Raw genomic sequence first — 59,128 nt, 5'->3', positions numbered from 1 at the left:
TATTTAGACAAGTATAGACAAAATAATATTTTTTTTTCTATAACAGAAAAGGGGGGTATTTTTTTTATTATAAGTATATAAACGTTTTTTTTTAAATTTATTTATTTGTAAAAGGTGTCCCAAAATTAACGCAAGATTTGAATTAAATAGAAAACACCTCTCAGCTGTCAAATTGTTTCTTTTTTGGGTTGCCAACACTTTACTGCACAAATGGCGGCAAATTCAAATCTTGCGTTAATTTTGGGACACCCTTTATAAATATATATTAATTGTTATTAATCTTTAAAAGTGGAATTCATGTTTTATTCTGTAATTGTAGAATAAATATATTACATAAAAAAATATTATGTAATTTGTTTATAACGTATTATTTAACTGAGACAAGAAGAAAATGTATAGTTGAATTATTCTATCATGAATGTATTTTCTATTTTCTATAAGTTTTTTTTTATTGATCATAAATATCATCAGAAATGTAATTGCTAACTAGTTACAGTAAATTATCTAAGTTCTTTAAGTAAAATTTTACTTGAGCAAAGGATCACCAATCCAAGTAGTCTCCGCAGAAAACCTTGTTTAACTAGTTAAAAAAATGGTAATGTGGTAGGCTTTTATGAAATTTCACAATGTAAATTTAATGTAAAAAAAAAACAAATAATTTAATTATAACATAATATTCAAAATATATGCTTCTTAATAATCTATATTGGTAATATTGACTTTTGAAAGGAAGCACGAATGGATTGAATGAAAGTAATATTCATTTAAGAGAGTCATGGTTATTACATTTATTATACCAATATTAGATAGATCCTATATCACATGGGATGAAGAGATTCAAATCTTCAATTCTAATGCGAAGGGGGAAGACAAAAATTGATTTGTATTCAATTAGAGAAATAAAGGGAAAAATCCGCAAGTTAAGAAAGCAGATTTGATACAATTCCTCCCTTCCCCGACGACGCGCACAGAACGAACGGAGCACGTGAGTATGAATGAAGGGGATGAAATAAAGCCCCTGCTACTCCTCATTCTCTTTCATCCATTCTAGTCGGAGAAAGAATACATCACAAAAAAGAGGAACGAAGGCGCAGAGAAAGAGACGACAAAAACGAGGTCTCCCTGCATCTGACAGAAGTTACGTCTTTCATATTTTCCTTTTTGCAGGTTTGCTGCAAAAACCTTCGACCGAATTCTGCGCGAAAAATGAAACGGATTTACGACCCCTAAATTACTTATAATGAGCTTAATAACGTCCCTCCCCCCTCTTACTGGAAAATGGAACCCTTAACGATCCATTAGCCCCATCATCTGCGCCCAGCACTCGAAGAATAAAAAAAAGAGTAAAATATAAAAAACGAGAAGAAACCTAATTACCAAGATCAAAAAGTAAATTCAGATATCCATAAAACACGATTATTTATATACAAGTTAAGCTTTTCTGATTCAAGTTTGCTGTCTTTTTCAGTATTTTTTTTGTTGGTATATAAAAATGCTTATATTTATATAGCAAAGCTTTTCTGATTTACATTTCATCATGTATTGTTGAATATACACAAATATCTCGCTTAGTGCGGTTTCACTATAATACGGTTTGAAAACTAAAATTTAATTGAGACAATTTTTTATACACAAAATATTTTTTGTACACGCATTTTTTTCTCTATACAAGTTTTTTTTTGTACTGATTACTTTTATGCGGTACTCGATTAGTGCGGTTTTAAACGGCATTGATTCATCTTTTAGTTATGTTTTTGTAAAGAGAAAAAAATGCTTATTTTTATATAGCAAAGACTTTCTGATTTACATTTCTTCATGACATTTTGAATATACACAAATACCTCGCTTAGTGCGGCTTCGATCAGTGCGGTTTCACTATAATACGGTTTGAATATACCAAAACAATAATTTTTAATTCAGACAAAATATTAAATTTAAAAAAATAGTACAGTACTTTTTGTACACTCTATATGTCTTTTTTGCGCTGTTTATTTTTATGCGGTCCTCGATTAGTCCGGTTTCAAATGGAACTGATTCACATTTGGTCATATCTTTTTAGTATTTTTTTGTANNTTTACATGTTTATGACAAAAATGTAGCATTTCCTTCTGAATTAAATTTGATCACGTATTTTTGAAAACATTTTAACAAAAAAACAAAATCCTTTGATAATGTATTTTTGAGTATGTTTTAAAAAAAAAAATTTCTGAAATAAATTTGATCATGTATTTTTGAGTATTTTTTCATAAAAAAATCTTGTTTATATAGTAAAGCCTTTCTGATTTGATCACATGTGTTTCAGTATATTTTAGGGGGAAAATACAAAACGGAAAGAAGAAAAATTTACATTTATTAAATTTTTAGAAACTTTTTAAATAAATTTGAGCATATATTTTCGAGTATGTTTCCATAAAAAATCTTGTTTATATAGTAAAACCTTCCTGATTTGATCACATATATTTCAATATGTTTTAGGAAAAAAAAAATAGTGATTTTTTGTATTGATACAATATAAAACAAAGCATGCGGTAAATTTGGACACGGACATTTTTTAAAAAGAAAATAGTTTTGTCATGTTTCTTACGCGACTGGTTTTTGTAAGACTAGTTCCCATTCATCTGGGAAATTGAGAAACACAGACTCACCCCGTGCTGGGGGGGTGAAACTATTTGTTTTGTTTTTTTTTCTGTATATGTTTTGGTAAGGCGTTTCAACGCAACAACAATAACAACAACAGCGGCATCCAAAGAAAAAAAAACTAGAGAAGGCACTGATCGCGGAACACTAGGTCTCTATCTCTTATCGTGAGGAATATTACAAGAATAAAACCAAACTAAAATAAAATTAAAACGCGTCGTTGCGAACGCGTTCGCGTCTGGACACCCTCTGATCCGCAACGTAGTAGCAGCACGTACTATAGTAGCGTTGTAGTGATGGTAGTAAAATGCCACCCCGAGAGAACGTAAAAACTGGCAGCACATGCGCCCACCATCCGCGTGCACTGCAGACTGGAATTGAAGGGCTGCAAGGGATTCGACCACCCCGAAATTAAACGGGACCATCGTTATAAACGTTGAATTTAAAATCGTTAATTTCAATTTATCTCACAGTGCACACATACCATGCGAACTGTTATGAGCTCCAATTATTAAACGAATGCACTTTATACTTATTATATAAGCATTAGCTCGCTTACTGCAGCGGGCCAGACGCGAGTGCACTCGACAAATGCGCAAATTTAGGTGTCTCGCTTTTCAAAAGACCTTTTTAAGGGTAACATTAAAAGGGGATTGAATTTATTCTTCGTTGAATTCCAATGCTTGCAATTGTAATTGTCTCACCTGCTCCACTAAACTATTGTATACTACATAGTTACCAAACCACTCACCATCAACTTGAATAATAGAATTACATCGATTTAACTTACCAGAATAGATTGAAGTTTGTTGCATTGGTATATTGAATTAGTATATTGGAAATAACATGACTTTCAAATAGTATAATGAAATGTTGGAAATGAGACGTATTTTAACTCTTTGAAGGGCCAGAAATTCCTAAATTTCTAGACAACTGAATCAATATCCGATGGTATGGCCTATCAAGATTCATACCAACTAAATTACATGATAATTCCACTTTCCTGGACATTTCCTACAAAATTATAATAATGCCCCACTAGGCATGTTCGAAAGGTGGGACAACGCGTATCTCACCACCACTTAAAGACTTTAAACGTATTCTATCATATTTTCATACAATATTAGTTTAGTTTGAAGTAAAGAAGTTTTATACTTTATATAAAATAATTTAAAATTTCTTCTGGCTCTTTAAGCCATAGGAATAAATTTCTGAGTTAAATTAGTTCTTGGGGAAGTTTCTAGGCAATTTATCAAAAAAGTAAAAAAACCGTAAGACTATCGATAAAACATCTTTGAAAAAAGAGATACTGAAAAAATAGAAAACTACTCTGAAAAGGTAAGGCAATCTTCTAAAACAAAATAATTATGGTTTCTATTTTTGTTCCCTTATTTTGTAAAGATAAAGATCTTTGTACAAGTTGGTAAGTTGCAATGGTAAAATTACGTAAATATAATATTTAGTATATTCTGAAGTTATCGAAGTAATAAATTGTTTCTCTTCTAAAACAATTCCATACATTTCTATATTTGTTCATTAGAATTAATTTATTAAACAAAATATTTCAAAATAAATGTTATAACTAGCAAACGAAAGTAAAGGATTTGCATAGTATAAAGTTTTCAAAGTGAGTAAGAATTAGTTATAGTTAAACTAAACACGACGCGCGACTTGGCAAGTTTCACGCATAATATGATAGACTGGGTTAATACTTTTATTAAGATATAATAGATGATAAACATATTTAAGTGTACACATTACTTGTGATTTAGCAAGCTTTTTATGTTTACATCCCGAATATTCAGCTTCATACAAATATAATAATAGTAAAATATTGATTCTAATAAAATCAATTTTTATTAATTCAATCATGTCATCCTTTTGTAGTTTCGATAGTCTTCGCTTTTATATAAAATTACCATTTTTTTTTAACCTGTATCAAAAAGAAGATGAATGAAAGTAGCGTTGTATAACCGGGCTTGGGTATATGAATTTCTATGAGAATCGACAATAAAATGTCACAGTTAAATTGGCTCAATCGAAATCTACCTGCATCTATTATACTATTACATATGTTTGAAGTCTACCTTACTATAAAGAAAACTTCAGGTATAATCCCACACACCATCACAAGATATTTTTTTTGTAAGCAATACTTTTGTGTTCATTCATAATACATTAATACTGTCAAATGATGTACATTCAGGATATTTGTATTTTTTATGTTATGTTTTTGTTCGAATTATTAACAAATAAATGGTATTTTTGATCAATAAAAAGACTTGAGTCCATACCGACAAATTATTTGATATATTAGGGTTTGTACATTTAACTTTAAAGTTAAATTTTTAAATTTTTATGTTCAATAACAGTTATAAAAAAAGCTTATTGATTATTAATTTCAGTTTTCCGCTATACTTAAAGCCTATTTCTAGATAACAATGCAAATTTATTAATTAACAAATTATTGCAACATAAATTACATTTTTATTAATTAATGTACATTTCTTTACAATTTTAATTTAGATATAATAAGTTTATAGATTTGTTTTTTTTTCTGATATTTATATGTAAACATTAAACAAATAAATAACATATAGTACAATTTATGACAAAATTAATTGAAATTATATTATAAAATTTAATACAACCAAATAGATTAATATGTAATTGAAATAAAACGATAAAGTTGATGTTAAAAATGAAAAATATTTGAACTGTTTATAATTCGAGCTAAGTTTCTAACTTTGAAAATATATTTTAATAAACAGAATCAGTACAGCTAAGTTAATTATTAGTTATTTTAGTTAAAAAATAATCTTAGCAAACCTATTGAAGTTAATAGGTAATACAAGACTCTTCAGAAATTGATATTTTACTATATAGTAGTAATTTGATGTTCTACGGCTACTATGTATCAAATTTATATTCAGCTTCATTCTGTCCCAATTAAGATTGTAATGGGAATAGCCATATGCATAGGGAAATAAATTATATTAAACCATTTCTTGATTATTGTGATAATAATACAAGTTTATTTATAATATTGTATAATAATGTTATATTATATAAAAATTACCAAAAGTATAAATAATAATAATCTTTATTAGTCAAAATTGTAACCAAAGGGCTATCGACCTTAGTCTTTCCATAAAAATGTCTTAGTCTTTTCATACAAAAAAAAATGGCGTTCTGAAATATGTGAAACGTACATATATAAGTAAATATATAAAATATGAAATTATAAATAAACTAAATAAAAGTAAGTTTTCTTGAAACGAAACAAATAATATATTCTAAAGCATCATTCGGCTGAAGAGTAAAAATATTTGTTACAATTTTTCTATTTGAAATTAACATCTAATCATTTATATGAAAGCGTAATGTTAAGACTTTTTAGTGTAGAGAAGCATCAAATACCACTGACAATGTAAATACAGTCATACTTCGGTTAACGTTACCTCATGTAACGAAGCTTCGAGCAATTTCGCAATTTTGAGCCCTATTTACCATAACAAATATTCTAATTTGAGGACAATACTTGAAAATTCTTCTTCGTCAAAATATGACAAAAAGTTGTACTAAAGGAAGAAAATAACATCCAAGAAATTAGAAATGAAGTTATCCATATGGCTCAATCAATAGGTTTAAAAAATATCTGTGAAGGAAATGTTAGAGATTGAATGCAAAAGACGATGGTTTTTCAGTAGAAGAATTAAAGATGAAATTAAAGAAGTTCATGTCGAAATATTGACATGCAAAACGTTTTATTTTTTTAGTAAAAAATATTCTAATTTAGTTATAAATATTATTGTTTAGAAAAAATATATTAAGGAATTATAATAATAAACGGTTCAATCGAAATGCTATTACATTTTATACAAAATGTCATCGATTTACCTTTTATATCTATTTGCGATTCAAAAAGTGGTTTCATGTTTTATATTTGTTCCATTTTAAATGCTGGCTGGCCCTTCCTACATTGAAAGCTCTTCCGTGCGAAACACTAAACTCAGTTCGGAATTTATTACACCTCACAAAACTATAAACACTTCGCTGAGGCGAAGGCGTTCATGAGGACATATAGACATAATCCTCTCGAATAGGAACGCATACTTGCTTCAATCTAAAGATACGCTTTAAATTTAGAGCCTCGTGAAAAAGAATCTCAGAAAACCGAAATTTATTCAACATCAATACAAATTAAATTAAGACAGACGTAGTTTATACGATTTTCATATAATAATTATTGATTGCAATTAGAAAAAAAGTATTTAAGACAGAAATAAATACTTTTTTCTAATTGCAATCAATAATTAATATATGAAAATCGTATAAACCATCATTTCTCAAACTTTTTGTCTAGAGAAACAAAATATTTGTTTGTAGTTGTACAAAGACACAAAGAATATTTCACTAATTTCTCGCTTTGACTCAAGGTGACAGCTGTCATTTTGTATCCCATTAAAAACTTAATACTTGTATGAACTATTAAATTAAATATTATTTGATTTGAGTATTATAAGAGTATTAGAAAAAAAATAATACATTAATATTAACTTAATATCTCTAATTTACACGATCAATCAGTATTATTGTCTATTTCCAAACTTTTATAAAGTTTATACTAATATACAATCAGTTTGAACTTATGTATAAACAATTGTAATAAAAACTATATTTGAAACTCCTAATTTTCTATATGTTTGCAAACTATGTCTATTTCCATCCTTCAAAAAGTTTTTCATTGTACAAAATCTAGGTCAAACTTGCTGAGTTGTTTTGCTGGAAATCCATAAATTCCACGAATAGGTGTTTTATTACATATAAACACAAGGTTTCCGTATTCATATTCAACTTTCATACCGCTCTTTTCGCTCGGAAAAACTTTGGATATAAAATACTCTTAAGTGGATTACATTTGTCTCAAAAAAGCTTCGAAGTATTTTATTGTAATTTCCCAGAGAGTGTCAATAGTAGTAAACTTTTGCTACAAAAATAAAGATTAAACTTGTTATTGTAAAAATACAGTCATACCTCGATTAACGAAGTTACTTCGTTAAACAAAACATCGTTTTCAGATGATACAAATACGTGCGTTGCAATGATTCATGTGGTTATTTATTTCACACGTTTATGTATGTAATTATTTCAATTAATTTTATAATTATTTGCAATAAATTTGATTATTGAATAATAAATCGTTCCATAGTTTATTTATTGTAAATAATATATGAATCACTCTGTTGCTTGTTGAAGACAACGCCGGCATTAATTTCCTTTACTTTCAAGTGTTTCATAAAATAAATCTCGTTGCACAATGCGATTTATGACTGTACATTGAGATTTCTTGAAATTTCTTAGAGCGCCTCCACGATGATATTTATCTTCGACCCTGATTCGGACGTATTACTACTATTTCCTCTTCCTACTCGATATTTCCAACACGGATTTTTTTCTTTTCATTTCAACCTTTCCAGAATTTACAGCGTACTTCAAAACGTTTGGAAAAAGAAATTCAATGTAAATTATTTATTTCATTACAATTTTATTCACTATAGTCAGCAATACAACACATAGTCCAGACTGTTTGATACCGAAGAAGTCGAGAACTTTAAAACATCAACTATACAAGTAAAGACTTTACTATTTAATTACTATTTTATTATATTCTTATTTAAGTGTAGATTTATTATAGTTATAGTTTGAAAATTTCCAAACAAAATAAAAATAAATTCTAAAAAAAAGTAAACAACATTTTTGTTTTATACATAAATGATCTTTTTTTTTTGATTGTATATAGTCAAGTTTCTTTTTGAGTTGTTTACGATTAATGCGGTTTTAAATAGTGCGGCGAAACCGCACTATACGAGGTATTGTTGTAATTACAAATAATATTATAACGTGAATACACTCAAGGGTTAAAAACATTTCGACAATATCTCGCACTGTTTGAAACTGAACCAATGGAGAATATTAAAACTGCATATTTATGTAAACTTTACAAACAGATACTTTACTGTATAATTTATGTTCATTTTGTTGATATATAATAATACAAAATTGATTTGAGCTTTCAAAAACGATTCTCAATTTGATTTTCTGGTTGATACTGAAGAAATCATGGATAGTAACGTCATAATACAGCAATACCTCACATAGTCCGGATTTCGGCTTGAAACCGAATAAATCGAGAACATTAAGACATAAAGTAGATTTTATTTAGAATAATTTAAATGCAGTTTATTATGAAATTTTCAAACCGTACTACACTGAATCCGCACTGATCGGAGCCTAAATATACGAGGTATACTACAATTATTGCATTTTAATTATATATTTTTTAAATTTCAACTTACGTTATTTCGACCTATTTTATTGTATCCAAAGTATCAAAAAGAGATAGGTATATTTTCTTGATTAAGTATAACATTTTAGTAATTATAAAATTAAATATTTGCTGAAAAATTAGGAAATTTTACAAAAAAGAATAACATATTCTGGTGAATCTATTCGTTTAGATGCTTTAGACTCATAAAAAGGATAAGCAAATGCCGAACTGCTGTAACAGTTTCTCACAACCCTTGTTTTTATTTTGGTGTAATCCAATTACCCAATTGATGTTGTCTGCTTCCAATGCGGCACACTCGCCGAACCTCCGATCGATGCACACAACTTTCCACAGTTCTAACCTCCGATTCTTTCCACGATTTTTCGATTCTTGCACTTCCGTTTTTCCGCGGTTCAAGTTTCCCGACGCCAGGAATAGTCGACGGCGCGTCTACAACTTGCGCCCGGCCGTTCATCATACTCTCGCCGACGTTTGTAAACAACCTACATACAAAAACGAAAGGAGGAAGAAGAAAAAAATAACTAGACGAAAAGACGGAAACGGCGGAAAAGAGACGAAAACGAGATCTGGCGAAAATCGCACGCAATCTTAATGGAATTGGTAGGGAATAAAAATGGCAAAGATATATTGGGAGATTCCAAGAGTTAAAATTGCAATAGAAACCCGGCGCATCCACCAAATTACAAATGGAAAGCTATTACAAACATGAACATTTCATATGCAGTTACAGCTATACCTCGAATAGTGTGGATAATCCAATATCCTAAAATGTCCAAAAGTGTACTAATCGAGGACTTTAAAACCGCATAAAAATAAACTATACAAAAATAATTGTTAATAATATTTTAATTTATTTATAAAACTGAATCCGCACTATGCGAGATATTACTGTACTTTTGTATAAAATTGCTAGTAATAATCAAAGAAAAACTTATAATTTACGTTTTATACGAATATTGAAATATTTAACTCAATTGAGATTCAATCAATCAATTCAATCTTTGTTAACATAATTATTTCATTTCAATAAAAAATCTTTCAATTTGGATATAATTTTGTTTCTATAAGCAGACAATGACGTAATTCTGATAACACTAAACCTTTATTATATGGGTATTGCAACAACAAAGATAAATGTGTTATGTGTAATAAATAGTTATAGTTTTCTGCAATCCACCAATTAAAGTATCCCCTCTGTCTAGCAATTACATTTGGGGCGCCTTCTCATTGCAGCTATAGATTTTGCGTCTGCTGGGTGGATAGTTAGTGTTCTCTATACAAGGTGACATAAAACTATACAATTGGTAACACGCTGTTACAATAGCATTAAAATTGTAGTTGTTTTACGAAGCAGAAAGCTATCAATTTAGACATACTGAGAAATGTTGAATCATCTAGGCTTTCATCATCTTATAGTTTAGGTTACACTATCAATATCAATAGAAATGTACTCTATAACTTAGAGTGTACTATGATGGAAAGCTGAAAACATCATTAATATCTTAAGACTTAATGGAAGTAGTAAATGCATTTTATAATTTATAATATTTAAAAGAAATTTGAAGCTATAATTTATCTTTAAAAAAAATTATAAATTTCAAACTTTTATAGATTAACTTGTATATTTGGTTTAAGTTTAAATATTATGCATGGAATAAGTACTTGTCTATGTTATATAATAAAAACATTCATACTATTTATTATTTGAATAATTACACTAAGTAATAAATAATTGTGTTAATAAAATATAAAACAAAAAACTCAAATTTAGTCGTTAGTACTTTATTAATCATAAAGAACCAAGTGTTACCAGACCTTGTCAAAGTTGCTAAATGCATTTGATCATATATAATGTTATTAATAGTATCATATACATATACGCAAGTACTTGTATGCAAGGAAGTAGTCCAATTAGAAGTGACAAGTATCGAGTGGTTCATAGAAAATATTAAGTTGGTATACATGTTACAAGTACTTATTTTATAAATTTATTTTTACCATTTGCTGAGTACAAGTTGTATTTAATACAATTTTATCGAGAGTTGTAAACTTCGTGATGGCACCTATTGTCATAATTTGTATATATGTTGAATATATTTCTCCAAGTTGTCAAAAATATACTTGACATATACGTATAGTATTAAACAATAGAAAATAAGGTTTAAGTGAAATTACTAAATGCAATAGCACGTAGTATGTCAATAATTTTAAGTTAGTAAATATAGTTGTAAAATGCATGAATTTATCATAAGTAGTGGTGGTATTACTAAAAATGTATTATTTTTCAAGTTGCCAAGTAATTTGAGTAAGTAATATATTTAGTTTTGGCATATATCAAGTCGTATGTAATAATGATATCTTATATACATGATATAAGTACTTGTTTCAGTTGTCAAACATATGTACTTTACAAGAATTTAACATTTGTTTAACAAAGAATTACATGTAATAGGCAGAAATTTTATCTTAGTATACATTCCAAAATTGTTTATGCAAATTGTATTTTGAGTAGTGAAATTACAAGTCTACAATAACCTTAAATTAGTATATATTTTATAAATACTTGTCAAAGTTGTCAAATATATTTAATAACAGTTTATCGCAAGTAGTGTAATTAGTATTGACAGGTTTCGCTTAGTTATTCACAAGTACTTGCTCCAAATTAGTAAATATATGTAATTCATATATAATGTAAATCACGTAATGTGTACTTACAAGTATATATATATATTTCGACAGGTGTGCGAGCAGTAATCCTAATTAAAGACATTAATGATATTATCATCCAGATGTTATCCAAATTTATATAATTTACTAGAAACTTGCCATCATCAAAAATCAATTAATTCAACAAGCATGAAGAAACTTAACTTGAAACGTTCAGTTTTCCTTCCTTTGAAAACCTTCGTTTACATACAAATAAAAGACATGTTTTTTTTTCTAAAAAAAAAAGTCCTTAATGAATTAATCGGTGATAAGCAGGAAGAACGTAAAAAATATTCCGCAACGAATTAAATTTCGCCACCGAAACGAGATTCAAATGAATTCCAACGGTCTCCGGAAGTTTCCGCGTTTCCTCTCGTTTATGCATATTAATTACCGTTGCAGCCGGCACCGGGCCATTAAGGAAAAAGGGGAAATCCCCTCATCCTCATCCACCCACGTTGCTCTCACCCCAGCCACCTTCGCTTAATTAGCAAACGAACGCTTTCGCAACTAATTCCTCTCTGTCCTCTATGTTTAAACCCATCCCCCGTTTCCCGAGAAAAAAAAACGAAATAGAATAAATAAACATCGAGCAAAATAAAAACGAAAGAGGGATTAAATTACAAAAAAAATATATAGAACAAGAAAAATCAGGATTGCGATGTTCGTTTTATGTGTGTGTGTGCGAGAGAAAGGGATGATTTCGGGATGGAAAGCAAAGCGAGGAACTGAAAAAGGCGCATTCGTTTTATGTAGGAGCATTTCGGCTCCCATTAAAATCTAATCAATCTCTGCAACGTTTTTTTTAGTCTACCGCCCTTTTTTATGAGTATACTTTTTAGCTTGAAGCGCAAAGTTGGCATCAACAGAAGTAACTTATTTTTACGTTTATCAAACCGTTGGGCGAGAGAAGAACAACGAAAGTCAATTAGGGAAAGTCTTTCAACTAGAATTCTTCTTGTCCGTTCATTTATTTATTTACTTTTTGGGCCGTTGTGGGCGTCGAATCGATTGATTGAATAAATAATTGCGTTATTATACTTCGGGGGAGAGAACACGTTTTGTGTGTGTGTGTTGTGTAGAGTCGTCCCGTCTCACTTCTCCATTCGACTGGAATAAATCAATTCCAATTTGAGTATGAATCGCTCAAACCGACCCCAAAAAAAAAACCGTCGTCTTCCCTTCTGAATATTCGATGGAAGGACTAAGGAGCAGTGGTGGTGTAGGAGGGCGCGTTCGCTTCTTTGTCTTTGCTCGAGCGATCCGAAAAACACATCGAGAACGCTGGCGCATAAATTCCGTAAAGTCGGGTAGTTTTCGTCTTCATCTTTTTACGACCGTAAATTAAGGGGGGAGGGTGCAAAACCGCACAAGCGGCGAAAATATTTTTATGACTGGGTCTCCGTTTAACGCGAGTCGCGCAGGAAAGAGCATCTTCGACGATATGAGCCAAAATAAATGGTAATTTTTACGATCGACCTTCATTACGGCTTGTACACACCATTTTTTCTGAGTGTTTATTATAAACGATTGCATTAAGTATGCAAGTATACGGCAAGTTGTCAAATTTAGAACGCCATCTGTTGTAAATATTTGAAAATAATTAATTAAAGAGAAAATGACATCAATTACTTACAAAAATCCTAATCTACTAAATTACAAATTACTTTGTTTATAATCATTATTTAAAAATAATCTAATATCGTTATATAATAGATTCAGGACATTATTTTCATAATTCTATCTATACAATAAGGACGTGTATTTTCACATTTTTATAGTATATGCATTATTAACGACAAAAATGAAAAGACAATACAATTTCTTAGATTGTCATCTTATATAACATTGCCTTAATTCAGAGTTCGGCAACCCACGGCTCTTTTGATGAGAACAAAACAAGTGGAAATAAAGTTTAAAACCCAATAAAATATTTACAACGTAATAATTACAAAGTTAAAGACCCAGCATATAATTTTAACATATTAGGAAAAACACAAAGGATCAATTTATAGCATCATTTTGTCAAATAAGTAATAAGAAGAAAATATTTTTTATGTCGTGTAATTTTATTTACAAACTGTTCATCAATGTGAACATTGAGTAAATTTATGATCGCGGTTGATCTTTCCCGGTGGATAGGTTGGCTCTCGTCTTGTAGGTTAACTTCAGATATTACTGATACTCTGATTGATGCTCTGCAATTCCACTATTTCCTTTCACTATGAATCTGCTGCTATCCTTAACACTGTCATTGTCCATCGACTTAGCTGAAGATCCATATGTTGAACTTAATTCATTTGACTGTCCATCTGTGATGAACGATGGCCCTATTGCTGTAAGTACCAAGAGGGCTCACAAAGGGCCTGGCTTGACCAGGATTCGAACCGTCGCCAGTTCGATCGTGGGTAGGGCGACTTAACCATTCGGCTATTAGTCGCCCTTATTATTGTTTTATAAAAAAATATTTATTAACAAACAAAAATCTTAAAGTAATTTGAAAATGTTGAGTAAATTCGCATTTGACAATTTTGTTTTAAATTTCAATTACATTTTAAATCTTGTTATAGAAAAAATAACTTCATATAATTTAATTGATTTGTTCATTCAAATATTCAATAACTTAGTTAAAAACAATATACAAATTAAATTATATTTGAATTTAAATGAGACTTCAAGTAGTATTTGTGCATTATTATAGTAAACGTTTTTATCATATTGACTACAAATTAAATAAAAAAAATACGTCCTTATTTTTGTATAACATAACTGCTAGTTCATAGTCAAATACTAAGAAAACTTTCTAACAAATACGTTGAATATATGTATTTTTAAGAAGGTTTTCTTTTAGTCATATTTTATTTAATAGTTACTTTATTAATATAATAATCAATTAACATGAGACTTTAACAAATGTTTCTATGAATATAATATTAATTAAAATTTTAAATAAAGTTTGAAAACTAATAAATAATTCTCTATGAGAGACATAATATAATATACATGTCTTCTTAAAAGAATGTAGATAAATTTATGGGTGAAACACATTGATTATATATTCTGCGTATATTAGGATATTTGCATTCCAACACTCCCCTTCATAATATCTAATGTGTTTGCGTTATGTTCAGTATTTGCAGGATTCCGTTCTAACTACCTATTGAATATAGTATATTTGCTGTATGCATTATTATTATGTATATTCATGCCACATGAATTGAACCAATTGAGCGTTGTTTATAACGTGTCTTTAAGATATTATTATCATAAGTTTACATAATACAAGAGTATTTGTTGGATCATTAAAGAAACCAACAAAACCCATTAATCAGAATTGTGTGCGTAAAACTGGAAAAGTATTCCACAAAAAGAGATTTTCCTGTAAATTCGATTAAAAACAAATATGTACGAATGCATTAAAACGTAATCAATCTTAATTTACTTCGTAAATCTAGCGAAAAAGTACTGCAAAAGCTTGCCATTTCGGAGTATTTTTTCGTAATCTAATTGAAGAAGATTAAAGACGAAAGCGTAGCTTAATGAGATGGAAGTGCGCGGATTTCCGCTCCAATTAGCGGACTAATTAATATTTTTTCTTTTGCGTTTCGCTGTCACGGATGGTTTGAATGAAGGAAGAAAATTGAAAGCATAACAGAAAAAATAATAATAATAACCAGGACCCCCGAAGGACCTATTAATCAATCAAACAATGGATTTGTTCGACCTACACGCATGATGTCAATCGCTTTGTTTGCATCATTTTTTGACACCTGTCAAAATCAGGATTCGGTGTTGGTTTAACAGCTGCAACAATACCTGCACGGAATATTGAGTTTCCTTTTGATCTTCGCAGAATCGAATTAATGATTTGCGAGGACGTTGACATTAAATTATGTATAGTAATAATGTTGTAACAAAGAAACTGTTTGTTATTCAAATTAATAATATTTTTCATCTATAATATTGAATCACCCATAAATTAATAATACATAATAATAATTTTTATAGTAAATCAAATTAAAATTGTTATTTTCTTCTATGTTTTATACAGCAATACCTCGCATAGTGCGGCCTCGATCTGTCCGGATTTGCTATTGATAATATGAAAATGAACTAAATTTAACTGAGCAACAAAAAATAAATTCTATTCTTCACAAAAGACCGGCATATTCCCTCTATGCAGTCAAATCTCTTTTTGTATGGTTTGAAAATCCTCGAATAGTCCGGTTTTGGACAATTTCTACAATTTCAATGTATATTTTATGGTACCAAAAAATCCATGTATAATTATGTATTTAATAATTATACTGTTTCATAAGTTCAAATCTTATAAATACACTGAAATGAATTTTTATCTTTGAATTTGAAAAACCTAGTTATTATATGGAAGCTAATAATCTTAGTATACTTTATTGATTTCAACAAGTTGTGATCGAATGTGATACATAACTATAATTTTTTTTATTTATTTGTATAAAAATATTTAAATTTTATTTAAAAATATATATTTTATATCATTCTTCTTGTCGATGCTCTTCTGCAGCAGTTCTTTCGACAATCCTAAACCTGGTATCGCGAGTGAGTTTTGTTATTAGTAATAAGTTTAGTTGTGTATCAGCATGTGTTTGTCTATTGACAACTTTATTGTTCTTCTCGACTGACAAAAATAGATTTCAACATCAAAAATAAATTAGATTAAGTTCACATATTAGTTAGACAACTTAGTTGAGGTTAGACCAGAGTCGGCAACTCGCGGCTCCGGAGCCGCATGCACAGTGCGGTTGCTCCCAGTGTCAAAAGTAAAACAAAATTTTGAAATGGAATTCCAGAAGAAATTCATCCCTCCCATTAACTAACATATTTGAAATTCAATCACCTGATCAAAATATTTGAAATTCACCGCACATCAATTGTGAAACTATAATAAATATGTACATAAGTTTCCCATCTCGGGTATCGTTCCCTAAACTTTTTCTGAATAAGAAATATCTTAAAAATGGCTCTTTCATTAAATATCAGAGTCTTTGTCTATAAGACTATTGTGAAAGATTAATAGTTTTTTTTTATTCCACAGAATGCCTCTAAAATATATTCCATATTACAAAGTTCATAGAGAAAAAGGTTAATGCTATACTACTTTTAGTAATAAGGTGGTACACTACTAGTGTTTTCCTTCTAAAGACATCTTTATTTTAGTATTAAAACTACATTTATTGTATAAAGCTTTATTTTCATTTGGGGAAAACAACCCTAGCATTATATGACTTCTTGCGACATCATATGATACGTTAAGACATTATTCAATCTTTTCGGTATCAATTTTCAGTTGATGCTGAAAAAGCTGTTATTACACCGTGTCGACGTTCTTGATTAGTTCATTCTATATTATTTACACGGAGAAGCGCACGATCTTATACAACTCAAATTATAAGCTTCAATTGGAAATCAATTGCGTCTCGCAGTTTTCTCATTAAGAATATCGTTTACATGCAACTCACCAAACTGGTATTACATTGAATCGTGCCCTCCCATGCGGAGATTCGATTACAATCATTAACAAGATTTTAATAGCGTTTTCTTATCCTTTACCAGATTCATTTTCTGATAATGAACAAAAAAAATATATATAACGTTGAGTCGAGAAGAAAATCCGCTTTGATGTCCTTCTGTGCAGCTTTCGTATACGTTTTTTCTTATTTTCTCTTTCCACTCTTACCCTTCGTCTTCCGGTCTGCAATTAATTCCCGTTCCGGTTTGTTCCGATAATTACTCGCCTTGCGGTCGACTAAATTTCCTCCTCCGTTACTTTCGGTCGTCGTAAATCTTCCATTTGTAACGGAAAAAAAGAATGGAGAAGAGAGAAAAAAATGTAGGCGAGCACACACAAAAGCCGGAAAATCTGGCGAGGGTTACGTAAGGCGAAAACTCGCCTGGGAAATCTGCGCGCGTTATCGAATGGACGTGGAAAATATGAAAGAATTTCGCAACAATGCGAAAATCCCATGCCTACTAATTACCCAGCAGAGATCCATTCTGTTTTATATATAAAATAGATTCTAGTATAAAGAAGGGGTTTTCGCTGTTTTTTGCAGCGTGAATTTCTAATTTGATGTCGATATTGGTTAGTCTGGGGAAATGGGAAAACTGAAAGAGAGATAGATTGGTAAAGTTTTGCGGAGTAGACTCACTTTGGCAATCTGCTTCTGCAATTTGGCAATGGTCTGCTTGTCTCGTTGTTCGGTTTTCTGGGCATCGTCCAGGGCCGCCTCCAATTCCGCCACGCGGGCTTCCAATTTCTCCTGAAACATCAACAAAAGGAAAACAATGAGATTCACGTCTGAAGCATTGGTTTCAAGTTTAAAGTTTCTGTTCGATCCGGACAGATATTTGATATATTTGTATGGGAGGAGAAGGCTTCGCCAAGTAGTACTGGTGGCGCAGATAATAAAGACATTCTTGATATGATTTATAGCAGCTACTGAAATAAATCTTGCAGCTTGCTACACTGCAATGCGGGCGCGAACGCATTTCAAATGTAGATGTTAAACATGTGTAACTTCTAAATCTTCTAACCAAAATTCATAAATACATACAGCATACAAATATTATCAAAATTTGTAATAATAAACTAAATGTCTAAATTTCAACTATATTCTGTTTTCAATATTTGACAGCTGTCATTCAAAACATACAAAGCTATAATTATCAAAATGAGTAATAACCATCTAAATGTCTATATTTCAACTAAATAAATAAAGTTGACAAAATTTAATGGCAATTCCCATTTAGTTTAATACTTTTGACAACTGTCATCCAAACAGTTACATTTACTATAATTTAAACTAGTTACATGCACAATTCAGTTTAATAATAACATACAGTTTTGTATACTTCATTCCATAAAAAAATAGCAAATATTTGACAGCTGTTATTTTAATTTATTTTTCATTTATAGTAATAACATATAAAAATGATCTTATATATTTTAAGTATACCACTAATTTCAAGGATAATGCAAGTTATAACCGTCTTCTTTCTAGACCCAACACATTTCTAGACAACTGAATAAGACAACTTCGTTAACTGAATCAACACTTACTAATTACTAATCTTTCCTGAACATTTTCTAGAAAATTATAACAATACTATACTAGGCATCTTCAAAATGTAGTATAATGCATGTCCCTTAAAGAGTTAAAGCAATTCATATAATAAAATGTGCAATTATTTGACAGCTGTCATTTTCATAATTTTATTGTCATTAAGAGTATCTCTGAACTACAAAGTTCTATAAAATATAAGTCCATCTGAATCAAACAGAATTTTTTGAATAATTAAACAATATGTAATGTGGATAGTATTTGAATGGGTGATAATCTAACAATCTGGTTGTCAAAAATCATTTAAGAGACAAGCCTTTTATCATATACAATTACTATTTCTACATATAATTCCTGTAATTCTTATGGATTACAATTTTGTTAAAGAGCTACCAAACTTTGTTTATAGTATGAAGTTTGAAAGTGCTATAAAAGGTGAGTAAATGCTACATAATGCTACACCACTGTTTTAAGTACTCATAATGTAAACAATATCTGAGCACTTTAAACTTTATGTCTTAATCGTAATTATCTTCAAATTTAAAACTAGTAATAAAAATACTGATTACAATTTTTAAACAAACATTTAAAAAATGATAATAACACACAATAATAATAATTTGGAATTATATAATAAAACCCAAATAAAAATAATGTCTTTTCAACTGATATTACTTTATTATTCTAAGAAAGACAAGATATTTAAGACGATCCCTGTCACAAATAAGTGACGTTTATGATTGTCAATTTCTTACATAATATTTGACAATATGTTATATGGATATTTAAAATTAATGTTTGTTTTAACTTGAAAAATCTCTTAAATATAAAGTTTGTCAGTTAACAAATTGATTGTTGAAGATCATTTTTAATATCATATAACGTCAACGTCAAAAAATAACCGATTTGTTAACGTTAACAAACGTATATTCAACCAGGCGTTAATATAACAGATGGACTTGTATTCCTTTTATTTTCTCATGGTCATTATATCGTGCTGCTCTACTACTTTTCTCTTTCATTCTGCTTGTAGCAATTATTTTCTCTTGTTATTTCTTCGTTTATGTCATTCCAATTATTTTTAATGAAACATCCTAAATATATATTTTTTTTCAATAATATTTAAAGCTAGTTAATAAATTATTTGCTAAAAAAACATTAACAATTTAATAGTTGTAAACAGATTGTTTCATAAAAATTCCACTCAATCTGCTGCAAAGTGGAGGAACGAGAATGGTATGAATTGTGGACGGTCGTTCTACGAGCACTTAAGTTAGCATTCCCATGTCAGGAACGAAGCAAATTGACATTTTAACACAATGCAATTATGTGTAGCTGTGTAGTTTAGAAACTACACTCAACTTCGCGAGAATCTAAATTACTTAGTATTCCGCTGTCCTTGCTCTCAACAGCAATCAGAACTGTAACAAATAGTTATTAATGTATACATTATATACCAGCGTTTCTCAACCTTTTAACACTACACATTTGTTTGTAGTTGTACAGCGATCCAATTACTAAAAGTATTTCACATGTTCATTGCTTTGACATTAGCTGTCATAGCGTAATTTTTTGACAGCTGTCATTTTGTCATTTTTTCCCAATTTTGGGTTGCGAGGTTAAGTCTATGGACTATAGTCATTATTACAATTATATAACGTTGTATAATTACATTATTTATAACAGTAACAAAATGGTAAAGTGAGATATTCATTTTGCAAAATCGTTCGGATTTAGTTCTTAGTTTCGCCCAACTACAATTCCTTCTTCTTTGGGGTAAAAACTGGATAGATAATTTATAGTGTGCGAGGGCGGATTTATACGGCCCATAAAAAAGTAAATCCCGGATCTATTCAATCAATCAACCTAAAGGAATTTTTTCTTCTTCTTCGTATTCCTATCTTTTTTCTTCTTTTTCTCTGTTCCATCTTTCCTCTCTTCTCCATCTACGTCCTTCGTTGTGCGTGTGATGGACTTGGAATCCCCTCACTTAATCTGGCATTCCGCAACACTCTGAGCTTAGACATCGTCTGACCAAAAGACCCTTTCCGTGCGAAACTCAATACTAGTTTTTGGGAGGGCAGGGGAGGCGTCGATGATGGTGGTGGTGGTAGGGTAGAGCATTGTGCGAGTGTGTGCGAAGCGGGGGCGGCAGTCGACGTTAACACCGCCAGCACCTGCCACCGCCAATAAATCCAGCAAAAACACACACAGAACAGACACACGAACATACACTTAATGCCCTGAAGGGACACTCAGCAAATAAAAAATATATAACGCGATCCCACAGTTCGGTGGGGCACGTCCGGACAGGCCTAGGGGACCAAATAGAAATATATATGAATCTCTTCCATTTCATTTGATTCCCTTCTGTTTCTGGATGAAATTGCATTAATGCTTTTTCCATGGAGAATGTGTGCATTTGTGTCTTACATTCCACCTTTTTCCTTCGAGATTTATTTCTTTACTATTTGGTGACTATTTATATAGTTAGGTATGAACATATAATTAACCAATTTCAGAAGTATATAACATTAAATGATTGATAAAAAAATAATACAAATATAGCTTACACACTTTGCGCGAAAAACTTGTAATGTTTGTCAGGACTACCAACTATTATTGTTTTTCATTGAGTTCAACGACAACGACGATGTAATACCTGTTTCATGTAATATACACCAGCGTTTCTGACCTTTATTTTCTCAACCTGTTTGTAGTTGTATATCGACCCAATTGCTAACAGTTTTTTATTTGGGTTTGACATATGGTGACAGCTGTCATTTCTAGAGTTTAAACGAATTACGTATATGTTACATATGGGGCATACTAATTTTAGAAAGGTATGGGTAGGCATGACACAAAAAAGGTTTGGAAACAATGGACTATATCAAAATCTCGACCGTGTTAAAATCCCGACAGCATCAAAGGAGTCTCCTGTTTATACAATACGACGTATAGACTAAGATACTTCGTAGATGTCTCTTATGCTTAGTTTATATATCAAAAATACCAATTATAATAATAATAATGGTTGAACATAACCTCATTCTTGAAGATAACCTCATGTCAAATAATAAAAGTTACTGTCGGGATTTCTAATGTTGGGATTTTAACTGGGAATTCGGTTGAGGGATTTTGATGCGAACCGATTAAGAAAAATATCAAATATAGTAAAACCTCGGTTCTCGAATGCTTCGGTTTCCGAACAAATATACAAAACAAAAACGACTCAGTTTCCGAACATAATTTGAGTACTAACATGTAACATCAGATATTCGATGATAGAGGGTGAGTATATCCACCTTTCACGTCAACCCTCCTTTATATAGATAAAATGAAGTTACATGAAAAAAATGTATACAAAATTCTTCAGAATAACTGAGGAAAAATAATTTCAATTACAAATTAAAACTTCCTCTACAAATAAAATAGGTTATTAAAATACTTATTTTTGTGTTTATAATAATATTTAGAATAAACAAATTGTTTGCTTTACTTAATGTATTTTTTTTTTATAATTTATTTGTAAACAGATAGGATTTAAGTCAAGTGCATCATCGCAAATATTTTCGCAGCGTGTACTTCCGCCTAGTATAGCAAATAACAAAATGTAAACTAAATATTTGAAATCCGTCCAAGTATTCAGAGGAAGTCTCTCTGATATGTTTACTAGAGGGTATATACCGAAAATTAAATATTATCGCTTACATTCTTTGGCAGCAAACGGAAGATTTGTTGTGAACGCCCAATATTTATTTACAATTTAAAATATTTATATCAACACATTTAAAAACTAAAATTCACTTCTTCCATCTAAAAAAAAAACTGTAATAAGGACATGTTCTTAGTCCTTTTTTCTATTTGATTGTGTTGACTGTTTGATTAATATTTTTATAATTACTAAATATTAAAAAATACATTAAAAATTTCAGCTAAATTTAATTAAAACAATTAATTATCTTGCCATTGCCATTGATATGTAGTTTTTATTTGTTTGAATGTATTTTATACAAATATTTCAGAATTAGAACAAATAATATTTATAATTGATGGCAATGGCAAGTAAAAATATGGAAAGTGCTTTAAAATTGAGAACGCTCATAAATAAAAATAATTAATAGAAATGGATTTGTTTCACATTAAAAAGAAAATGAAAAATATTTGCAAGAAAATGAGGGAAATGTCATCTGTCATATTAAAAAAAATGTGATATAAAAAGTAAACTTTTCTTGACAATAAAGGAGTTCCACTCTTTATTTGAGTAAACTTTTCCAGCACCAAATAGAGTGATAGAACAAAAAAAAAGAGAAACAGGGGGATAGACGGAAAACGGTTATTGGAAAAACACTAAAACACTTTTCCCATCCCCGCCAATATTATTCGCGCCTTTTTTTTGCCCTCCGCCGTGGTACAGTTATGAATAATATTTTTTTGCAGTCGCCGGAAGGGCGGTTGGTGCTTTTGTGATCCATAACTAGTTATCGGTTTTTCCGGTCGGGTAAATCGCGAATCAATCAATCGCACGCCGCCCCCGCTTGATACGGGCGATATCGAGGGGGGGCGGCGGCGGCGGTGGTTTTCACTACAGTCTCTGGCTAAAGGCTAATTTATGGCGCAGGGCCCGATGCCGACAACGGCTTTATAGCAGATTACAAATCAAACGCCGGCTCCGGCCCTTTCGCTCATAATAACGAGACAAGCTTCGCACCCTCTCCCTGTACGTACAGGAAAAAAAATATATAGAAATAAATAAAAACGAGGACGCATTGTGTGTCTATACGCAAACCGGCGATGCTAGAGGGGAGACGAGGTAACCATACCCTTTGAATAAGCCCTTCGCCATTATTGCCAATCATCGATTGTTTTATTCCCAGTTGCCGGTGGCAACGGCACAACAAAATTATGTTACGCAATGATGAAATGAATTTCAATTAGCGGGCAAATCTGTGCCGCAAATGTCGTTCGTCATTTTATTAGGTGTGGAGGTTAGAGGGTTCGGACCTGACGCGAAGGGTGCAAATGAAATTTCCTAATTGCGTTTGTATTCGTCGTCTGCGTATGTACGAACGAGTGCGTGCGCGAGTGTGCGTATTTAAATTGAGTTTTGGTGTAAGGGTTTTAAGGGCCGATTTAGATGCGAGGGCACGGCAATGCCATAAAGCACGGGACTGATATTTCGCTTACGCCTCTTCCGACGACTCCGCCGCCGCCGCATGACCCCAAACAAGGGTACAGTCGTCGCCCTTTGCCTTCTCACTCCCTCCCCCCACCATTCGCACGTCTCGACAAGAAACATGAGCAAACAAAACAAAAAACAACCGAACAACGAAACAATTTCTTTCTTCGCTAATTTTCCGTCCTTAATGGAATTACTTTTCGCCGCTCATTTACATCTCAAATATTCCAATACAGGTAGCTTTCAACATTTAAAGATTTAATTTTCTCGATGCAATTACCGGTACTTACGATCGATGTCTTGAGACATAATTATAGTAAAGGCAGGAAACCATCATGTAACATATAATCAAGTATAAACTTGATTAATTACTAATGAATAATTATATTTCTCTATCAATAACTGTTCTCGAGAAATATATCTAAAGATTCGTAGACATTTTTTTTATAATATACTTTTACAATAAAAAAATTATATAAACTGTGAAAATTCTATATGGAAGCTATTCAAAATGTGAATGTAAACTTTCAAATTAAGGTATACATTACACTTTATAATCTCACAGTTACCGAATCTTGTTTTGGAAGAGATCTAAATGTAGCCGACTTGTGTAATATAATCCTAGCGTAATTTAAATTTCTCATGTAACTTAATATCTACGTGAAATAATAATTAAAGTACCTTTGGTGCTCTCCCACATACTCGTTTATTTTTTTTATATGTTGAATACTTAGTTCGTTCGTTCATAATTACATTTCATACTTTTATTTTTGTGGAAATATAAGTGTATATTTCATAATTGAAATCATTATTTTAAAGTATATATAAGTGTATTAAGTTTACATTTATATTTGAATATAAAGCGTAAGAAATACGTTTAATAATATACTAAAGTTAAACAAAGTTGGATGAGGATATTATTTGAAAATATGACTTTCTTATCAAATTGTTTCTACAATTTGTATACGGTGGGTGAATTATTCTTAAACTGATCATGGATTTAACATTCGCCTTAAACTTGACATCTTAATCACACAGTACATCCGTGGTCCCTTTTCCTCCGGAAAAAAAAGCTTAACATCACTACCACTATTCAAATTAATCGATTGCAAAAGTGTATATTCTATATGTTCGCAGTCCGAACTGTTCGTTAACCATTAACACACAATATTTGTTATCTTATTATTACTTTTATCGTTGTTGCTTCTTTAATGCAAAAAATATAGTAAAAATCTTTAAATAATTGACCATACTTTTTTGATTTTGTTCACTAACTTTTCTAAAATTTAAATTTTGATTTGTATCAAACAGTTGGAAACCATAATTTTTGTTAAATTTATGATTACATAATAAGAATACAGAGAAATTTTGGAATACGAATTTTAAACATTTTTTTAAAAATATTATATAGATTTTTTTTTAATTATTAATCGAAATTAATACTTTCAAATGTTACATTTATTTGAACAAATGTTCAAGCATGTTTTACATTTATAGTTTAGTATCATCTTAAGAGATTTATGATAACTATTGGACTATAATATTTAAGTTACAGTTACAGTTTACTGAATTTCTTTAAAATTTTAGTATGCATTGATATAAATTAAATAGTATTTCAGTGATCAGCGAATCGGGGTAAATTACATGTTATTTTCTGGAGGTTAATGAAGACTTTAACCAAGTAAAATATCGCCAATTTGTAAATGATTGAGGATGAGGAAGCAAGTAATAAAATGCTGAATTTGAGATATATAATAAAAATTATTAGATATATAATAAGAATTATATACAATTAAAACATTTATAGAAGAAGTAAATATTCAAAATACATTCAAAAACTTTGAAATATTTCCGAAAGTTAAGCAAAATAATTGTACTTGGGTGGGTGATCCAAATAGTCTTAAGAACTACAGTAATTTAAACGGTAGATATGTATGAAAAGCTTCGTAGTCAATGACCACTGATGTACAGTAAGACCTAGTTTAACGCTACCTCGATTAACGTTGATTCCATGTAACGTGGTTTACGTCGTTTAGCGCCTTGTCCTCTAAGAACGCATCTTACTACGATTGTAGTTAATAATTTTGTATATGCTTCAACTTTATTAGTTGAGTCATAGTTTCGATATATTAATGTCTTAGGTAATGCAATTTGTCTGGTTATAAATACAAGTAATCTGAACAATCTTATAAAATAGTAAAAGGAAATGTGATCATTATTATTAATGTGTAAAATTATTTCCCATACAACTGGAATTCGGTAATAATCCTCGTTATCATTTCGCCGCAGTTGCAAACATAAAATCTCTTCCCCGTGGAGCAATTGCGATTGTTATGTCCACGATATCTTACATGCTTCACATATCGACACGTAAGCCCCTTTGGCATAATAACAGCGTGATAAGCTGGAACGTCTTCATGAAAAGAATAATAAATGCATGATGATATTATAATCTATTTTAACTGCAGGATTATAATAATAACCGACAGACTGAAAAATCTGCATCCGCTTCAACAATAGAATATATAAACAAATGAAAAATAACATTAAAATTTAAGTAAAATTATGTAATTAATTGAACACATCACATATATTTACAGATATGCACGTAATATTATATAAAACAATACTTATTTTTGTATTTTTTGTACTGAGTATTGTATTACAATACCTCGCATAGTCCGGGTAATCCGTTAAGCCAATATCCCGGACTATTTAAAACCGCACTGATCAAGGAATTTCATAAAATAGAAATAAACCGGACAAAAAAGTGACTTGACTTGATAATCTAAATTTATGTATAAAAATAATGATTTATTATTTATTTTGCTCAATTAAAATTAAGTTTGTTTTGTTTTTCAAATTGGACTATAGTGAATCCGGACTGATCGAAGCCGGACTATGCGAGGTATTGCTGTATTGTGAAATGTCTTTAGGCGTTCTATTGATTTTTGATCCTAAGGCTAAAACCTACATTTCAAGAAGGCCACGAAAGATGTCCCATGACGACGCTAGGAGAAAACGGTCCCATCTTTAGAGCAGCAAAATAGAGTACATTGCCCATATGGGATTTAGGATGGAAATTGGTATATAAATGTGATAAATGGAAAGTCAGAAAGTGAATGTAGTACAGCAGTTTTTTATAATAGTATTTTTTTTAATAATTTTACAGAAATTGAATGTTTCAATATACAGCAATACCTCGCATAGTGCGGGTTCGATCAGTACGGATTCAGCAAAATAATGATCAATTCTAACCAAATTATCCGCATTATGGGAAGTATTATTGTTCTTATTTTTATGTATACAATAAATATTACTTTATTTTGTAATATTTTTAAATATACAGAAATTTATTTACAAATCGCTACAAAATTTATTGAATATGCAAATAAATAAATGAATAAAAAACTGCACCATACATAATAATAGTGCATTATGAATAGTTATTATTATAAACTACACAAAAATTCAATTGAAACTAAAATCACACGTGCTGTTTAATAGGTAAATTTGCAAATACAGAAATAGACTCAAAGCTGAACTAGATCTGCGGTTTTATCTTCGCCGTTTCCATTCCGCAACGAAATTTATTTTGACTTTTCCAAGAAAACGCTTCAAATATTTCACTTTGTAAATCGTTCCAAACACAAGATATAGCAATACCTCGAATAGTATGGGTAATCCGTTTAAAAACGTACTAATCGAGGATTTTAAAATCGGTTAAAACTAAACAGCACAAAAAGAAAAAAAGATATTTTTTTTTAACTGGACTATAGTGAATCAAGACTAATTGAGGCGGCACTATGCGAGAGCATAAAATGTATGAAATAAATAAATAAAAACGCTAATAAAATGTATGAAAATGTTACTTTTGTTACAACAAAACTAATATAATTCACGTATTAAAAGCTTCGATTTTCCAGTGTGGTTGGAAAGTTTGTAAAAGCTTTTACGCATTTCGCTTCAAATATAATTACATTATTTCGCTGCTAATATTGATAATCAATCTATAAAGTACATCACATTTTAATAGAATCATATTTTTTTTATATATATAAAAAGTAGTTCAATCATATTTTTAATGAAAAATGACAGTTCAAATTTAATTATTTATTTTATATATCATTCTATTTATTTGGAAATAAATCTGAAATTACATTTCGTTACAGCACTATTTTATGTTTTATTTATGTTGCATCATTTTTGCACAGATAAATACTGTATTTTACCTGCTACAGATTTTTGTTTGTTGGTTCCCATTTGGATATTGCACATAGTAATAATGCACATAAAACAATATTTATTGGACTTTGTCGAATTGTGCAAATTGTATCCAAAATAAAAAATCGTAAATACTAAAATAAAGGGAAGTAGTAATTTCAAAATAATACGAGTAAAAAATTGAGCGTTTCGTTTATTACCAATAAATATTAATGGTTTATTAAAACTTTTAAATATGACGCAACTTTTTTAAGAGTAGTTTAGAAAACTTGAATTAATAATATTTTGAAAAAAAAAATAGAGACAAAATTTTGGGCCATAAAATTGTAAATAATAATTAATTATTAAAATTATGTAAAAATGATAATTAATAAATATTTAAAATCAATTTTTATATAAATTTAGCAAAATTCGAGAACCGATTTTTTAAGTTTAAGAATTTTCATATGTATTTGACGTAACTAATAAATATATAAAGAATCAGAGAATATTTTCTTTTTCGGGCAATTTAACAAATTTGATAATATAATACTGAAATTGGAAAACCAGTATTTTCAATTTTTTTTTAATATAAAAAATTGTCTCTAATTTCTAGACACTTTAGTGTACTTTATTCAATTCATAGTTTAGGATCTTAATCTGAAATAAGCTTATATGAAAACATTTATTACTTATTAAACCAAACTAGAAAATCAAAGTATATTATCCATAAAAGAATATATACAAAACATTTTAATATAGATATTCCATAAAAGAAGAGTTTCAGAATTGCAAATTTTATGTATCCGAATAACTTAGTTCCAAAAGTGCCTAGGATACAGTTTAGCGGTGCTCCCTTGGGTCCCTATATGAGTTCGCACTATTCAATTTATGCAAAATCAATGTTTTGCCGAAACATATTATCATAAAGGTTCGTAATCTGCACAAATTTAGAACTAGGGGAACTTTAATATAAATCTATAATATTTTCATAATATGAAAAAAAAACGACTTCATTTTATATACAGCAACACCTAGCATAATTCGTCTTCACTATAGTGCGTTTTGAAAATTTCAAACAAAATAAATTTTAATAAAGAAAAATAAATTCTAAAAAAATTATAAGAAAATAATTTATTGTTTTTTCAATTTTTTTTATTATCTCATTCACAACCTGCCAATTCTTCGCAATAAGTGGAATGTTTTTGACCAGAAGACAAAAAAAAAGAAAATAAAAACAGAAACAATAAAATAGGCACGGAGCGGAACGATTTCCGTTAAATATAAATTTAACTAAAAAAAAATAATTCAATAACAAAAGCAACTTAACTAAAAAATAATCTTGACGACACTAAATGACTTAAAAGATAATCATACAGCACAAGAAAACAAACTTTGATTTAGTTTCTAAAGGGGTGGTCGAGGGTTTTGTGTCTGTGGGGGGGGGGTGTCACTATTCTCTAGTTATTTCAAATTAATTATATTTTTGTTTATAATTTTTTTGTATGTCCTCGAATAGTCCGTTTTTGAACAGTGCAATTACACGCACTACATTCAATAAATTTTTGATAATAATATAATATATTTCAGTGTCTTTATTAAGTATAGATATGTAGATTACAATCAGTAATTTTTCGAGATTTAAGATCTTAATAAAAAAAAGAAAAAAAGCTCAGAAACTGGTAACGATTAAAGGCCTTTACAAAACTATCGGTTTTGGGATTTCGGGTATTGATTTTTTGTCTATTTTGTGTACTAAATTTATTCTATTAGAGAATATACAGTAAGACCTCGTTTAGTGCTTTAGATGCATTTATGAAGATAGATCGCTAAACGAAACAGCGTTATAGGAGGTCATTTTAACACATAGCAAATAGAGAAACGACCAAAAATAAACAAATTTTATTTTAATTTTAAGTTACATTTATAGTAACTTGCATTATAATATGTTTTATATAACACAATCATTTGCACACAGAAATATTAAGTTTACTTTTGCGATGAAAATCGTATAGTTATTAATCGCTTTCTTTTTCTTTCATTAAGTAGACGATCGCACCCAAAACTCCTCTTCTTGCTCTTACACTGCTGTCAAAATGTGGATCATTTGATCAATGATTTCGGTTATCGTTTCTAAACTTTTTCTAGGAAAATTTGTAGCAAGTTCTTTTGGTTCTTCAGAATCACTATTTTCGCGATCTTTAATTACGTATTTTGCCAGTTCTTGAAGGTTTGCGTTGGTAAAGCCGTCAGGCAATAACTTCTTAATATCTTACATCTACATCTCAAACAAGCATAGATTCTGGGGAAGCAATGTTCGGGAACAATCGTATTATATACGAATCAATGAAATGCCGCGATAATTTGAATCTGGGTAAATTTTAGGCTTTTTTAAGGTTTACAGCAAACAGCGTTATAGCAAATAAGCGTTAATCGAGGCAGCGCTAAACGAGCTATATGGAATTAAGAACCAATCACCCATATAAATGAAAGCGTTGCTTAACTATCAAGATTAACATATTTATACAACTGTAGCATTTTAGATGTAAAAAAGGTTGTATATTAATAATGCTATTTTGTATATGTCAAAATATATTAATTTCGTAACAGATGAAATGTAATAATAAATTGCTGTGTATAAATTGGGGATGTATTTTGCGAATTGCATAATCAACTTGATTGACAATTTTGTAAATGCAAAGGCCCGGTATGCGCCGATGAAAATGAACCATAAATACTGTTGTCCGTCCGCCCCCCCCACAGGGATCTCCCCAAAGGTTTTCCCCCTATCTATTATATATATACATAGTGTGACGGCATCTACTGTCCTGATAAAAATACCTTTAATCTGACAGCATGAATGGCGTACGACCGAACCCTAAACGAGACAATGAAAATACTTCAGGATCTGATGGACAGGTCGATGACTTGGTTTAGACTACGTCGATTGATCCCTGAAATCCCAAGCAAATTCCCTCCGTCTAATCACCGTCCTACGACTAATCTCGTACCTCTCCCCATATCACGTTCAGACATATCGATTTGTACTATTTCACCGCAAAATGTATGTATTTCCATCTAAACCAATAAAGTTGAAGAATATGTATAGAAATTAGATTGTGTAAATCTTCAAATACACTTAAATAAGAAAAAGTTTCTTCTTGTGCAGTTTATTTTTCTGCAGTTTTAAAGTTCTCGCTTAGTCCGGTTTCACTAAGATCGTTTAGTGGAAACGCACAATACGAGATATTTACTAAATAATATATCATGATTATTTATTTATTCCTATATATCCTCAAAAAGTTCACACTCTTCATCAATATTTTCTATACTTAGAAAAAGTTTTTGTTTATTTCAATATTTGGTTAAAAACGTTCATTATATCAAATAGTTAAGCAATTCCTTCCAAGAAGAACGCTTCTTTAAATCTTCATTGTCAGAGGTAACGTAAAATGAGATAAGAGTTTTTGTTCTGAAAGAATTTCATAATTTTTACCAATAAATATAGATATTGTCATGCAATTCTATTAAAAATAGTATTAACTTCTCCAGTAGGACGCATATTTCTATCGTATACAATTGAGTATTCTTAGTATTTTTATATGAGTTTTGATAGAAATTACTTTGGAATTTAATGGAAAGTATACAATTTTCCCATTACTATATATCTTACGTTTAGTAATAAGCAATCGAATGCATTGTCAAAAAAAAACATGTAAAATATGAGTGGAATAGATTATATAATGCAAATAATATTTATTTGTTTATTTATGTTACATAATCTGGCTGCAAACAATGAAGTATGCTTACATTTTATTATATAAATATACAATTAAAATTTAACATTTAATGTAGATACAAATATTTAATATTAAAAAAGTACTAAAAACAAACAATTTTAAAAGAAAAATCATAATTTATATAATTTTAAAGCAGGTATAACGATTAAATTAAATTAATTAAACAAGTTTTCTTTTTAGAAATTATATCAGATTGGATTGTAAAAAGTATAAATACATGCTGCTACCGCTATATCATTTCCGTTAATGATAAAAAGTAGGTAATCTGTCCGACAACATGGATTAACTAAGATAATGAGGATGTAGCCCTTTTTTTTAATACACGTAATTATTATTTGAAACAATTAGTAATTTCTAGGAAAGAAATCCAATTCAATTTATTAAGCTACAGTGTAATTGATGACACGGAATGAGTGGGACGTTCTTTGTTTTTCCTGTATTAATCTAAGTAGGCTGATTATGAAAATTTGTAACGACTCCATTCACGCACGCATCTTCTTTACTTGTATAAAATCATTTTGTATATCAAATATTTCGAATTTATAGTAAAATTTGTAACTCAAAATTAGTAGATTAAAATGCTTGGTTGTAGACAAATTTAAGTTATATAATAGAAATTGATGCGTTTGTAAATAATAAAGTAACTCTGGTTACATTAGAATCAACAACAATCATTAGTTTCATAAAACTACGAAACCATTAGAAATGAATTATGGCTAAAAAATTCTACTATGACTTACATTTATATTTCTACAATTTTCGGTTTTCCAACAGATTGAATGAAACGATTAAAAGATTCCTCTGTAACTTACATTTTATTATCATACTCATTGATAAACTCATTTTGAAAAACTAGTTTACTTGAAGTATCATTGGTACATGTTACAGATATTTCTTTAAAAATGAAGTATAGCAATACTTCACATAGGCTTTGATTAGTCCAAGTTTATTATAGTCCGATTTTAATTTTTTTAGACATTTAAAATTATTTTTGATCGTTATTTCTATAGTAAAGTCTCTAAAGTACTTATGCGATTCTAAAGTACTCAATTAATCCGGTTTCGAACAGTCCTGAATATTGGTGGAACTGAGTGCGGATTTACTACTATAAGACGGTTTGAAAATTTCACAAAATTATTTTTCTGCAGTTTTAAAGTCCTCGACTAGTCCGGTTTCAAACAGTTCGGGGTATTGGTGGAGCAATTTTTATTGTTTGAAAATATTATTGTTTGTACACAAATTTAATTTAAGTTATATAATAGAAATGGATACCTTTGTAACTAATAAAATAACTCTGCATTAGTTAGTTAGTTATTACATATAAAATAAACAATATGTATGCATTATAAATTATGTAATATTTCTTAAATATCGTCGGTAAAATCAATCATAAATTTTGAAAACAATTTGATTTTCATTATAAGAATGATATAATTGTACACAATATAATAAACTAATTATGTAGAGTTTGGTTTGTGTATACAATTACCAAGGTGTGATATTTTGTTTTTATCAAACTTGTAGTATAAATAGTGTAAGCTACTATTTGTCTTTACTGAAAACCCCCATACAGATGGTATCATTATCAGTTTTATCTTCTTTTATACTGGTGCCCGTCTTGTCTCTTCTTGGCTTTACTTATCGCTGTTCCTTGTTATCCTCAACACTGTTTCCACAACACGACTTTTTTGCCTTTCCGTTTACTGTTTGCTTTAAAGTAGTCGTAACTTCTATCTATGTATTACATTTTCCTTTTATTTTTATTATTTTTGTTCCACCCTTGTCGTATTTGTTGTTTTCATCCAAATATAATCTTTGATGTTAAAAGATAATTCAAAAAAAAAGTTTTATAAAGCTTAAATAAAAAATAATTACATTGATTATTCTATTACAAAAGTGATTGCTTCAAACATAATTAGATTAGTACTTAAATGGTCGTAAATTGAGGTATCGTAAAACGAGGTAATACTGTACATACAAATAATTGGGAAAAATATGAGTATCCAATTGGAACAGGAAACGTATTAATCGAATACATTAATATTAATGTTAGATTAGTATCTATTACTTAATTATGATTAAATATTTGAATATTTAGATACTAATTTGTATAACTAAAAGCAAAATTAATAATGTAATTAAATATTATGAATAACAATTCAAAAAAATAATTTAATCTGACAAATAAATTAAAAACAGGTTGAATAACCTTCATATAAATTTTGTAATTCAATATCACCTCACATAGTACAGCTTCGATCAGTGCGGATTCACTATAGTACGGTTTGAAACAAACATTTCTAAACAAAAGTAAATTTTAATAAAACTAAATAAAAATAAATTATAAAATTATTAGTAATGTTTCGACAACCTTATTAGTACCAAGGTTTAAGCCTCGTTTTACACGGCTTTTACACGGTAAAAAATAAATGTTGAAAATAACCTGTACTTTAAATTGCATACTTTTCGATTTAAACGGTTTTACATTGAAAAAGTTACAATTTCGATTTTCTCAGGAACCTTTCTACCGTGTAAATCGGGGGATATGTGTGTTACAATCGCTATTTTTACTTGTAAAATGAATTTCCCAACATAGACATCACTGTAAGAGCAGAGAACCTTTATAGTATAGTTTTTGATTTTACACGGTAAAAAATAAATTTCGAATAGTTTATGTTTTTTTGCATAGTTTTTGATTTACTCGGTTTTTCATTCAAAAAGTTACAATTTTCATTTACACGATTTTCTCAGGAACCTATTTACCGTGTAAATCGAAGGATTACAATCGCTATTTTTATTAGTGAAATTAATTTCCCAACATAGACATGACTGTGAGAGATGAGAGCCGCAATTTATTATCAAAAAAGCCACAAGCCTCATTTAGTGCGGTATCAAACAGTAATTACCCGGTCTATGCGAGGAATCGTTTTGAATTTTTAATAGAACAGTAGCAGTAATTATTTAATGAAATGTTAGATAATCATTACAGAAAACTGTCGCACATAAACAACTGGAAAATCCCGACAATTATAATAAGATTTTTCGTCCGTTTTTACTTCATTTCCCCCATTGTCGCGTTCCGTCTATTCAGCAAACATCGGAGCGTAGAGACAGGAAAACTAGTAAAGGGAAAGGGAATGCGTATAGAGCAGACAAAGAGTGAGAGTGAGAGAGTAGAATTTAATTAATTGCGAAAGGCTTTCACGGCCGATATCGTACGCGGTAATTAACGTAATTAATTAATAAGGATTCGAAGCGACGTCTTTTCGGCATTAATTGTTCATTACACGAGGAGCGAGACGCACGCTAAACGCTAAATAATTAATGACACCATTCACTTGGCCGAGCGAAAAGCACAAAAGAAAATCACACAAGAGAGACAGTTGGGGGGCGGGAAAAGTGGAAAGAAAGAAAAAAAAAGAGGAGGAAAAACTAGCGACGGGAAAAGATGCATTGTAGCGAATGACCTGACGCTCTATCGAAAAGGTTTTTTTTTATATTGGATGGCAGCCAATATTATTCAATAAACTGATTACAAATGCCCGCATTATGGGGAGCAAAGAATGGTTAATTTCATGTGCACACTATGTATGCAGCATTATTTATCCAATTAACCGTTATATGTGACCACAGAATGTATAATACTGTGAATAGCAGATGCTTAACAATTTATATTCGATGCACAATTTTAACATTTATTTTATAGTGTGTACACGCTTTGCAATTTTATGTAATTGATTTTATTGACAACTTAAGTGAAACATCGCTTCTCGAAAATCTCGTTTTTTTTTAATAATTCTGTTCTCGAACAAAGTGAAAAAACATTGTATTCCAAAAAAAAAAAACTAATAATCAAGTACGTGATATGACATGTTGAATTTAGGGATTTCGGTTTTAGAACAATCATTAGAAACGAAAGATTCTATAACTTACATTTATATTTATTATATAAATATATATAAACAAGTATACTGAAAATCTGGTAAGTTATATGAAGAGTTGTATAATGGTTTCGGATTTCTAACAGCCATTAGAAACAGATTATGGTCAAAAGATTCCACTATGACTTACATTTATATTTATTACATATTTTTTAGAAGAAGGTTTTTGTATTCAAATAAGATACTGATAATCAGGTAAGTGATATGACCGAATTGCATGGATAGTTTGTTTCGGTTTTCGAACAGCCATTAGAAATTATAGTCAAAATATTCTGCTATAACTTACAATTATATTTATTATATATCTTTTAGTACAGAAAATCAAAAGAGATACTGATAATAGGTAAGTGATATGACCGAGTTGCATGGGAAGTTTAATAGTTTCAGTTTACGAACAGTTTGAACGAAACGATCAAAAGATTTCAATTGTAACTTAAATTTATATTTTATTGTCATATTCATTGATAAAATAACTTTCAATACAAGTTTACTTAGAGTATCATTGGTACATTTTACAGATATTCCTTAAAAATGAAGTATAGTTATACCTCGCATAGTGCGGCTTTGATTAGTCCGAATTAATTATAGTCCAGTTTGCAAATTTTTAGACAAATTTTTGTTTTTTTTCTATACATAAATGATCGCTTTTTTCTATACTAAAATCTCGGTTTATGCGATTTTAAAGTCCTCAATTAGTCCAGTTCCAAACACGGTTTGAACATTTTATAGAATTATTTTTTTATACATATTTTTTCCCCATTTAAACATTCATATCTCTTCTATGCAGTTCTAAAGTTCTCGACTAGTGCGGTTTCAAACAATCCGGAATATTGATGGAACCTAGTACAGATTTACTATAGCAAATGTTTTCTCATTATACATTCAAGTCTCTTTTATGCGGTTTTAAAATCCTCGATTAGTCCGGTTTCAAAAAAATCTGGAAAAAATTGCTGTATTTTATAATACAAAAATATATCATTTTCCATTTACAAATAATAGTTTAAAATATAATATTTTTGATATAATTGTATTAAATTTTATTTGTTTATAGAACTCGATAAAAGTTACATTATTTACATTAATAAAAGGTAAATCGATTATAAAATTAACCAGTGTAGTAAAAGTCTATTATGTCTAGTGAATTAATTATTATAACATTCATAATAAATGAATCACTACGGTACACATTCTCTTCTAATATTATTTTACCTCCAGTTTATCGACCTTTTAAGAGCAAGTAGATCAATATTACTGGATGGAACTTAAATTAATTAATCCTTCAAATTCGTATTATTTTTTTAACAATTTCTTATATAATACTTTTATATACTGTAATAAACAATTATAGGCAAATAAACTAAGTTATATAATAGTTTTAATATTTTACTATATAGATAAAATGTCACAAGTCTAGTTCATTTTTAACTACCAAGAAATGTTAATAAAACTAGAAAAGGTTTGATAAAATGTAACTTAAAACCACTTAACAAATAAATTGTTAGACATTTTCAATTATTTTCCTATAAACAAATAATAATAAACATAATTTATTGAATTCATACTAGATAAATAAAAATTGATTCAAAAATAATATTGTAAAAATAAAAAATGAAAACAATTGAGATTAAGATTGTCAAAAATGCTTTAATTGTTAACAGTCGAGAATTTCAAGCCTATTAAAGAGAACTATTTGAGAACTTTAGAACTACATAAAAGAGAAATGAATAAAAGGAATAAAAAATTCGAAATATTCAAATTGCAGATGTAATCGACTTTAACAACTCAGAAAACCATAAGAAGAAAAAGAAAACTTTCATGACTATAAATTTATATTCTGATACGCACAGCTTGGAATGTAGTGAGAATGTGAAAATTAGCAACATTTAGTTGCAAATAAGCTTCAGCCTGAACTTAATAGTTTTTAATGATGCAGTAAAAATAATAAATGATGGCGGAAAGAGTAGCGGTCAATGGTACAAAAGGACTTTTTATGTGTACAATATATATAAGTTTATATATTTTTAAATAAAACTTAAGTCCTGGCTTCAACGTTATTTTCATAAGAGTTTCATTCAAAAAAATATAACATATTTTATTAGTAGTAAAATTTAACAATTTATGAATGATTTTTTCTACTACTTCTACTCTTAATTAATATTATTCATATACTTAATGTAAATAAATAGAATTATTTAATTTTTGTAATTTCTAATCATTCATAATCCTCTTAATTAGTTAAGATCACGTTATTTTTTCATAACTAAATAATAATCATTATGCTTACAGGCTAATGAAAATGTTAATACATGGAAAACATGTATGCGGTTTCTTTATCAAAAAAAACTGAAATTAGAGCAAGTAATTAGGTTTTCGTATTCGACGCCCATCGTTTGATTTATCGAAGGCTAATGACAATGTTTAAGCCCGGCGCATCCACATAACTCAGAGTTTGGGCAAAATTTGGAAAAGTGTACGGTATATTAATTATCGCCGTGGGTGTTTCCCAGGCGTTGCTAATTCGGACAAATGAAATGGACGCATGCATAATGAAATCGGGGAGCGGAAAATTCATAATTCAGAAAACGGAGCAAATGAAGCGAGTTATAATGTCATCGCACGCGACGACCTTCTGCGGTTTTTCCTACTACTTTCCCCATTATTATCACATATATATATACACAGTGCAAACTCACTTGTCGAACATAATTTATTCTAAAATGCAATTAATTGTTCCAAAACTTAAACCATGTTCTCATAACAAATTCAGGTAAAATTCAATGAAAATACTGAATATTTTAAACAAATTAATTAAAAATTACCAAAATGCGTGCAATTATATACTATAAATAGTTGATATATTAACTTAAATGTAAAAAAGTGCGAGAATTTTTTTAATTTTCACACTACATTCTTTCATCGTAATTTCCAAAAACTGAATTATTCGAAAACCTAAAAAAATCTCATAAGAAATTAGCGATAAATTGGATATGAAAACCCAAACTAAAATAAAAATTGACTATAATAAAGTACGAGAATTGAAGTTTTGACCGTAAATCGAGGTATTTCTTTGAGATTCTGCGATATTTCCTATTACATTCCTAATATTATACATAATTCCTAATATCTTAAAGAGTGTTCCTAAACCAAAACCATTTTCTTATAAGAAATGAATGTAAAATTATATATCAAAACAGAAATTTTGTTCGTAAACCGAGGTATTTATTTAGGATTCTGAAGTTTTTCACTGCCTTCCCATTATAAATATATATCAAATGGAACCTCGATTCTGGAATATAAAAAAAGAAATCTTAAGAGTATTAGAAAACTGACTTATTGAAAAAACCTAAGCCTTTTTCTCATAAGAAATTAATGTAAAGTTTTATATTAAAATCAAAATTATTTTATTATTAAAATCTTTGTGACTATATTTGATGCATAAAATTGTATCCAAAAACAATGAAAATATTTAACGTCTTAAAATAATTAATGAAAAATTACAATATTTATTGCAATTAAGCAAATATAAATACTATACATTGACTTAATTTTAAGAAAGTACGAGAACCGAAATTATGTTCGTAAACCTAGGCACTTTTTTGGGATTCTTCGATTTTTTCTACTACATTCCTATTATCCTATATATATACAGTAGAACCATAGAAACCGAAACCATTTTCTCAGTTCTAGAACTGCAGTTCCACTATATATGTTCATACCAAAAATAAATTTGTAAAAGTTATTAAAACTTGCAAATTTTCAATAAAATTATATTTATTAGATAATACTATGATAAAATGAGTATATCAAACTTAGTATCTCGGTTGTAGAATATAATTTATTTCTTAAGAGTATTCAAAATCTAGGTTATTGGAAAACCGAAACCATTTTCTCACAAGAAATTAATGTAAAGTTTGATTTCAAAACCCAAATGATTAATTATTGAAGTTTTTACAACATAAAATCTTAAACAAAAGCAATGAAAATTATTAACATCTTAAAAATTAAAGACATAATATAAATACTATAAATAGTTAATATATTGATTTAACTTTAAGAAAGTACGACAATCTTTGGGATTCTTCGTACTTTTGTAGAACTTTGAAAACCGCAACCATTTTTTCAGTTCGGGAACTGGGCAGCCCTAGAACCGTAGTTCCACTATATACATTTTTTTAGCCACCAAAAAGTAATTGGTAAAAGTTAATGAAAATTGCAATTTTTTGATAAAATTATAATATTCATGAGATAATATTAATATAAAATGAGTATATGAAAGATAGAACCTTAATTATGGAATAAAATTAATTTCTTAAGTGTTCGAAAACTGAATTATTTGTAAACCGAAACCATTTTCTCATAAAACATTAATGTAAAGTTTGATGACAAAACCCAAATGATTGATTATTCAAGTTTTTATAACACTCGTAACAAATTAATGAAAATACTTAATATATTTAAGTATTATTACGAGAATCAAAATATTGTTCGTAAACTGAGGTATTTCTTTAACGTTGTTGTTTTCCTACTACATTCATATTATTATGATTATATACAAGGTGGAATCATGATTCTCAAATATAATTATTTTCATAAGAGTGTTTGAAAACTGAAATAATTCGAAAACCGAAACCATTTTCTCGGATCAAGAACAAGGCAGTCCTAGAATCGCAGTTCCACTATATAAAATTTTACCTTTCACTTAGTTTCCATCATCGACAAACAAAATAAAAACGCAATGCAAACATAATCAGTTCCAATTTATTCACGTAATTGCGGAATTAATACATACGCGCTTTAATTAAAACACGACAAACAGAAAAATAATAATAATAGTAATCAAAGGCGCGGGGAGCGCATTGTTTGGATTCCATTTGCGCGATTCTCATTTTTTTTTATTCCATCAGCCCCCAGTATTTTCGAATTGCTTTCATTAAACAGTCGTTTGACGAACTGAAAATAATTCAATTATTGCCATTGGAATGGGAATGGAGGGGAGTCGCAGTCGTTATTAATTGACGCTGTGCAATGGTAAAAAAAATAAATTGCTAAAAATAAAATTGGAAAATGTATATATATATATATGCGAATTGATGTGAGTGTATAACGTCAGGGCTTGGGTCGACCAATTCGGAATCAATTCGTGTTTGCTTTCGCAAATGCAATTTGGCTAATTTTCAACAGCTGTTCGCCTATAACGAAATTCGTTTTGGAGCATCATTATTCGCAATCGGAACTGGCGCAAAGAACACTTGGTTATAAATAAAGAGATTACGTTCAGTCTAATTTTGACTTTCCTTCTTTTTTTTCGTATCCAACCTTTACACTTTTCACTTCGTATATACATGTTTGCTTCATGTCACGTTAATTTATTTTCTGCAATGAATGTGGTAGCTTTTGTGCTATTTTTTTTAATTTAACATCGTTTTTAACCTTTGAAGCTTAGGTACAACGTTGCATCATATATTTAACGTTCACAAGTAAATAGGACGGTGCACACTGCATGTAAACTGCGCAAGCGCTCATAAGTGTGCATGGATCCATACACATAAGTGTGTTAGATTTATGTCTCAACGACCAACCCGAACCCAGACCTTAATGGCCATTTGCTACTCGACTCCTTCAATTGTACAGTTCTGTCGAGATACTTTCGTACACTTTTCATACATGTTTCGTTTTATCATCCACATTTATTTACAATTTTCAACACAAAAAAAGCTTTAAACGAATTCCTGCTTGATAAATTTGGAATAACCATTTATTAACTGAAAAAAAAAACACAAAATTTTAAATATAAAATTTCGAATATTTAATCCCAGTATTATCATAGAAAACAGCTACAAAACAAATACATTTATGTACTTCCTTGTGTTGGTATTAAACAAGGGTTTCCTAAATTGGACCGTCTAACTTTATTTATTCATAGAAATAAGGAATAATGAATGAAAAACTGTTTTTTATACCTAAAATCTGTCAAATTTAAACATTTCATGAATTATTGAATTTTAGAATTCGTCCAATAAAAAAGCTAGGAAATTAACTAATTTTTATAATTATATGTTTTAATCGTACTAAGAAAAGGTTATCAAATTTGGACCATTTAAATATTGTTTTTCAAGAAATAGAAGAATATTTATAGAAATTTATACAATTCACAATCGTTTAAGAAAAATGAAAATAAAATATGCATCAATCAAAGCAACTGGTTTCCCAAGATGGACCACAAACTTAACTTCAATATCCTTACCTATATTTTAATCAGAAGTATTTTGTAGTTTTTCTACCCGTTCCAACACCTTGTGGACAAAAGTATGGCATTTAAGACAATGTATCATGACTTCATCCTTAGTTGACGTTTCTTCACATAAAATACCAAAATCATGTAGTGTTTGATATTGTTCTATGTTAAAAGAAATAAAGAATAAAAATACATCATTTATTCTAATTCAATAAATTTTCTACCTATATTTTCGCCCTCCAATTTGATGGGTCCAATTTAGGCAACTGATGATGATCCAACAGCCAACTTTGACGAATAATTGAAAATAAATTAGAATGTTAATCGCAAAAGTCATTGAAATAAATACTTTTAATCCTATCAAGTACTGAAGTACGTAAATTACCAATGAATAGTACATTAAACGCCAAGAGATGGCGTAATAAAATTTTCATTTTTTTTTTTGCATTCACATAAAACATAAACAATTTGTAGTATAATATTACACAGATTTATAATTTGAGTAAAGATTTGGAATTGAATTAAAATAATTTTAAAAAAAACGCGGTTAAACTGATTGAATAAATACATTATCATATAATAATTATTAAATATATGTATATCTAAAGATTTTATAAAGAAGGATCAAAAGAATATTGAAAATTAATGTATAATATGCAATATAAATACTTGTTTTTTTTTTATAATTGTGTAATCAATGATAAGTACAGACATAAATAACTGTAGAAAAGTAAATAAATTGCACAAAATTAGCACAAATAGATTAAATACTAATCATAATGTAATCTAAAATTGCAATAACAAACGTGATTAATACAAAACACATTATTGAAATCTGTTAAACAACCTTCGAGTACGAATAAAAGAATAGAAAACGACGTAGTTAAGTTGTTAGAATCAACAGGTAGTAATAGTGCTTATCGTAGACGGTAAGATGTTCTTTTTTTTTGTCAATTTTCTTTTTGCAGTAACGACTTATCTTATGCAATGTCTATTAAGTTCTGCCTCTACGAGTATGACACGACCATTATTACCACGGATCCGTCGAGAGATGTGGTTTTAAGTGACTAAGAACAACATGCACAAGATACATAATGTCGGTTTGGAGGCAAACACGACGCAGCAGCTCGACCGAGATAAACGGTAGTTTGCAGAACTGTGCTTAGTTTAGCCCAAATATATAGTTTAAGGAAATGAGACTAAGAATATTCCAAAATAATACAAAAGTTAAATAATCTGGTTTATTATAATTTGTGTGGTCAATAGGCCTTTGTACACATATTTTTTATGTATATTTTTTTAAATTTCAAAGTGTACCTTTGACAGTAATAATATTAGACAAGTACTATTTTCATGTATAATACGCATCATGATTTTAAATATATTTTAAAAATATATATGAATATTGTTTTCGTATATAGAGAGCACCAAAATTTGAAATATTTTTTCAAAATGTTAATGAATAAAACGAACATTTAACGAATCCACAGTAGTAATATATGCGAATTGTGTATAAAACACACCACGACTTTTTTAAAGGAATAAAACTAACTTTCAATAAAATTACAGTAATAATATACACAAATACTGTATAAGACACAACACACGTTATCAATATATTTCAAAACATTATCAAATAAAATTAACTTTGCGTATCGATAGTAAAAATATATACGAATACTGTTTTCGTGTATAAGAAGAATCGATAGAAGTAATATGTGAGAATACTGTTTTCCTATATGATTTTAAAGAGCTTTTCAAAATTTTAACAAATACAACTAACTTTGAACAAATCTACAATAGTAGTATTCGTATTCGTATAAGACGCATCATGATTTTAATTACTTTACAAAATTGGTCAAATCAACAATAGTAATATATGCAAATACAGTTTTCGTATATAAGACGCAACACGATTTTAAATACTTTTACAAAATTTTAAAAACTGAAACTAACTTTGAACAAATCGACAGTAGTAATAATAGTACTATTAGTGTATAAGACGCAACATCATTTTCATTACATTACAAAATTTTAACAAATAAAACTAACTTCGAACAAATCGACAAAAGTAATATATGAGAATACTGTTTTCGTATATAAGACGCACCATTAATTTAAATACTTTTTTTAAATTTTAACCAATAAACTAACTAACCTAACTTTAAACGAATCATCGTCTGTAGTAATATATGCGAATACTTTGTTCCGTGTATATTACGCACCATGATTTTATATTATTTTGTTTTTATTTAACGCATTAAGCGTATTACAATGGTCGAATAGAATTTTTCAGATTTCACTAAAAATATTGAAAATTTTAGAACAAAACATTTAATTATATAATCTTCATTTCAACACTCTTTAATTGATTGTTTATAATTGAATACGAATATATTTTCTTATATTTATTTATTTAAATCTATTCGTGTTGTGAATACAAAAGAAATTACATCTTTAAGGATAGTCCGCACGGCGAGAAAGTTCAAGCTATTGAGATGATTCATCAATGCTAGAAGTAGAAATAAATTAAGCATATTTATTTTTAGTGCGCATTCCCAAGTCACGAATAGTTTCAATTTTGCAATCCTTGCAATCATTTATTTTATAAATAACCAAAATTCCAAAACAAAAGTATTTCTCAACATACTCAGTATTTTAATTTTAAATGACGATTCCGAAGATAGATGTAACAAAATTATAACAGAGTGTTAAATTTCATCATTCTATTTGTGTATTGAGTGAACTGTCAGATAGTATTCATTCTTCAGAAGTTTTGGTACCATCAATCAGCCTTATAAATTGTGAGTGTTTTGTTTTAGAATTTATTTTCTTGTTTTTTACTAGTAGTAAATTAATTGGTTACAAGGTTTTCTTTTTAATGGTCGATTGAGTATGAATAAGTGCGGTGACAACTATTATTAGTCTAACAAATCGTTTCAATTCTATTACAATATTATACAATTTTTCTAAAGTTGGCAAACGCTACCCACCCAAATAAAATGCATATCAACCGTTGCTTAACTTTCGATACATTACGTTGTTTTGTTGACTATCTTCACTATACTTTATATAATCTAATTAATTAATTGACATATAAGTTTTTTTTTGATAGTCATATTATCAAACGAAAACTGGCATACACTGACTCAACAAAATGGTGTAAAACAAAATGGTAACGCTTCTTTTATGACAAGGAATTAATTGTAAGAATAATTATATAATAGAATTGTAATCTGGACAATTGAAAGAAATACTTGGTATATCCCGATAAAATTACACATTTCAATGTCACATTACTTTAATTTGTTGAGTATATTCGTAATATACTTTACATAATCCAATTTATATAAAATCTAACAAGTTTTGACAACTGTTTTTGGTTAGATACATTGACATATAAGTGAAGTTTTTTTGACAGTCATATTGTCGAATGAAAACTGCCATAACCTCAACAACATGGTGTAAAACGAAATGGTATCACTTCTTTTATGACAAGGAATTAATTGTAATAATAATTATATAATAGAATTGTAATCTGGACAATTGAAAGAAATACTTGTGATATCCTGATAAAATTACGGGTCGGATTAAAACGACGATAAATTTGCTTAAATCCTTTAACGGTAACAACACGTGATTAAGCTGCACAACACATTAACACTGGTTACCACGAATGGTGGATACAAAAGGGTATATTTATCACTCTTAAAGAGATAAAGCTGCGAGCCCATTCATAACTACGACCCACGATTTATTATCATTCTTGCGTGACGATGGTGTATTTATATTTCGTTTTGTGCATATTTTCATGACTAGCATTCACCGAAGATTTATCAAAGTAATCGTGCATCGTTTAGCTTTCAACGTTTGCGCAAATTATATGAAGACGCATGCATATCTCGTGCGTGAGATACAAGACAACTGACAACGTTACATTGTTTTGTTATATACTATAATACCATTCGAACTAATTGATTGTGGACCAGTGAACTAGTTCGAATTGTACATTAATTATGAATGGTAATGGTGCTGCCATCATTCAATGGTGTATTTGAAGCAACGCTTTGAGGTGTATATTAATACTTTGTATGAATACAATGGGAACGTTTTAATCATGATATTAACTACTCAATAGATAACGTATTCTGGAGAATTTCTATTCAATTATATGTATCTTATTTATAGAATGTAAAGACCTTTCAAGAGTATATATTTACACAAAGCATTGTGTTCAGCTTTACCACAGAAAATAATTGAAAATTAATTGAATTGATTATATTTGTACAATTCTTAAGAATACATAGTAATATTTATTTTCGTACTTGAAAAAAAAAAGTTGAATTTATTTTCTTGATATTTAGAATATTTATGTTTGGGAACCGAGGGTTTAAAAAAAGAATAAAGTAAAATAGTCAGTGCCTTAAATTAATACAAATAAACTTTCATTCTCGTAATAATCCATTTTTTTATAGTACTTTATTAATATATATTATCTCTCAAGCACCGGATAATAACAATAAATATTAAAGATAATTTCGCTAAATATATCAAATTCTATTTTTTTTATAGTTACTAGAAGCGTTGAACATTTATTTAAATTTATCTGTATGAACGTTTTATCTATTGAACTATACCAAATTTATAGTAAATTTTTCTTTAAAAAAATGTAGATATTTCTTTATAGTCTATTTCGTAAGTTTAAAAAAAAAGTTAAATTTATACTCAATTTCTAAAATCTGAATCGATACTTTAGTTGATTGATGTTATATTTTTAAACCTAATACGAGTTACTTTGTTTAGCTTTTGTAAACTCTCAAATATTATTTGTTTAATGTAATGTATTTGATGAGAGTTGTTAAAATACGTATAGTTTGAAAAGTTTCTAGGATGAATCAAAAAAAGTACATTTTTGAACTAAAATTCTATTCATATTCACGGAGATTTCTTTTAAACTATCCTAGAAAACATAGGAAATTTACCCATAATATCATTGGTTTATAGAAGCAGTCGGGGAACCGGGGTAAATTACCCAAAATGGGGTAAAAATGAAATTTTTATAATTTCATCTTACCAAACTCAGAGAGCGGTTCTCTGACTACTTTCCAGATCTTGATATACAAACAAAATTGGGTTGTAGATCCTTTTAAATGTGAAATTACTAACGTACCAGAAGAACCTCCAGGTTTGGCAGAGGCAATTCTTGAACTTCGATCCAGTACTGAAGCACGTATTCAATTTGAGACCAAAGCAAATCTGTCGTCTTTTTGGTAAAAAAATTGCTGCCATTTGTCTATTACTATTTGTTACTATTTTCATGTATTTTTTTTATAAATATGTAAATGTAAGTTAATTCAATAATAATATTTATTTAAAATTTACATTGATTGTTTTCTTTTCATAATGGGGGGGGTAATATCGACTTACGCAATAATATTTTGGGGTTATGGTTAAAAAAGTTCCCCGACCGCTGGTTGGGCAAATGCGGTTCCACATTGAGTCAAGTGCGACTACCATCACAATTTTAGTTTCATATTTTCCTAATTTTACGAAAAATTTAAAAAAAATTACCAAAGATTGTCGTTTTTATAAAATTTCAAATATCAAGTAAATCATGTATTTGATGAGAGTTATTCAAATACAAAAGGTTCAGAAACACAGAAACTACATTTTGACGAAAATTATATTCATTTCTAAAGAAGAATTTAAGTAGGATTTAAACTATAACAAGTTTTGTCTCAACTTTAAAAATATACACATATAAAATCAATACTTACTTAATATTAATTTTACTCATAAATTGTATCATTTGCTGACAGGTAAAATTATGATACAAAATAATTTATAGCGTATAATTTTTGTTAATAAATTATGAAAGCAATTTATTTGAATGTTTAATAAGTAATTAGTTTGTGCATTTTGACATTTGACATATTTTGGTAATAATTAATAGTGGATGATCGTGGCGCCACCTACCTTTCTATCCTCGCACTTATTGTCTGCATCATCTGTCTGCAGGGCGCGCGTGACGGTGACGCGGACGACGCGGGGCGTCGCGGGCGGCGTCGGAGGCGTTTCCGTCGGAGTGGTGGCTGCGGTGTCGCCTTCTGGGGGCGGCTTTATGAACTCGATGCGGCCACCCTCGACGCAAATGTTGGGCGTTAGAGGGTACGTCGGACTGGGGTTCGACTCCAAGCTGGCGCGTTTAGGGTACGGAGGAGGGCTTCCATTCACCTCTCCCAAACTGGATCTCTTCCCTCCACCGCCTCCGACTCCTCCGTCGCACTTGTCGTAGGCCAGGAGCTGAGCCTTCTCATCGCAGACGGGGTGCACCTGTCGGACGGACGGCGCGACCAGTCGGGTTTCCCCCAGGGGGCTGTTTCCATCGACATTGGAAGATCTGGAAACAAGAAATGAACATTAGTATTACATAAATGTGAATTCAACCAATCAATTTGATAAGAAGTTAACATCATCTATTTAACTATATGTAAAAGCAGAACTTAATCGGACAGGAAATCCTCGCACTAATGACCCAAATAATTCCTGAAACTAGGTCTAACTCGAACCTTTGTAATCCAATTACGGAGAGTAGACTAGAGCACTGTGCAAACGTTTTGCAAACTATGATCTTATTTTACTTCCATTCTTATATAAACCCACTTAAATTCAATAATAGATATATTCAGTTTACGACACCCGATTCAGTCGGGATTTCGTTGTCGGGAATTTGATTGTCGGGATTTCGATATAGACCCGATAGAAATATATTTTATAATATTTTTTTTAATGAAAAGTATGACTGGTCGTATGTCGAAAAATGTATCTATATTAACTGTGTTACGATAACCTTCGAGAACAACATTTTTTCAAAATGCGACGAATACAAAATTTTACTTGTACCAAAATCGTCGAGTATCGAGGTTTCTATGTAATTCGTAGTAAAATTTTGTCTCATAAATGTGTTTGTTTTGATAATTGTAAACTCATGCAAACATATTATAAGAAAACACTTTACCTCAATAAAGACATATTAAGATAAGATTGTATTTCAATAAATCAACATTAGAAATGTGTTCACATAATATGATTTATTTAATTCGATATGTACGAGCACATTTCTAATGTATCATGATAGCAGATCGTTTAATCATTTTAATAGATGTAAAAGAAACCAGAGTTGTTTTCTCCATCTCTCATTACAACTACAACTCGATATGTCAATTTGTTGCATTTAAACGATATGAAAATCGATATGTATGCAATTTACAATGTATGTAAAATGTTATAAAAAAATCTAAGCCTAGACATTTTGAATATCCTCATCATTATCAAATATCTCATACTTCAAATCTGATTTTGGATTTGGAAAGAAGTAGAAATTATTAAAAATAATATTTTGTCCAATGTTAAAAAATATTTTGTGAGAATAAATTGGTATCGGGACATTATGTCCCAACAGATATTGTTTCTAGGATCTATTCTCCCAATAGACATTGTAATTGGGACATGTTGTCCCTATAGGTTCAAAAAGGTTAATGCAGCAAAACCTCGCATAGTGCGGCTATTATCTTTCCGGATTCGGAATAGTCAGCTTTGAAAATTTCAAAACATACCCGCACTATGTGATTTCCATTTGTAATATTTTACAATTTACGTGATTCATATTTTAAAAGAAATAATTTGATTATAGTAAAAGTACATAATTTGATATTCATTTTATATTTTTTTTTTATATAAAACATGATAGTTAATTATCTTAATGAATAAAACAGAACTGAGACTAGATGTAAATAAGGTTACGTGTTTTTTTTTAACTAAGGTAATATTTTATAAGAATTACAATCATCATGTGTGAAATATGTGCACTACTTTAGATTTTTATATTGTATTCGTATGCATGTTAGGAAACCATTAAGCATGCACTTAATAATCCAACTATAAGGTCCACGCTTTAAAATAGACCTAGCGTGACATGTCGCCTAGTAATAACAGCCTATATTTAGTGCGCTCGTAAAAAAATGCAGGTTTACAGAATGCAATAAAATGAGAAAGAAAAAGGGGGAATCAATGGTACAATTCCTGCACACTCATCAGCATTTTCAAATTAGTAGCGTTTTGCTACTGTTACACACTTCAAGTTCTAATAAATAAAACAACTGAAGGCCATCATTTAAAATTTACCTAACGGTTAAAAGTTCACATTGGTATAAATAATTTGTTACACACTTTCTTCCTAGAAAAATTAAATTTAAAAATATATAAAAGTTTATAATTGAATAATTCAAATATATACTAAAAAAAACTATATATTATTATTGTTCTTCATTAAAATTGTTATAAATAATACGAGAAATAATTTATAATTTACATTTACCAAACAAAGCATTAAATGAAATTCTAAAAATAAAATTGTATATTTTTAAAATAGAACATAGATTTGATTAATAACATAGTTATTTTAAAAATAGAAAAAAATCTATCACATAGAACTATTTTTAAATTTGTAACAATTAGGCCAAGTTCAGGAAAACTGATCTGCAACAAAGTTGAACGGAGATCTGAAGGAATCTATATAAGAAACGCTATGTCATATATCATTCACGTACTGCGGCGGATTTATAGTCGCACCTGCCGTAAAATAAATTACGAAAAGTAATCATTAATACGTGGATTTTTTTATATATCTTCCTTGTCGTTGATGCAAGTGCAGCATAGAAACCTGACCAACGTCTCAATGTGCAAGAGAGGAGGAATTTCTTAGGGAGAGACGACGGCACAAAGGCAATTTTATTATATGAACATTTTATATATATATATATATCGGATGAGATTTATGTTCTGGACATTAACTGAATCCCCAACGTGCGACGGTCGGATTGTTGCGTTGCGTGCAAGACGCACGTTCTTTCGTACGCACACCGTGCACATAAATTATTATTGTGCATAAGGAAATTATCCTACATAAATCAATTCGTACCTGGAAAGAAACAGATTTTAAAAAGAAGGAGCGCATGTAGAAAAAAAATATATGTACACACGGCGTACGCACGAGAGCAGATAGAAAATTTACCAAGAAAACAAAAGAGTAAAGAGGACTCGTGTGAAAATCATTTCGGAGAAAAAGAAATCGTATTTTCCATGGAAACGAGCTTTTGTCTGTAGTCTATTATGCCACGTCCATAATACGCGTGTAACGGCAGTAACTTAATATATTGACATTAATTTATGTTAAGTTGGTACGAATGACTATGTAATATACAATAATAACTGTCAGTTTAGTTTAATGTTCATTGGACTGTTGTTAACAAGTATTTTGTTAATTAATTATATGTTGTAAAATCTGCATTATGAGGTTATTTAACACTTTGCGGGCGATCGGCGTATATATCCGCCCGATTTTGCCTGTAAAATCTTTGGCGTTAGTTCTGTAGAGGGCCACTTGTGTGAAAATACTTCACAACATAATACACAAAATACATTTAAGTTGGTATAAATGTGTACAATTCCAACTGTCAATTAAGTACAATAACATCAACATCCATGACAGCTAAAAACAATTAATAACTAACAACTGCCCATTAAAATAAAGACTGTTCGGAAACTGATTTTATTCGAAAACCACTATTCTCACGTATTTCATTTGCCAGTTTACATGCTGTGAAGCCAACATTTTGTTCGGGAAACGATGTATTTTAGTTTTATGTTTGGGAATCAATTGTTCGAAAACCGAGGCGTTTCGCAGAGGTTCCACAGTATTTATATTTGTTGCGTTATCTCATAGTAAATTAAAATTACATAATAGTTAACATCATTAACATCGAATTCCATGGCAACTAACGACAGTCTATAAACAACTGTCAGTAACTGACATACACAGTTGGTAGGAATGACAATATAGTATACAATTCCAGTTTCAATGTGATCGGTCTCCGTGACAACTAAAAACAACTGAACTGCTCTTTCAGTTCGGAAACTGATTTTATTCGAAAACCGATATCACTATGCTCCCCGTACAAAAATTGTTTGTTTTTTTATTGACAAATATTATAAAATTAATTATAAAAAACAATTATTTTTTTATATTAAATATATAATATATTATTATAGTACATCTGCTATACTAAAGTAAATGTAACGGTAATGATGCATTGGTCGTTAAAACCAATGCATACAAACTAATATGTTACATATTGTATTACATAGTTATTATTAAATTACATATTGTTAAAGCAGTGAACATTAATTACCCCTCTAGTTATAATTACCCAGTTCAGGTAATTACAAAAACTGATAGATATGTCTTGTGTTCGAACTACAATTTTCTCGAGCAATAAATCATGGCTGTAGCAATTAACAACTTGTGAAGGAATATAGTTTGATTGAGAAACAGGCGCCTGACTTTCTTCCTTCCTTCTTTCTAGAATCTAGATCGTCTCTGGTGGATCGTTGTGTTCTGATGATGGAAGAAGATGCAGGTGCGTTATGTTGTCGGAGTGGTTTTGAGGGCCCGAGGACATCTGCGAGCGCCGAAGTGCAGCAGGAAGACATTAAAAGGCGGGCACCCGCAGGCCGAACAGACAACTCTTTTTTTTTAATTTTATTTTTCCAGTTTCTGAAGTCATCTCTCCGTCATCATCCTTCGAGCTATACGACCTCATCTAAGGGTGATTCCCCAACAAAAGGTGAACAACTTCGCAGAATAAATACAGTGTGGAAAACGAAAAAAACAAGTGTCATTTATAACATCAATGTAATGTACAAAATAGTTCGTTTTTAAGAGAAATAACCTCAGACAATAACAAATTACATATGTATTAGCTGTAAACATGCTAATCACATGCTAATATCATCAAACATATGCAATAATTGTTATTATTATTTTATTTCTATTGTATTTTAAAATTTTCTACAAGGTTATATCATGTACACTATAGATATTATATAGATATTAATATATACTCTAATTCAATTTGTAAACTGATTAAATTCGAAAACTAAAATCAAAATTTCATTATATACGATTGGTTTTTCGAAAACCAATGGTCTTTTATATACAGTATTCGAATTGTTCACATGGTTTCAGAAAAGTATAATTAATATACTAATAGTAATTTTTAATATTACAGATTCTTCATAGAAATAAAATATTATTCAACAAACCATAGAAAAAAAAAACAAAAAAATTACAATTTATTCACACGCAAAATTTATAATTGTTATTAATGTTTAGAAAAAGTACATAAATAAATTTAAATTTTGAAAGTTGTCTGAATAACTTAGCATTTTAATTCCTTTAAAGAATATATCACGACTCATCATCATCATTATCATTATAAACCAACTATAATTAAAAACGCAACAAACGAAATTGTAATTAAATTTCTACAAAGTATAAAAAAAACTGGTGAAATTAATTTGGTCATTGAATTAATTTATTATAAAAATACTTTCATACTGCGGTCAATAGCCCCTTGTAGAATATGTACAATAAATTATTATTGTTACCACTTTCATGTAAACAAATATTTTTTTAAATTTTATTGGTTTAAAATATACTAGATTTAAATTAATTCCATTTATTGATTCTTTTCTCACACTTCAATAATATATGATAATATCCTACATATTTACATAATAATAAAGAAAGTAATGGTATCAAATTTCATAAACTATATACATAATTTACACTGAAACTTGAAACGAATGTAAATAAGATTTTCATATTAAACAAAATTTACCATAAATGAAAAAAATGTGTAAATTTTAAAGTATGTTAGTAACGTGTAGTCATTAAGGCATACAAAGTATTTTGTATATAACATCTTATGAAAATTAGAAGTATCACCACAAGTATACCATCTGAAAATACCTTTATTCTTCCAATATTTCCATTTATTTGAATATTTAGTTAAAACACTGAAATATTTTGTATATTTGCTATCTTACAAATGGAAGAATTGAATAAAAACTCTTGTAATTACAATATTAAATCAGTATTGGTAAATTTTAATTCATTATGATTAAAAGATTTTTAAACAATCTTTTCATTTACAAAGATATGCGTTAGATAAAATCGATGCTTTTTCTTCTCACAAATCAGGAATGCGTTTAAATTCTTAAGAATTACTCAATTTATAAAAAATCGATGTTATTGTACAATAATAAAGTAAAAATTTCATGTATGTTTATTGGAATATCTTCGGGTAAAGGGCGGATATATTCGCCACTCATCCGAAAGTGCTTAAATGTCAATAAATTCTATAACAGCTCCATATTACAAATGACTTATTCGTATAATAACATAAATATTTATAGAAACAATTATCGAGTGGGAAGACAAAAAAAACAGTTGCAAATGTACAAGAATAATAGTTGAAATCAGCATAGACAACGCTGTTGCACATATCTAAATTGATTGTCTGGAATTGACTAAGCAGCGTAATATTATTACACGCTTTTCGTTTCGTAAATTACAGGTTCTCTCGTTTGCTCATCTCATCCAATCCTCACGTGAACGCAGCATCAAAGTATATTCTCTCTGTTGTGGGGAAAAAAAGGCCCTCGCGGACCTCGACCGAAGGGCACACCGGCATTGAATTATTGTTATTATTTGCGAACGTCCAGCAAAAGCGAGATGCAAATTGCCCACGCCGCGAAATTACGTTCGGATATTTCTGAATTTAATTGAACGTAACGGAGATATTGGAAAACAGCTTTGGGGCTCACGCAATTTACTTCTTCCTCTTCGGTACGTGCATTCACATAAAAAAAAACACAATTTCCAATTTAAAAATATGAATTACTCAATTTTTAATACAACTATTTCTAAAGTTCTGCACTTGACGTTTGAATTTTAATACAAGAATTGCAAAGCCATTACGAAATGTAATTGTGCTAAGAAATTAATATTTTTTTAAATTCTTAATATTAGAATTGGTGTACTGAAATAATGCACGTGCAGTCAACCATCAATTACCAATGATAAATGGGTTTCGTGAAAATTCGAATGCATGAATGCAAGTTTAATGAATATTCACAATTAGAAAGTATTCATAATATAATTGGCTTTCGATAATTTCCTAAGCGTATAATTTAATTAATAACCGATTACCAACCAAAACTAATAAAATACAAGAAGACTCGATTCTTTTATTTCTATAATTATTCAATTCACATTACATTTTTTTAACAATTTATCTCCCTTCACCAATCAATTATGTAATTAATACACGTTGTATGGTTATTACAATATTTTGTTTTTTTTTTTCTATTTTTTAAGTAATTCTGTTCTCATCAAGGAGAAATTATTCAATTATTATTTAATATTTGTTTGTGACTTTAATTCTGACAAAATCAACTATGAATAACGATATTAAATTACCATCGAATTGCTTTTTGCTTTTCATTTTCAAGAACATACAAAAAATAGAATCCAAATTACATCAAGAAGTTTTAGTTGATCAAAATACGTGTCAAAAAAATGATGAAATCTTCAGGAAAATTGAGATAATTTCAATAGTAATAAATCTTAATACCATAAACAATATAGATGTTAAAATAAAAGAAGTTTTTAATAATTCTTTCATATATTGGATGATTTTTGTAGTAAAATTTCCAATATTTTTTTGTTCTCTCAATGAAAATATATTATAACAATTTTCTTCTTCCAGATTGAAAATAAAACATAATAAATTTCATGATACAAACAAAATTAATATCCAAAGAGATATTAATATTATTATAAATTCTATTGTTCTCGTGAAAAAGAAAATGTTATAATTATAATGAAAATATGTAGTAAAATAAGTATTGAAAATAAAAAGTATTTGGAGCAAGGTTTTTAGCTAAATTTAAAATAGACTTTTTGTGACCAGTTTCACTTTCAATTATCTCCAACACATTCCTAATGTTATTGTTTGCTAAGTGGCTGCACTTTCTTGAAAGCACAGTTTCTAGCACAGATAAGAAAATACATTACATATGTTAGAGCAACAATTCTTGGTTTTAAACTTTTTTCTTCTTTTCAAAGATTTTATTGCTAAATCTAATGGATTTTCATTATATTATTTGACAATCTTATCATTAGAGACATTCATAAAACGTAAAATATTAAAATTTAGTTTATTATTATTTTCAAAAGTCAATAAATATTTATATCCTTTATATATAGAAATAATTGTCTAACCCTTAAAATCTAATGTCAAAAAAACTGTTTTGAATTAACTCGATTTAGATAAAATGTAATCAGTAATAATATAAAATTATAAGTTATATAAGTTAAATATCAAAAACCCGTATTATAATGAAATAACTGAGAATATTGACATTTTATATCGTTTGATAGATAAAATTTAAAGTTGAAAATATTTAAATAAAAGTACAATATATCATTGAAATTTCATCAAAAGTATTAAGTAATAATACTTAGCTTTATATATATTATAATTAAAATTATTGTAAAAGATTAGTTTAGCAAAAATAACGTAGACAATTATAAATAACATAGACAATTATTTTCTTTTACTAATTTTATTTCTTTAAATTATGATAAATCTATTTGATGTTCTTACAAGGAACTGTTTTTCTGGTACAAACGAACGCGCAAGATTATTAAGCAATTCAAATTGATTTACAGTTAAACGCGTGTAAGTAAATCATATATAATTTATTTAAACTCAAATTGCCCATAAGATAAAACCTGCCATTTACTTTTTTTTATAATATAAAATTTTAGTGGAATGAATCTGAAATTTTAGTGGAATGACCTGTAATCACATATGCTGATGACGGCTCGAAGAATCTTAAACAAGTTCATAATTTGATTTTAAAATATACTAATTAAGTATGATAATTAGTTGATTTTTATAAAATTATATTAATAAATAATTTTAATTCATGCAAATATAGAAGGTCAGACACATTACAAAAAAAATATAATAACAATTTCCTACTCATAAATACGTGTCTACATTTTTCTTAAAATAAAAATGTACTTGTCCCATCAATCACGTATTTACTTATGCAATGTGACAACTTGATTTTATAACATTAAATTATGTTCAAAATTAATTATAAATTCATTACATAAGTTTTAATTATTTAATGTTTTATATCGAGATTTGAAAAATAGGAAATTGTTTTCATTGACAAAAAAAAGATACAATAAAAATCAATCGATACAAAATAATTTTATCTATTTTTATTATAAGTTTGACCTTAAAACTATTTAATTAACCAATAGAACGGAGACAGTATTAGTTTAAAATATTGTCTCCATTCTAATAATTACATGAATAAAATATTATCCTCAAGCCACGTTGCTTAACTTTTACAACCTCTTCATCAATGTTTTAATGGGATTCATATAAAATATTGTCTCAGTTATAATAATTAGACCATTCAAATATTATGCTCAAGACACGTTGCTTAACTCTTATAACCTGTGAAGAATAATATCCCTTCGACAATGTTTAATAAAATATCCACTGTAATACACACAAAATATTGTCTCAGTTCTAATAATTAGACCATTCAAATACGATGATCCTCACGCCACGTTGCTTAACTTTTACAACTTGTGAAGAATAATATCAGTTTCGCAATGTTTAATAGAATAAAAAAATAATATATCATCTGAAATGCATACAAAATATTATCTCCTTTCTAATAATTAGACCATACAAATAATATCCTCAAGACACGTTGCTTAACTTTTACAACCTGCTAAGAATAATATCCCTACACCAATGTTTAATAGAATAAAAAAAAGTGTGCGAATATCCTGAGCAAATCCATTCAAAACAACAAACTTTTCCAAACCCCAACGTCTCCCCAATGCCATTAAATAAATGTTCCCAATTTATACTTTACGTGTCTAGGGAAATTGAGACGTATTTCCACCCGCCCTAATTCGACTTTTCCTGGACTTCTAACGTTAAACTTTCTTTAAAAGTATAAAGTCCTTCGCACATGAAAGTCCCACATACTTTTTTTTATTACAAAAATTTTCCTAAAAATGCAAATAAAAGTTATATGCACTCCATTTCCTCTTATAATCATTAAAAAAAAATGGTGATCAAATATTAATTTAATAATGCTACCACCTTTCTCATAATCTTTTATGATCAAAATAAGAGAAATTAAAACGAAATCTATGGGAAATAAAAAATAATTTTATAGTCGCATTTATGGTAATGAAATTTCAGTTGATAACATTTTTATGATTATCACGAAAAAAAAAAGAAATAAAACAACAAACAAAACGGAGAGATTTATTTTTTTATATACTGAATATGTAAATTGCTGCTCAAAGTGTAGTGAATAAAAGTGAATGCATTAGCATATTTTTATCGGGTAGTGATTTCGGGGCTTTTAAAATTTACAAATAAATAACCTTTAACGAATCGCCTTTTGAATTCCGAATATTGCATATTTAATTACAGATTTTAATTTTGTAAAATACCTTTTATAACATATTTCCATCACCTCTGTTATTATTTTGTTAATTATAATCGAAAAAAAGTAAAAAATTAATTTTATATAAATTTGAAGTTTCCTGTATAAAGGTTGGGGCGGATATATCCGCCGTTCACCCGTAAATTCCCATTAAAGATTACCTAAACGTGATTTGTCGTAAGACCTCGATTAATCCGGTTTCAAACAGTGCTGGATATTATCTGGAACCGTACTATATATATATAAATGAGAATAATGTACACGAATACAAGAATAAAAATAAATTCGTGCTTACATTCCTTGTGACATGCTTTAATGTAATATTGAGATTGCTGGAGTGATATCAATATATATTTTTTCGTGAGAAAGATACCGAGAAAGCATTGGGACATTAGCAAAACGAAAACCGATCTCCAAGAAAGGGAATCGAAAGATTATCTCAGGCGTATTCTGTGCCGCATGTAACGAATTAAATTGCGAAAATTCACATACATATCTATATATAAATATACACGAA

At 29.1% G+C, this 59,128-nt stretch overlaps 1 protein-coding gene across 1 annotated transcript; it reads right to left on the bottom strand.

The window, feature by feature from the left end:
* Positions 1 to 17,883: 17,883 nt before the first annotated feature.
* On the bottom strand, positions 17,884 to 48,553 carry LOC108557554 (the record flags this gene model as incomplete). Its single annotated transcript, XM_017914114.1, has 2 exons — positions 17,884 to 17,994; positions 48,130 to 48,553. Coding segments are annotated over 2 exons (535 nt in total), but the record flags the coding sequence as incomplete, so codon positions are not given.
* Between the last annotated feature and the right edge of the window lie 10,575 nt (positions 48,554 to 59,128).

This window comes from Nicrophorus vespilloides, unplaced genomic scaffold (genome assembly GCF_001412225.1).
Source record: "Nicrophorus vespilloides isolate i.1.1-1 unplaced genomic scaffold, Nicve_v1.0, whole genome shotgun sequence".
Lineage (NCBI taxonomy): Eukaryota > Metazoa > Arthropoda > Insecta > Coleoptera > Silphidae > Nicrophorus > Nicrophorus vespilloides.
The sequence above is the reverse complement of the archived record's forward strand: the minus strand, read 5'-3'. Positions and strand labels throughout refer to the sequence as shown.